At 41.3% G+C, this 72,089-nt stretch overlaps 1 protein-coding gene across 1 annotated transcript; it reads left to right on the top strand.

Moving 5' to 3' along the window:
* The first annotated feature begins 42,782 nt into the window (after positions 1-42,782).
* slc34a2b (solute carrier family 34 member 2b) lies at positions 42,783-71,565 on the top strand. The gene is made up of 12 exons (XM_056240423.1): positions 42,783-42,831; positions 42,948-43,076; positions 43,210-43,338; positions 48,751-48,894; positions 49,485-49,596; positions 59,880-60,075; positions 60,873-60,968; positions 63,913-64,033; positions 66,230-66,397; positions 67,556-67,672; positions 68,494-68,618; positions 70,875-71,565. Exons 1-12 carry the CDS (start codon positions 42,786-42,788, stop codon positions 71,412-71,414), a joined length of 1,923 nt encoding a protein of 640 aa, XP_056096398.1. The 5' UTR covers positions 42,783-42,785; the 3' UTR covers positions 71,415-71,565.
* Positions 71,566-72,089: the final 524 nt, after the last annotated feature.

Below are 72,089 nucleotides of genomic sequence, written 5' to 3'. Positions count from 1 at the left end.
TGGTTGTTTGAATGGACGGACGGACTGCCAGATAGATAGATGGAAAATTTAACAGATCAATGGATAGATGGATTGATTAATATTTGAATGGACAGACAGATGGACTGGCGAATTAATGGATGCACAGACATGTCTTCATTACGTGTCTACTGGCCCATCATTCTGCAGGGATTTCCTCAAAGCCATCTGATGAACTTATTGACAGATGTGTCCAACATCTGGGGCAGTAATTATTGGTAATAACTTCCAGGCTCCAGAGCGACTGAGGAGAAACGAAGCTTGTCTCAGGATGTTGATCTGCATAGACTGATCCTGACTTTCCCACCTTGGCTCTCATTCACACAGATTGAAATTGAGAGTTCAAACTCAGAGAGACGGCTACTGGCAAGAGCCAAGAGTGTTTGATTCACAGTCCACCAAAATGAGACAGAACACACACTGAGACACACTGAGACATACTGTCAAAAATCTCTCTCTCTCTCTCCTCCTGCTGTATCTCAGATGCCAGACCTCATCAGCTGAATATAATTACATTCACGATGGAGAGAATGACGTTGCAAACACAGAGACAGAAGTGAGATTGAGAGATGACAGGGGGAAGGACTGGGGGTCCCTTTAAAGTAAATCAGTTCATTCAACAGGCATCTAAATCCTAGAGAAAAAAAACAAATCTGCAGGTTTTTTTTAACTACCGTTTTTTTCAAGATTACAGGTTCAATAATATCAAATCAGATATAAAATGTAAAAACAATGGAATCATACATTTAGCTTCTTATCTAAAATCACCTGTTTTTAAGGCTATAGTCAAATCAATGTGCACTTTATCAAATGCATTTGGTTATTTTAACTTAAAAGCCTAATATGTCAAAATATCATAGACCACCTAACAACAGAAACAGAAGACATTAACAACTACCGAGAATATCATGTCCCTCTGATACCATATAAAATGAATGGAAATGATTACTGATTAAACACAATGGAGTTCTAAATGAATATATATTATGGCAAAAAAAAAGTTTTTACTGTGTAGTTGTATTAGCAGGGCTGATTCTATTGGATTTCCCACCATCGTTGAGAGCTGGAACAGATACATTCAGCTCTCTGGACAGGAAATGTGTCTGTCTGAGAGTCCAGTGCCTGACAGGACAGCTCAACGCTGTTCTCTTTGGGAAAGGTGATTTACTAAGTGCTGCTGAGGGTCACCTGAGGGTGGAAAACAGAGGTTATAGATGGATGGCTTGCTGGTGTTGACATGTTTTAGGTTTGCTTTCCCCTTTCAAGACAAGCATCTGTGGTTAATGTAGAAACTTTAACCAGTGTGTTTCTTTTTAAAAGGAAAAAGTGCATTAAAAATACATTAAAGAAATACCTCACCCAATAATAAAAATTGCTATCATTTATATTACAACCTGTAAGACTTACGTTTTGTCTAACACAAATGCTTTTGCTATTTCCAATACAAATAAAGTAAATGCAGCTTTACAAAAGTAAATTAATGACAAATTTACCCCATTTTGAATTGTATCAAGGGGTGTAACTGTACACAGAAGTCACAGTTGGGGTCACAGTTCGATCTGAGTTCGGTACAACAGGAAAAAGCAACAAATAACCAATGCTAGGTTTATTTTCATTTATTCTGAACAGACAGTAGTGCAAATTACAGTTTGTTCCAGCTAGCGGCATGTAGTCCCCTAGTTGGTACAGTAAAGCCTCTTTTAGTGGATTAAGCACTAAACAGTAAAAAGAATGCACTCTTGCATAGGTTATTTTTTTTGTAGGGCTGATAAAATACAAATCGTACAAAAAATCATCTATCGTGTTATAAAAGTACAAATTACAGAATAATTAGGGGTTTTTGCACATGAGAGTTTATTAACATGCGGTGACAATGCGGATGCACAAAAGTATTACGCTTTTTCAAGAAATCACGAAAAGATGAGCGAGAAGGAGAAAAAGAGCCATCTACATCTGAGTCTACTTCACCTTTCCTCGAGGAGACGGCGAGTGAAGCGGCTCCTGAGGCGTCCCGTTTCCAGGACACGCATATTTCATCACTGGACTGGAGAGAGACTCACACGAGTCACAGCACACATCGACACAATGCCAAATGATTTTCTCATTATAACAATGGAAGCAACTTGAAATACTCAATTAATGCTCATACAGATAAGACATTGTGCTTTTGTAAAATAAAGAAAACAATAAGGATGCCGCTTTCTGCCGTCCTGGTTTCCTTTCCGTGAAGTTAATGGAGCGCGTCACAAAGATGAATCTAAACTCAGCGTATCGGCTACTAGCAAGCTCTTGCATGACATCTGAACTCTTGCTTTGGGTTGGTGCGTAGATCAACTCTTCTTCTTCTTCTGCTCTTCTTCCTGTTGTGGCGGTTAGTAAACAGCTTTGCACTATAGCACGTGAATGTCTGCTTGGTGGCCAGGAGAGCTATATCTGTGGTGCGGCGCAGTTTGGCGACCGCCTCAGGAGACAATCATGGGCACCACCAGCCTGACTCGCTGCCGTATACGCCTTTCCCACAAGCCCTGAGGTGGTCTGGCACGACTTCGACGGCAAGGCCGAAGTCCTCAATGGGGATACCTCGCTCTCTGAGAGATAGACATCGTGGCTAGTCCATTTCTCCACATTTGAATAATATGAGTGTGTTCTTTCAGGACTTTGCCACCTCATTGTGAAGGTCCAGAAGAAACAGAAGGCTTACAGGGGAGGAGTAGGGGCCATTACATCAAGCAACTCCCTGTACATGGGGCTGACTGAAGGAGTGGAGTCAGTGACTATGAAAGACCGGTCCACTGATAGACGCCTGCTTTCGAACGCTCCCGTCTGTATCTGTGTAAGTGTCACGGGCCGGGGGGTGCGGGGCCCTCCAACACACCACCCTCAACGAATACCACTCTGGGGAGCTACACCAAAGGGACAACACGAGGCAGGACAACAAGGTAAAAAGAACAGATTTGCTTTATTGAATATAAATTACTCTAAAACACTCTCAAATAGACACAAGACTCTTCAGGACAACGGTGGTGGAGCAGAGTACGGTGAGCTTCAAGTGAGGAGGCCCTCAGCAAAACAAGTAACTCAGGCTCCCCGTCCTCCAGGACAGCGGTGATGGAGCAGGGTGCAATACTCTTCGAATAGGAATGTTCAAGACATCAAGGTAAGTAACTAAATATCTCCGTCTCCGGAACAGTGACGATGGAATGGCAGACAGTGTCAGAGCTAGGTAAATTACCCGGATCCTCCGGGACAGCAATGGTAAGACAGAATGCAACATCAATGGCGAGTCAGAATGCAGCGGGCTCCGGATGTGAAACACTCAGTACAGCAGATGCCTGGACTCCCTCTGATCTTCACAACAGCAATGGTGAGACAGAATGCAGCGGCTTCGGACAAGAAAAACTCAGAACAGCAGATAATTGGATTTTCTCCGTTCTCCAGGACAACATCAATGGCGAGTCAGAATGCAGTGGGCTTCGGATGTGAAACACTCAGTACAGCAGATACCTGGACTCTCTCTGTTCTCCACAACATCAATGGCGAGTCAGAATGCAGCGGGCTTCGGATGTGAAACACTCAGTACAGCAGATACCTGGACTCCCTCTGATCTCCACAACATCAATGGCCAGTCAGAATGCAGCGGGCTTCGGATGTGAAACACTCAGTACAGCAGATACCTGGACTCTCTCTGTTCTCCACAACAACAATGGTGAGTCAGAATGCAGCGGCTTCGGACAAGAAACATTCAGAACAGTGGATAACTGGATTTTCTCCGTTCTCCAGGACAACATCAATGAGGAATCAGAATGCAGTGGGCTCCGGATGTGAAACACTCAGTACAGCAGATACCTGGACTCTCTCTGTTCTCCACAACATTAATGGTGAGACAGAATGCAGCGGCTTCGGACAAGAAACACTCAGAACGGCAGATAACTGGATTCTCCGTTCTCCAGGACAATGTCAATGATGAGTGGGACACCTGCACAGAGCTCACACACAACTGATTTTACTATTTCCTGGCCTCCCGCAGGGCCGGACAGTCACCAGCAAAGATTTGAAAGCGAAGGTAATAACTAATCTTTCCCACCCTCGTGCAAGCATCAAATCTTCATTCCTTCACATGTGCCACTTCAGTCTTCAAAACACTGCAATACCACACTACCTCACAGTGGACTTAAGCCTCCACTCCGTCCAGCCAGGGTCCTCCAATCCACAGCTCAGCACAGAGGGAAATGCCAGGTGACGCGAATGCTGAAGAGAGTCGAATCCTTGCTCACCAGCCTCAACGACATACACAAAGGATCATATCAGCGGGTAAACACACCACCTTATGCCGGAATATTCTCATGGAGCCCAGATGAAATCATCACTCAAGTAACGGAATTTATGTACTTAACTTCTCCCAAGATCGAGACATCTATAAGCACAAGATCGCTCTCTCCATCTGCCCAGTTTTCCTCATGAATTATCCACCCGCTCCAAAGCCCGACTTCTTCTCCTGTTTTCTTCTCTGTCCACGCTCTCTTCCTCTCTCTTCCTGTCTTCCACACACAACCACTTTTATATCAGCTGTTGAGGATACGTGCTTCAATTAATGCCCAGATCAGCTTCCAACCCGCTGCAGCTGCCGCTCGTTTCCTCCGAACCCCCGCCGTCGGCCATGACATAAAACCGGAACCGGCCTGGTGTCGCACCGGAAGTGCCTCCCCGGGGAAAACCACATCCCATCTTTTTAGTTCCTCCTTGTCCACACGGGGACATAATCGCTCGATGAAGAGTGTCATTGAGGTATATTTACAACATGTTTTTGAAGCGCTGATCATTGTAGTCAATCACAGATGAGCGCGTGAGTACAATGGGCAATCAGAGGTGTTTACGATTCTGCTCAACAGCGCTCAAAGCGTCACAATTTTAAAATGTCTTTACCGACTTGGTACCGAAGTCGGTACTTTTTGAAAACTCTGCTCCCATCCCATATTATTTCCACCACCAGTTTTCCATTTTGAGTGAGATTGGTGATGGCAATAATATGAGGCGGAAGGAAAATCTATATTTCAATGCCTTTGCAAGCGAACAAAACATTTCTCTAGGGAGCGCACAATTTTTGCAAGTGAACGCAAAAGCATTGAAACAGTTTTCTGTCCATCAATTTCTTTACATAAACATGTCTATACAAATATCACATTCACAAAAATTGCACTAGCTCAAAATTCAGTATAGAGATAAATATACTGAATTTGATAAGATAAATTTCAACTTTAATAACGAATACAATTTTGTGGCATGCAGAACTTTTATAGCTTTTTACAGTGCTGATATCTTAAACACATTCACTCTTGCATGCTCAACTATGTGAAGTAATATGTTGGGAACGGTGGCTTTTGGAAAGTACTGATAGGCCACCTGGTGGGATATTTCTTAGAGTAACAGTTTCTACTCAGAGAAAAGACAGAGCAACATCCTGTGAGGAAATCACCACTACGCACTTATACAACCCCAGCGCACATGTCTGCTGCATAAATCAGTTCACAAATTATCTGCCGTGGAGAATGAGGCTAACACAGTAGAAAAACAAACAGAGCTGTGTAGTCCCTCAGCCAAACAGCGATTTGCTGTGGCTCTTTAGCTAAGCGATTTATGAGAACGCACTGGTTTCTCGGGAGGATCATAATTTGGCCTCGGAGGGAAAGATAACATTAGAGCGGAGAGGGGAAGGAGAAAGGCGTAAAGAATCTTCTCCAGGTTTAGCAGAAGTAATGGAGGAACGTTGCTACAGGATTGTTGCTCTTGAGTTTGAGCCAGACAGTGTTTAGGGATGTGGTCACACTGCTGAGAGCTCACTGCACTACGATAAATGGATCCCGACAACTGCATCTGTCTCTCGCAGTCCTTTTTTCTCAGTCTTTCACTCTCTTAGAGGGAACAGTCTGTCCTGTTTCTAAAACACTTCTTATCGATTGATGTTCGGCTCAAGTACCAAAGCAGTAAAGCACCATACCACAGGATTTCAGTCAGCTTCGCCATTAATATCATTTAACAGGCCATTAGTGATTGAGTTTTAAACTATCGCATGCTGTGAGAGAAAAAAACGCCAAATTGACAAACACCAAAACTCAAATTGAACAATACAAACTACAGTCTTATTTTTTTTTATTACATTTAGTTTGATATTGGTTTTACTGGCTGAAACATTTGATGAGACTTGAATAGACTTTTTATAATATGCGCAGAAATTCCTTACTCATTAAGTGAAGTTGAACCACACCAGTTTTTAGTACTGCGTCGAAGTGAAAAAAGAATCTGTCAGAAAGATATACGTTTGTATAATACATTTCTAATACTTAATTTATACTAAAAATAAACACTTTTGACCCAAGTTTTTTGCGAAACTTAAAAATGTTCTGCTATGACATTAGATTGCAAAACCCTTTTGGTTCTAATTAGAAACTTTAATTCAGCTGTATATCTCATATGTACACACAAATGCTAAGCATATGGTAAGTCATCGCAGAATGTAGTTATAATAGTAATAGTTTTAGATATCACCATGACATATACTATTTGATATAATTTACTGGTGTGTTTGTAATATGCACCTTGTGGTCTGGCAGGATTTACAGTAAGTGTGTGTGTGTGTGTGTGTGTGTGTGTGTGTGTGTGTGTGTGTGTGTGTGTGTGTGTGTGTGTGTGTGTGTGTGTGTGTGTGTGTGTGTGTAGCCCATCAGTAGCAGAGTGATGAATGGAAAAGAGGGCAAACCACACAGCTGGCTCAGCCACCTTCATCATCATCATCATTGCCTGTAATCTCACTTGACCACTATGATTCATACTTTATGATCTGATAAACAAACTGCAATGACATTCTCTCTTTAAAATTCATGGAGATCAAAGTTCAGCCATTTAGTGATACTTGTTTATTCTGATCAGCTAATTTTCCTCCTGCGTGTGTGGTGTATTAGGTTGGCCTCCCCTCAAAATCATCAGATCTAATCTGGTTGGCTTTTATCATGTAGGGTGATCCGATTAATTAGAAAAGGAGGACAAGTCAGGTTTTATGTTGACCATTATAAATGTAGTGATGGAATATCGTGGACTATCTCACTCCACAAATGCCTACTCCACCATGCCTCACTAGGCTGTGAAAATGCAGACCATAGTGGGCATATAATAACCTGACCAATAGTGAGACAAGGTAATTTCCTTAATTTAAATGCTCCAAAAGCAGTGGTACTCCAACTTTTCTGGTCACGCCCCACTTTAATCTTTTTAAAACTCCCCCCAAATCCCCCCATTTATTTGATTATTAAATAATTTCACAAAAAATTATAAAAACAGATAGATTTTTCCTTGTTAAATGAAAAACGTCCAATGAAAAACACCTTTCAAAAGTTTTACTTTGTAATGTTGTTGAATCATTGAAAAATCAGCTTCTTGTACATCTCTCCTAAACACGGCAGCGGAGCGGCACGTTCTCAATAGCAGCTTGTGATGACGTCCACTGAAGAGGTGCTTTTCTATGGCGAGGAACTTTTATGTTGGGCTTGTTCGGACAGTCTGAACAAGAACGATTTAGTGGAATTGGCGTTTGATGCCATATTATAAAAGCAAAGCACCGACTTCTATTCACAAGCTTGAATGTATAACCGTTTCCATGATCTCACAAAAGCGTTGGTTATAAATCTGTTTTATAGGCAGGGGACCACTAAATAGATTTTGTTTAAGGCACAACAGAACAATCAATAAGGTAAGTTAGCACTATATATATTGCAAGCATTGCCAAAAACCTTTGATCTATAGATAAAACAAATAAATAAATGCTTCTCATTCATTTACATCTTTTTATCTTTTAAACCCCTTAATAAACAATACAAAAACACAACATACAGATTTCCCCAATTATAACCAGCAGCACAGAAGTCAAAAGCTTATCTGTTTTTATGTGACAATGATGATGAAGACAATGATAATGATGATGAATGTTCAGTCCAAACAGTGTATAAATTAATGTCTGTGAATGCCAATGTCCAATGGTGCAATCCAAAAGTTCTCCCAGATCAAGCTGTACTCCTAAGTGTAAATATAAATCCAAGCAAACTAGAAGATCTTTAAATCCCAGTTGTGGCATAATCCAGTTTAAGGATCCACAGCAGGTGAAATCATAGCTCATAGCCTCTCTAAACTAACATCAAGGTCGTTGTGACGATCTGTGGCTGGAGTGCCCGCTTGAGCCTCTGGAGGGCACTCCTTCCTAGTTTATTGTTTCCTATGTGTCACCCTGGACTGATTATGGTTTATTTGTTGCACCTGTTTTAGATTGAGCGTCCCTGATTTAAGCCTGAGTTTTCCCTTTGTTCAGGGCTCAGTATTGTATGTATGTATGTGTCTGACTGCATTACCTAGCCTTGTTCCAGTTTCCTACTATTCCAGTGTTTCGATTCATCTGCCTGTTCCTGGTTTCCCGTTTGCCTTATCCCTGCATTGATTTGATGTTTGTTTGGACTGCTTACCTGGTCTTGACCCCTGCCTGTTTCCCTGTACCTGTCTCTGGATTCTCCTCATAATAAAGCCTGCGTTTGGATCACCTCTGTCTATGTGCAGTTTCATGACAGAATACTGAGCCACTACTGATCCAGCGGCTGAGAGGAACACGGACCTCGTTATGGATCCCACAGCGCAGATCGTAAGCCTCCGTCAAGGAGAACGTCCACTCAAGGTTTTTGTGACCGATTTTTTGAAGCTCTCTCGTCAGTCCTACTTAGATGATTTCTGTTTAATGATGTTCTTTCGGGGAGGACTGTCTGAACCGCTCGGCTCTGCTATACCGTTTCCGAGTTCAAGCTGGACTCTTACCCAATATATTGACCTGGCCCTTTCCATGAGCGGTTCGCTTTTTACTGTGGATTTTTTGGAACTTTTGCTTCGCAGAGGACCCGACGATTCGCCATTTTACAAGGTACTCACTGAATCCACGCATCTAGAGTCTCCCGGTGAACCAGCGCTTCACACGTGCTCCGCCGAGTTTGCGCTGCATGAAAGCCCAGTTGAACCAGCGCTTCGTAAAGGGTCCTCCGAATCCACGCAACATGTGAATCCCATCGTTCTAACACTTCACGTGAGCTCCGTTGTATTCCTGCCTCAAGAGTTTTCTACTGAGTCTGAGCGCGTGTCTACTGAGTCAAGTGAGTCAAGTGAGTCAAGTGAGTCAAGTGAGTCAAGTGAGTCTACCGAGTCTACTGAGTCAAGCCCAGTGAAGCGCCGTCGCAGAAGGAAGAGGAGGACTCGCTCGGCTCATCAGGCTCCAGTGAGCGTACCCAGACTTCTCGCCCTGCCAGCCCCGCCTCTGCGCCTCGCCCTGCCGGCCCCTCCTCTGCGCCTCGCCCTGCCTGCGCCCTTCAAGCTCCAGGAGGCCTTTCCTGAACCCGTGGATTTCCCCAAGTATTTTTTTTGGGGGGGGCCAAGGGTCCGGTGAAGAGACCATGGTCGTCTGCAGGGGCTTCACCACCCTGGCCTTCGCCTCATCCTGCTCCGCCCTGGCCCTCGTCTCCGTCCGAGTCTGCTCTGTCCTGGTACCCTTCTAAGTGTACTCTGACCTGGTCCTGTGTTATGTGTGCTCCGGCCCGTTCTTCTGTCACTTATGCTCCAGCCTGTCTTCCTCCCCCCGGAGCTCTTAGGAGCGTCTGGAAGCCGCTCCTTAGAGGGGGGGTTATGTGACGATCTGTTGCTGGAGTGCCCGCTTGAGCCTCTGGGGGGCACTCCTTCCTAGTTTATTGTTTCCTATGTTTTACCCTGGACTGATTATGGTTTATTTGTTGCACCTGTTTTAGATTGAGCGTCCCTGATTTAAGCCTGAGTTTACCCTTTATTCAGGGCTCAGTATTGTATGTATGTGTCTGATTGCATTACCTAGCCTTGTTCCAGTTTCCTAGTATTCCAGTGTTTCGATTCATCTGCCTGTTCCTGGTTTCCCGTTTGCCTTATCCCTGCATTGATTTGATGTTTGTTTGGACTGCTTACCTGGTCTTGACCCCTGCCTGTTTCCCTGTACCTGTCTCTGGATTCTCCTCATAATAAAGCCTGCGTTTGGATCACCTCTATCCATGTGCAGTTTCATGACAGTCGTCTTTATGACAGGCATATGAATCTAATGATAAATCCCACTGAATTTGGAGTCCCTCTACAAATGAAATAAATCACATTAGAAAATAACTATACATAAATTAACCAGAAACATTCAATCAATACAAAGAAAAGAAAAGAAACAATGCTTACTTCAGATTAAGCATAAAACTCAAGGTTTCTCAATCAGGACAAGTGATTGTTTGGAGCCATAAGCCATGCTTACTCCCTCCGTTCCAATACAAATCTAACTTCTCTCCCTACACCTATTTTATACATGAGAGTATAGCTTTATGTTGCCATGTTAACATGTTAACAGGTTTGTGACTGTTACAAATGCTTTTTTTTTCTGCAATTAAAGGGGAGAGTGCTCACCCTGGAAACCACTGAAAGACTTACATGCACTTGTTTGATTACAGTGCTGCCCTAGCAAGAAGTGAGACCACCAGGCAGACTACACTTACTTGCCTGGCTCTCCAAGCATAGGTCAACCAAAGACATTCATGATAGGGGAGCATAAGGCCCTTCTCCAATACGCAAGATAGTTGGGGAGAGATCAAACGTAATCAAGGGAATGTGTGAGTACCTGAAACAATTCCGTTCATCCTGCTCTACCACGAAGGATATCTTTAGTGCAGCAACAAAAACAGGGAACATACCAAGTGCTCAACTCTTAGTAATTGTACTCCTGACTATTATTATTGCTACTCCTCCAATGGGGAGCCTAAACCTTACTCCTAATCAGAAGGGACATGAGAGCAGTGCATAAGCATTATGCTTCCTCCTCATTACCCAGACAAGAACCCAAGAAGGAAGCAGGGGAGCTAGATCCTAATTAAAGACCACAACATAACTTGGGGAGAGCAGCTCATACCCTGCCCAAAGGCTACAACCTTCACTGCTGCTGCCTTTACAAAGGGGAGCCTGAGGAAAATAGAGCAAGGCACTTAGTATGCTCGCCACTCTTGTCACCCAGAATCTAAAACCCCAAGGGAACCGCAGGGGAGCTTATGTCATACTTTAAGACCCCAATTTGAATGGTGGAGAAATTTGTGATTTGTTTTTTGAAGACATTCAATCTAAGGTCCGCTACTGCTATCAGCATGATAACAAGGACAGACCAAAAAGAATATTCTTACAGAGAGTAGTGATATCCCTACTTCAAACTCCAACATTAATTGGAGAGGGAAATAAACGTTTATCAACTTGGTTCCGTCATCTTACTCTCCCCTAAGGGATGTTTTTAAGAGCAGATTGAGAAAGGGAGTCTGCAAAGAGCTAAAGCCTTAGCAGTTAGCCTTCCAGCTACACCTTCCAAGGGGTAGCCCAGTCCGTACTCTCCTACGAGGAAAGTTAGGAGAATCATAAACAGCATGCCCACTACTCTTCTCACACAGGCTTAAACCCCAAGGCAACCACAGGAAAACTCAGGTTCAACTTTAAGACCCCAGAATAACTGGGGGAGAACAACTGAACCAATCCGTGGGTCAAAGCACTCAACCTGGATTATATGATGGATAGCAAGGAGGGATGCAGTAAGTAAATTCAGTTAACTTAATTTTTGTACTTCCTCCATTCGTTATCATCGCCACAGTCAAGTTCCCATCTCAAGAATGGCTGCCACTCCTCCGAGGGAAAGCCTACATTCCCGCTTATTTTGCAAAAAGAAAGGGAGATGTAGCAGGGCCTGGCACAACGTTGTGTAGGTTATTGCTCCGGCTTGGCCCCACAGGAACTACAGGGGAGCTCAGACTCTTACTTAAGGACCCCAAAGTGGGGGAGAGCAACTCAACCCTATCTAAAGCCAAAGCATTCTAGCTCAATGTATGCTCTTGCTGATTACTCTCCAGTAGAGTGCTTCCCAAGAGCGATACCCCTATTCAAGTCCAATGTTAATTAAGGAGGGGGAGACAAATGAGACTTGGGGAGTAGTAAGTGCCCCCGTCCCCTTCATCTTGCTCTTTTCTTAAAGGGAGGCACATACACCACATTAGCCGTAGAAGGGAAATTAAAGCAGGGCATATTGTAGTGTGCGTGAAACTGACATTATCTAGGCGCCTGATGAGATGCCTCTTGGGTTTTTCGTGAAATTGCCTTAATATTACAACAGGAGAGCATCAAAGTCTCCTTACAGAATAGATGAAGAGGGAGCAAAGATATTACATTACGATCCTAATCTCCTTACTTTTATCAGAACTACAGCAGTTCTTAAAGGGAGCATGCAAAATGTTAGCTTCTAAAACCAGTATTACAGGCTACAACCTCTATAGCACCCCTGCACCCTTGCAAAGTGGAGCTAACCAAACATATGTTAGGAAAAGAGCAAAATAGGTGGAGAATAATAACAGCTCCAACCTTATTCGCCCTGCATCAACCCTTAAGCCGCAAGAGGGCTGCATCTTATTCAGACCCTATAATATTTTGGGGGGAGATGCTTTTTTATTAGCATTGCAGTCGCTAACTTTTGAAAATGGGAGCTCCTTCCTCAAGGGCATGCTCAACCCGAAGAAACACCTCAGGGGACTGGGCAGAACAGCTGGTCCTGGTGACCACAGGTAAACCTGTCGTGACCAGACATCAGTTTGCAGACAGAAATCTGCACCAACCAATACCACTCTGGTTGGTAGGACTGGTGCAATAAAAGGCCTGCTCAATCTCCATTGGTGACAGGACTCACAGCTAAGTGTACTGGAAGGAGATAAAATCGACTCCAGATGTCCCCAGTAGTGATAAAAGAAGGCCTTAAGAACTACCGTGACCACTGACAATGCTGTCACTACTGGACCAGTACAAAATGAAGTTAACAGAATTACCATGAGATTGCATCCTTTCACCACAATCAATCATTGAGCACTTACCCTCAAGAACGCTAACTTTCTAGGACTATCCATGGACCGATCATATCGTGGGTCGTTATATACTACCGACTATATAGAGCCAGATGTCAATGCTCAAAGGACCTCATGCACCCCAAAATAAATCCTCGGAGGAGGAGTCATGGATGGGGGGAGGAAGGATCACATTTACCAGTCAGCTGTTTTCTCAGAGCGCTTTTTAGTAATGACCTCCCTAAGGTCCTGGCTCTTCTTCTTAGCAGCACGGTGCTTCTACTCCTTGGAGCTCGAACAACCACACGCCCTCTGATCCTGTCTCCAAGAATCGCCGGACATTGGTTATGCCAAGTTGATGAGCTGCATTTTGTTTCTCTCAATTATCTCATTTTGTTTTTTTAAAACTGCTGATAAAGATTTCCATTTCCACTTTCCTTCATCTTCCCCACCTGCATCATCACAGCACATTCAAATGTATGTGATTGATTATTTTGTTGTGAAGCCAATGCCAAGTACCATACTAAGCCAACTGAATAGATGCTAATGGAAAAAAAAAATAGTATAATATATTTGGGCATAAGTGGTATGATTTTTTTTAATGTACCACATTACATGTTAAGTAAAAAATGTTTCACACTATGTGATTTCAAATGTTGCTAAAAGTAAATAAAAGCCTGAACAAATTAGCAAGATGGTGTACAACTCGCTAAACATGACACAAAGAATAATAATAAAAAAGTATAAATGGTTTTGCCAAAGGTTACAAGCAGATTTAACCTTAATTTACAACTTTTAACCAGTAGGTGCCACTTTCACCAAACCAAATAGGTTGTGCTTACCAACCATAATTTCAATCAGCCAATGTTGCAAGACTCACCCCCGGTTTCACAGACAAGGCTTAAGCCTAGTCTCAGACTAAAATGCATGTTTGATCTGTTTTAACAGAAAGCTAGATGTCTCAAGTCTCAAGATGTCCAGTAATGTTTGTTTTTTTCTAAGGAACATTTATAAAAGTTACTAAATATCCTAATTGAACTAAGGCCTAAACCTAGCTTAATCTAAGCCCTGACTATAAAACCAGGCCACAACCTTTTAAATATTAGAAAAAAGATTTATGTTTCTAGATTAAAAGTTAGGGTACGTTTACACAACAACAATGTACTAAAAACGGAAATGTTTTTCCTTCACGTTTTTCGCATACAGACAACAACGTTGTCAAAACAATCCACGTTCACACGGATCCACGAAAATCACTAAAAACACTGTATTATGCTGCCAGGCCAGTAGTTGGCGATGTCACTACGTAAAGAAATAGTGTTGAAAACAGTGTCGTGTAAATGACCCCTTACATGCATGTCCTTTTCCAGTCAGTAAACCAATTATCACAACTTTTCACACATGGTTCTGTGGGCATCCATAGACTCCAAACCAGAAGAAGAAGAAACAAGAAAGTCTTAGACACCTTTGTTGCTGAGTTTGAGTGTGTGCTTGCTGGGATGATAAGGCCAGGGTAAAGGAGATATCGATTATTGAGCCATCTCAGATTATCCACAATGAGGGCTGGTATTTCCATAGCTGTGTGTGTCAGATACCAGACATCCCAAGTCTCCCGGAAGTTCCGGGAGTCTCCCGCATATTGCTAGCGTCTCCCTGATGCCCGCAAATTAGTTAAAATCTCCCGGAATCTAGAGCGAGATAGAACATACTGCGCGCAGAGCTTTGAAAAACTCATATTTAACGGCTCTGACTGCGCGCATAACATACAAAGCGCGCGGCGCGTGCAAGGCAGAGAGGGAGAGAGCGAGAGACCTTGCGAGTGTGCCTCAGGAAAGCTAACGTTAGTCAACCCGACACACCATAACCCCCCCCCCCCCCCCCCCCCGTCAACAATCCGGTTGACCGAACAAAGCCCCCCCCCCACACACACCCCCACAACAATCCAGTCACCAAGATATACCTCCCTGAAATGACTTCTTGCAGGTTGGGATGTCTGAGATACCCCTTTTCCACCAACGCATTTTGAGAGCCGGTTCGGAGCCGGTGCCTGCGCGCGAACCAGTTCTTTGTGTTTCGACAGCCAAAGAACCGGTTCTCGGCCAGGAAAACTGGTTCCAAAGCGGCACCAACTCTTTGCTGGACTAGAACCGTTCTTTTACCACGTCATGCTTACGTCGGGGGCTGGGGGCGGGTTTAGATAGCATATTTTCTGACATAATATAGGTTCGCAAAGCCAGCAGAAACATTTGCAGAAACACGATGTAGTCCGCCATTGTAATTGTTATGCTTGAAGTTGGCGGAAGCGTTTCTAGTTTTTTTTTTTATTTTTTTTTATTGAAAACGTTATGTAAGCAAAGGAGAAAACAGTCACAATATAGAACAAATAAATGGAAAGAAAAAAAAGACACAAGACAGGAGTACATAACTAATCAGAAAAGATTACATATCAAAGGAAAAGATTAAAAGACTTACATATTTCAATTGTTTTTAAAGCCTTCTTGGTTCACGAGTTAGAGATAATCCCAAAGTAATGTTGTACTTGCAAGCGTTTCTAGCTAAGATGTATGGCGACGTACACAGTGACGTAACGACGTCGTTCGCTGGGCGCTCTAGTCAGTGGAAAAACAAACAGGTTCTGAGAAGGTTCGCAAGTTGAACCAACTCCGAACCAACTTTGAACCAGCACCAGTTCCGAACCAGTTCGTTTTTGGTGGAAAATGGGTAAGAGAGAGAGAGAGAGAGAGAGAGAGCGGTGAAAATTTAAAGAGAGAGAGAGCTTGAGTAAACCAGAACGAGGTGATAAATTAGTGTTGATGGGTAACCTTGACTGGAAATTGCTACCACTAACTCAACACTGAGGCAAGATCAAAATGAAGTCCTGACATGGAAAAATATGAATTCCCAGTGTCCCCCACTCTCTCTACATTTATTTGGTTTTTGCACTGCCTTGAGATGACAAGTGTGTGTGTGTGTGTGTGTGTGTGTGTGGCGATTACTGTCAGAAGAACAGTATTCCAGCACGGGTGAAGCGTGGAAGGTCTGTGTGGTAAGATCTGTGTTTGTTGAAGCAGTGGAACGCTGGAAACCTCTGTTCAATCAGGGGAGAGGAGACCGCTGTGTGTATGTGTTAAGTGTTAGTGTGGCTCATGGGAAAGAAGCTTTCTTCACACAACAAACAGGATCAATCTTTTCAAGTTTCCTTTAAAACACAACTCAGACCACTGACAGTGAACCGCATTGACCTCAGCTGATGTGTGCTAATATGTGATGAAGGGTCTTTGTGTTTGGTGTTTGTGTAGGATTGGTGTGATTTATGAGGAGCAAGTTTGGTCCCAAGTTGGGAATTCTCGAGTTTAGAACACAGTCCTGCTCTGTGACATGAGCTATGAACTCAAACCCACACACATTAGTGTACTCAAATACGGAGTTAGCATAGCATGCAGAATAGCATACCAGCATTCATATTTTTTAAACAGGTATCTTAAACAAATGCTGCGTTAACGCCATGACGTTATTACCATAATTACGAGATGACAACCCGTGACGTTCTACTCTGAGCTGTTCGCGTTCCCAGAATCAGAATTATGCATTTCTATTGCAACACTATCGATGGCAAAATCAACCTGCAGAAGTCAGAGTTTATAAATTGTAATTAAGAGTTCTACAGGGATGTGAACGCTGTTACCAAGTTATTACAGTAATTCCAACATAGCGTGAACGCACCTACTCCACCATCTGCCTTTGGTTGGGCAAACAGATAATCCCGCGACCAAAATCATGTGATAGTTTGAGCCAATGTTGCTTTATTACATCACAACATCACTGATTATCTGATGACACCATACACGGTCTCAACCCCTTCACGGGTGACTATTATGACCTGTGACGTCAAAGGCAACAGACAGGGAAAAATGTTATTATTTTACACTGTTAAAAGCTTTACGATAAAATGAAATATTTTCTTTTTATGTTACTGTCATGGCTACACCAAGCTCTCTTCTTCTTCCGGTGAGATTCTGAAGTGTGCTAATGATGGACACTTCACTATCCCATGAGGCCACTGGAGAGGATTTATGAATGACAGTGAAACGACGCAACTGAAGCTGCATTGCGGATGTAGTACGTCCAGATTACATTCAAACTACACACATTCATACTATATAGGAGTGGTTCTCAACTCCAGTGCTCGGGACCCGCTGCTCTGCACATTTTGTATGTCTCTCTTATCTGACACACTCATAAAATCTATCCTAACGAGCTGAGGACCTGCAACAGGTGTGTTAAATAAGGGAGACATACACAATATGCAGAGCAGTGGGTCCCGAGGACTGGAGTTGAGAACCACTGCTATATAGAACATAGTTTTTTGCGGTCGTTAAGTAATTACTTCCAATTCAAAATAAGTACCTACTCAAGAGAGTATGCGATTTCGGACGCAGCCATGGTCTTATTATCGGGAGATATGAGGGTCCATGGCTCTACCATTGGAGAAAGCGTAATGGCTAACTTGGATCCCGTGTGCCTTGATAACCAATCACATTACAGCCTTGACGTCATTGAATTTCATTTCGAGTTGTGCGACAGCCAATCTCTGTTTGCGGATACCATATGAGAATGAATAATTACCATTATTCCAAATGAATGAGAAGTGCCGTAAACTGAATCATACCTGTTGCCCAATTATCCGTAACTTCTCTTAAAACAGCTCTTTTTTTTTTCAGCTAAGGTTGCAGGCTTGCCTTTAAGTGGCTTTGTTTATACCCCACACTCACTCTTTGATACACTATCAGTCCAAATCCGATTACTTGTCTATCGACTAGATTCTGATCTAAATGATTGACTGTTCACACTGTGTGTTGAGTTTGCAACTGTTCAGATCTAATAAGTGTGTCTCGTGGCGCTCTTTCATTTTCTGGATTATCTGCATTGGTTTTTATGACAATTATAATAATAATAATAATACATTTTATTTGTCATGCGCCTTTCTCAGACTCAAAGTGCTACAGTACAGAACAAAACAATCAAACATGAGGATAAAATAAATATAGAAATAGTAAAAAGAAGTACAACAAAATAATACAATTATATATTGAAAGCTTGACTAAAAAGATATGTCTTAAGAAGTTTCTTAAAACAATCCAGAGAATCAGCATCCCTAATAGTTGGAGGTAATGTGTTCCATAATTTTGGTGCGTTGTAGGAAAAGGCCCTTCCCCCCATGGTTTTTAATTTACAACGAGGCTGCCACAGAGAAAGAGAGCCAGCAGAACGGAGAGAGCGAGCGGGAATGGATGGAGAAACTAAATCACAGATGTAATCTGGAGCCAACCCATGTACTGCTCTATAGGTTAAAATCAAGGTTTTAAAATCAATACGTAGCTGAACTGGAAGCCAATGCAGTTGCTGGAGCACAGGTGTAATGTGTTGGCGTGAGGATGTATGAGTCAAGACACGTGCGGCCGAGTTTTGTATATATTGCAACCTCCTAATAGAATTTGCTGGTAAACCCGCAAAGAGAGAGTTACAGTAATCAAGCCGCGATGTGATGAAGGCATGGATAAGCCCCTCTGCATCAGGCCTAGAGAGAAATGGTCTAATACGTGCAATGTTCCTCAGATGGAAAAAAGCAACTTTCGTTATGTTTTTAAAATGTGAATTAAAAGTTAACTGGGCATCAAAAATCACACCCAGATTACGCACCTGGTCAGAAGGGGACAATTGGGTATTGTCAACTGAAAGTTTAAAATCCTTACATTTACTGACATTAATTGGAGTGCCAATTAATAAGATTTCAGTTTTGGAGCAGTTTAATTTTAGAAAGTTTAGTTTCATCCATGCTTTAATTTCCAAGAAACAGTCAGAAAGTTTTGAAGAGGAATAATTAAGATCAGGCTGAGAGCTGATATAAATCTGGGTGTCGTCCGCATAACAGTGGAAGCTCAGGCCATACCTCCGAATGATCTGCCCAAGAGGTAGCATATAAATACTAAATAAAACAGGACCCAAAACTGCCCCCTGAGGGACACCCTGACATAGAGGCACAGTCTGCGATCTGTTAGAACCCAGGTAGACAAATTGGGAACGATTAGAGAGGTAGGATTTAAACCAGTTTAACACAGTTCCAGACAGACCGGTCCACATATGCAATCTGTCCAATAATATGCTGTGACATATGGTATCAAATGCAGCCTTAAGGTCTAATAAAACCAAAATGCCACAAGCCCCAGAGTCAGCTATAACAAGGAGGTCATTCAGGACCCTGACTAGAGCGGTCTCTGTACTGTGGCCAGATCTAAACCCGGATTGAAAAGGTTCTAGTATGCTGTACGTAGAAAGATGAGTATGGAGTTGCCCAACAACCACACGCTCAAGTACTTTTGCCAGGAAAGGTAAATTGGAGATGGGTCGATAGTTTGACATATCGGTGATATCACTCCCAGGCTTTTTAAGAACTGGTGTAACTGCAGCCATTTTTAAAGCAGAAGAGACATTCCCTGTGTTGAGTGAGGTATTGACAATAGCAGTTATGTGGGGCACAATGACAGGCAGACAGTTTTTCAAAACAGTCGTAGGTAGTGGATCAAGTATGCAAGTAGTAGAATTCATTGACAAAACAAGTTTAGAAATAAAATCAAAATCAACAGTACTGAAACTTGAAAAAGCGAGACCAGAGAGATAAGGAGGATGCATCTCAACAAACTCAAAAGCATCCTCACAGGCAATAGCGTTATAGATATTCTCAATCTTAGATGAAAAATAATTGAGAAATGCATTACACTGCTCAGTGGAAGGACAGTTAAAGTTACTGGGAGATTTAATTAGATTATTGACTGTTCTAAACAAAACTCTGGGATTTGAGATGTTACTACTAATAATTGTAGAATAATATGCCACTTTTGCAGCTTTGAGAGCATTATGATACTCAATCTGATGCTGATCAAACATTAGTCTATGAACTGTGAGGCCTGATTTTTTATATTTCCGTTCCAACTGCCTGCCTATCGCCTTCAACTTGCGCAACTCAGATGTATACCAGGGAGATGACCTCTTAAAAGAAACAACACGTTCTTTTAGAGGGGCAAACTCATCCAGAATAGATGTAAAAGCAGCATTGTACTGGTCAACAGAGGCCGCAACAGGTAAATCACCCATAGATTGACTAAGGCGATCAAGATCAATATCACTGATTTTCCTAAAACAGATAAGACGTTCTTTCACTGTCTGTAAAGATGGAGGAGTTAGATTGAACGTGAGGAGCTTGTGATCACTTATACATACATCAGTACACTCAAGATGATCAATAAGTACTCCTGAAGTGCAAACCAGATCTAATACATGTCCGTGTTTGTGTGTCGGAAAGTTGACATGCTGAGTGAAGTTGAAACAATCTAGTATATCCATGAAACAGACAGCATTATTGCAAGCCATATTGTCGACATGAATATTAAAATCACCAGTTAAAAGAGTAACTGGACAGAGTGCACTGGCAAGTGTTAAACACTCAGTAAATTCAGAGAAAAATGCTGAGTTAGGTTTGGGAGGACGATAGATATTTAAAACAATAACTGATGAGAGACCATTCAACTTAAAGGCCAAGCATTCAAATGATGAAAAGCACGGCAATGAAACCTCGGTTACTGCAACATCAGATCTGTAAATGACAGCAAGACCGCCACCTCTACCGGTAGAGCGCGGCCGATCAAGATAAGTGTAGCCAGGCAGAGCACACATATTTAGATTGAAATAGTCATTAGGCTGATGCCACGTTTCACAAAGGCAGAGAAAGTCCAGTTTTTTGTCCAAAACAATGTCACAAAGTAAAGCCGCTTTGTTGTTCATAGAGCGAGTGTTCAGATGTGCAAACCTGATTGTGTCAAGGCGGACACAGCTGGATAGGGTAGACTTCTGAAGGTAGGAAAAGTTAGCAGGGCAGACATGACGCAAAGATAAATGGCGGCGATACAAACTCCTTGTTGACCAGACTGTGTCTATACCGGCTCCGCTTGAATGCAGATTCCGGCGGGAGCCGCGATGAACGTACTTTGGCCGGCGGAGAAGTTTTAGCGATCGCAGTTTTTCCCTAACACCAGTGGCAGGGGGCGCCGAATGACCAAGCTGTAAAAGTTCCATGGCAGAGTATTTCAGCATAGTGCAGTCCGGGAAGTTAAAATGAATCTTGCCGTAAACTCCAAATAATGCCAGAATAAAAACAAATAAAATCCAGCAAAGCCGCATGTTAGCAGCAGGTAACGTCAGCCGATATAAAACCAGTCAACAAACAACAAACAATTTAGCGCGCTGATGGAGAAGCGGCAGCCAGTTGCGCCAGCGTCCTCTCCACACAGATCACATTGCAATTACATTGCAATTGGTAGGAATTCATCAAAAACAACATGGAGGTGTTTGCAATGTTGTCTTACAACATGACAATGTGTAGCCGTGGTTCTGGACTACAAGGAGGAGGAGGCTGTTCACACTTGCTAAATATGATTGAATTCCAATTGGATATGAACAAAAATCGGATTTGGACTGAATGTATGATCAAGAATTTAGTCTCAGACTCTTGTGTTGATCTTTCCTGTATGAAATACCTAGATTTCTTGTCTGGTCTCCATCTTCTGTTCTCCTAATTTCTCCAGTATTGATCAGGATGCTCAGGAATAAATAAGAGAGCAATGTTTTGAAATCACAGTGTTTTGGGGGAGGAATCAAATTTCAAATGGTCTACTAATAGTCAACTTTGATGGGGAATGATAAGCTTTACCTTTTCTTTAAGATCCTTAAAATGATAGTTTGAAAAAAAATGGGAGAACATTATTGTTTGTGTGAACTATCCCTTTAAGAGCTCCAGCAATTTTGTTCTGTCTGTCATAGAGTGTCCTCTAGTGGTCACAGAGAGATGCTCTTTAGAAGACATAATCATATCCATAATATACAGTGTATGCACACAGAGGTTTGTGGTTGATTCGTGATAACTGCCTTGTGCCCTCGATCTTTGAGGTTTTATCTAGAAAAAGATATTTAAAATGTAAAAATGTTTGTTAATGGAAACACATTATTTTTTTATACAAGATTTGTAAGCCTGCAATAAATGATGCCGTCTGTCTGTCATTATTCATGAAAAGTGTATGAGCTGAGATGGTTGACACACCACTCCATATTCAGATGTTTAACATGTTAAAACTATTCAAATAGATGTTGTGGTTAAAATTCATCAAGCATACATATTATTATATCAAATTTGTGTTGATTGATATTAGTTTAGTTTAAAATCAACATTTTCTTAAAACTAAAGCTTTTCTACATTAGATTCCAAGAGCGTTAAATAGGGAGGGTCATTTTCCCTTTTTGTGATGCTAGGTTTGCTTACATTTTCTCCTCTTTTAACATTGTAAACACAGTGACCTGTTTAACTAACAAAATGAATATGTGTGCAACAGATAACAATATGTACATCCTGACTTTTGACTCATTTTGTGTATGAAAAGTCATTTTAACTATAGTTGATGATTAAAATGTGATTTTGTTTTCAATGTATAGGCCTATTTTAAAACCATGCCAAAAATCATAAAAGTACCCAAGTGCATTTAAAAAAAAAAGTGTACCTTGTAACAATGTAAACTTAAAACTGGTTTACTTTAAAGTAGATGTGTGCAACAGATAACAATATGTACATCCTGACTTTTGACTCATTTTGTGTATGAAAAGTCATTTTAACTATGATGATTAAAATGTGATTTTGTTTTCAATGTATAGGCCTATTTTAAAACCATGCCAAAAATTATAAAAGTACCCAAGTGCATTTAAAAAAAAAGTGTACCTTGTAACAATGTAAACTTAAAAGGTATACTTTAAAGTAGATTTTAAATAGGCATGTTTTAATTGTTTTAGTATTTAATCTTTTAATCTCATTATGAAGTACGAAAAGAAGTTTAAAGTGCACTCACTTTGATGTGCTGACTAATAAAGCCTACTAAAGCACATGTGAAGCGCTTGGTTAAAATGGAGACTGTGTTATTTATTATTACATTTAAAGTGAATATATTTGACTATATATTATATTAAAATACAGTGTGTAAGCATAGAGTAGGAAAGGAAACAAATATATAATGCCGACTTTTGACACAATGCTTAATCTAGTGACATTTAATGATTTTTTTTAGCAGGTTTTATATAGGCTTACTCTACATTGAAAATAGTTGGCAACCCTGATTGAAATGACATTAAAGTTTATTTTAGTTTATCATAAATGCTTGTCTGTTGTGGTGGAAATTCACCAGTTAAATTAGCCTAAAGTCAGTAAAAAAAAATCGTGTACAGAGTTCAGTAAAATCATGCATTTATCATGATAGTATTTTATTTTACAGTGCTGTTTCACATGATACTATGTAGGCTACTTCTTGTAGTAATGGCTCTAACTGGGTAATAGCCTACCTACCAGCAAACACAGAACGCTGGCACAACGTACCCAACCTTCTAACAACGTTAACCTGCCAAAAGGTTGCTATAACTACGTTGTGTGGTGAAGGTTGTTACAGCGTTGTCAAAATGTTGACATTGAACCACCGTTCAGGGCCATTACTTAAAGCTGCTGTCCGTAGCTTTTTTTGGGTTAAAAATTATCCAAAATACATATTTGATAAAATACATAACCAGCCAGTGTTCAAAACTATCTGCTTGTCTTAGCTCGATGCAAAACGGTAAGCTTGTAATAATGTTTTTAATTCCAGTGGTACTGGTGGATTTCCGCGGGAGATTCGAGCATGTCTTTGCGTCATTACGTCACATCTGTACACATAAAGAAGGAGTCTCGGCTAGTATAAGCTATATTGCGTGTGAGGATGTTGGAGGTAGAGATTTATAGCCTTTTCTCACAGCACTTGATATAATTAAACTTATCAATTTGATGGCGGATCCAGAAAGGTTCAAACGACGATCATCATCAGTGACAACTAGAGACTCACCCGCTGTAACATGCAAAAGACTTCGTTCGGACTTCGGAGTGGCTACAGAAAAAAAGAGACTGCAACCGGACCCATGCGAAAACAAGGATAATATCGGAAGGACATTACATGATGTAGTCACGCAATGCTTGCTGACGTTGTTAACATTAACAATTTGAGAACATAGTATAGCTACTTTGCACGGTTTTGCGTGAAATGATAACTTATAAGCAATTGTTTGATTTAATCAGCGCGATTTACTGCAATGTCAGAACCAGAACAAAAGTGAATGTTTCTTACTAGTTCAGATGACATTTCCCGGTGAAAATTGTTATGTTGGTCATACTTTCAAAAAGAATAATCTGTGATTCTGAATGACAATATCCACACCGGCGCGGTGATTGACAGCTGCAAACTCTCCTCAAACACTGTGTTCATCCGCGCTGTGCCGTGTCGAGGGTGTTGAACTACAACCCACGTAAAGTTGATAATTCCGCGAATGACTGCAATTGCAGATTTCGAACAGAGATGGCGACAAAGAGGAAAAATGCCGGACTGCAGCTTTAAGGTTGTGCCGAGGGTGTGTGGACAACAAGGGGGTAATCCATCGACCGGAAGTTGAAGCCGGCCGGGTGCCGCCATGTTGTAGCAGAACTTCACTTGCGTTAGCATTTCCATTGACTCCCATTCATTTTGGCGTCACTTTGACAGCGAATAACTTTACATCTGAGGCGTTTAAAGACTCCATTTGTCCATTATTTATTTCTAAAGAAACACGACAATGTATAAAGGGCTCCATTACCTTCTATGTTACATTATGGCCCCGTAGAAACAGATTTAGTAAAAATAGGCTAACGATTGCGTCATAACCACTCGACTCTCTGTCGCGCTGTACAGAAATTACCGTACAGACAGGAGGAGAAGCTCGCAGGCAATCGGGGGGACGTCCCGTCAAGGGAGAAGCCCATAGATAATGAGTCCATAAAAGCAACGGAGTACTTACTCCTGCTCACTCACGCCAAAGAACTCTTTGCTCAAGTTCCCCGTCTCTGCCAGATTAACGTTGGCAGTTTTCACGCACAGCTACTAGAGGATTAACGTCTGTCAGACAGGTTGCTCACGTCATCAAGCTTAGTTTGAGTCGGTCTGAGTCTGCGCGTCAGGAACGGAAGTTCTCAAAAATCGCTAAAAGTGGGCTTCAACTGTCTCAACTGAGTTCCAATGAGATCGCTCTGTCCATTTCTTTTACTGTCTATGGTGGACAACCACTGGACGACGTGTGTACTCGTCACTGCCCTGAAGCGCCAATCAGCCTTTTAAACTTCAACCGACCGTGGGTCTCATTCTTCATCGAGCAAGGATACGAGGGAATTGCGTTTACTTTACATCAGCTAAATAAGATACGTAATTATTCAAACACAACCTGCAACTTACTTGTCTAATATGACATTTTTTTGTTCAGTAACTGAAGAGACAGATTAACGTTAGTTGATAATTCATGGAGTTTGCGATCGATCTTGTGTCAATTACAGTACCAGTGTATGCTAACGTTAGCTATATATATATATTTTAGTATTCAGATATCCTTTAATTCTTACCGTTAGGAAAAGTTTTGCACATCTTCTGGTCAGTTAGGACAAATATTTGAACTTTATGCCAAAAATTATAAGCCATAATGAAGCCAAAATTACATTAATGATGAGTAAATTTATGACATTTCAACACTCCTTGAACAGACAGCTAATTTTTTGTTTAAAAGTTTTTTTGTTTTTTTTTTGGAAACGCACTGAGAAAAAAAAAATGTTTGTAACCGCTCGCACACCTGTTTAGTTTTTCCTTTGATTTGTCTGCTATTTAGTGTCATTTGTTTTTTTTGCTCTAGATTTGTTGATGTTTCCTGGACTGACCTTTATCACCCCGGCTTTCGTCTAGACAGCGAAGTTGCCATAGTAGAAATACAACGTGCCACAGTTGCCACAACATAAATGTGTTTGCTGGGTAGGTAGTAACCCTGAACCTACCCATAAACCTTAACTTAACCCATGTAGTTACTTTACAGTACTCAGCACTTTTGTGGGTAAAAACACTGTAAGTATATTGAAAGTGCACTTACTGTAAAATAAAGTGAAATCTTTATCACTGAACAAAGTCTTTCACTGTTGATTACATAAACAAATGAACAGATAGGGCCTCCTTGTTCCTTTTATCATATGATAATATATGTACAATTTATTAGTAGTCTAATAAAGATAATAAATGAAATTCGCTTAAATACTGATACAAGCAAATTATCAGTGCTGATATTACTCGACCTCAGTGCTGCATTAGACACTGTCGATCACGACATACTTCTTGACAGGCTGGAAAACTGGGTGGGGCTTTCTGGGATAGTCCTAAAATGGTTCAGGTCATACTTAGAAGGGAGAGGTTATTATGTGAGTATAGGAGACCATAAGTCTGAGTGGACATCCATGACATGCGGAGTCCCTCAAGGCTCAATTCTTGCGCCACTCCTGTTCAACATGTATATGCTCCCAATGAGCCAAATAATGAGAAAGAACCGAATCTCTTACCACAGCTATGCAGACGACACACAGCTCTACTTAGCCCTATCGCCTAACGACTACAGCCCCATTGACTCCCTGTGCCAATGCATTGATGAAGTTGTCACAGTGTCTGGTTGGTGTTCCCTGGGTGTCCACTAGAGGTCTCTTCCCCTTACCGTCACCACCACATCAGGAACTGCATTTCCCATAATCCTTTGTCACTCATTACTGTTCATTGCACACAGCTGTTCCCACTCACATTGTTTGTATCTGCCTATTTATACCCTGTCTGTTTCATTCACTGTCGTGGAATCCTTGTTTAATGTCAGCTGCACTTCGGAGAGTCATTCCTGTTTGTTTTCTTGTTTTGGACTGCTTTTGTATGAATTTTGACCCTTTGCCTGGATGACCTATGATTCTGGATTACCCTATTAAATTGCACTTGGATCTATCTGTTTGTCTGCATGTCGTGACAGAAGTAAACAGTTGTATGTGCCAAAACTTTCTTCAGTTAAACAAAGACAAAACTGAAGTCATTGCGTTTGGAAACAAAGATGAAGTTCTCAAGGTGAACGCATACCTTGACGTTAGGGGTCAAACAACTAAAAATCAAGTCAGGAATCTTGGTGTGTCTCAGACCTTAGTTTCAATAGTCATATCAAAGCGATAACTAAATCAGTATACAATCACCTGAAAAATATTGCAAGAATTAGATGCTTTGTTTCCAGTCAAGACTTAGAGAAACTTGTGCATGCTTTTATCACCAGCAGGGTGGATTATTGTAATGGACTCCTCACTGGCCTTCCTAAAAAGACCATTAAGACAGTTGCAGCTCATACAGAACGCTGAGCACAACCATAAAATATCACACCAGACCTCAGGTCTTTACACTGGCTCCCAGTTACATTTAGGATTGATTTTAAAGTATCATTACTGGTATATAAATCATTCAATGGCCTAGGACCTCAATACGTTGCAGATATGCTCACTGAATATAAACCAAGTAGATCACTCAGATCATTAGGATCACATCAGCTAGAAATACCAAGGGTTCGCTCTAAGCACGGTGAGTCTGCTTTTAGCTATTATGCTGGAACCAGCTTCCAGAGGAGACCAGATGTGCTTCTACAGTAGTCACATTCAAATCCAGACTCAAAACACATCTGTTTAGCTGTGCATTTACTGAATGAGCACTGTGCCACTGTTTATCCGACTCTTTGTACTGTATTTTCTTTTCTTTTTTATTCTAAACTGTTTTAATTATTCCTATTTATTTTGATTATTTTAATTTATTCTATGTAAAGCACTTTGAAATAGCATTGTGTATGAAATGTGCTATATAAATAAACTTGCCTTGCCTTGCCTATTCCAGGTCATCTTCATCCACATCGGTCTTCCTCAACATCCCATAATTTGCTTACCCTACGAACGTAAATTATTTTTAATTTGAAAATATTTGACTATTTTTATCTCCCCAGGCCTACTGACCTTGACTACAGAAAGAAGCATTATTCACTAGTTGTTTCTCACAGCATTTGCAGATTAAACTTGAAACGAGAGAGAGAGAGAGAGAGAGAGATGAAAAGGAGATAAAAGGAACGAAGTATCTAACCAGTCTTCTACCAAGAGTGTAATGGAAAGACGATGCCTGTTCTCAGTAGTTATCATCGGCCTTGCAATTTGAGTGCCTCAGATAACACAATATCTCCATGCTTATCAGTCAAAATCTAACTTAAACATGCCAGGCATAACTTCCCACCTGTTTGAAACCTTCAGTTCGTCCCCTTACATTCTTAAACAGCAGTTAACATTCTCTATAAGCAATTACTTTGTTCTCTTTCCCTAATTCCTCTGTCAAAAGCATCATATATTGAGTAGCAATAAAGGTATCGACTAGAGTCTGTTTTCTATTTGAATGGTAGTGTATATAGGCATATTCAAAAATACCGTTATCCTCTTTCCTTGGTCCCAACCGCCCTGGAACAACTGAGAGGTGCTCGCATCTTCTCTAAGCTGGACCTGCGCAGCGCCTACAACTTGATCTGTATTCGAAGGGGCAAGGAGTGGAAAACAGCCTTGATCACACCCTCTGGCCACTATAAATACTGGGTCATGTCGTACGGGCTAGCTATCTTGCCTTCAGTCTCCCAAAGCTTCATGAATGAGGTATTCCGAGACATGCTCCAAAAATTTGTCATCATACATCGATGATATGCTGACCTACTCCCATAACCTGGCTGAACACCACCATTATTATTATTATTATTATATTATTATTGCCTTTATTGTCATTGCATAACAACGAAATTGAAATTGCACATCCCCTGGTGGTGGCACATAATATGACAAGACAACACTAATACATATAGTAAACACCCAATCCCAACCTACCCTTCGTTGTGGAAGTGGATGCATCCTCCAATGGTGTAGGTGTGGAGATCTTGTGGCAGCAGTGGGAATAAGCCCAACTTTATCTATGTGCCTTCTTCTCCCGAAAAACTGTCACCAGCTTCATTCTTCATACATGAAAACTTCAAAGTCACCTACCATCCAGGACACAAGAACATCAAGGCGGATGCGCTTTCCCACCCTCGTTCTACAGACTTACCCCAACCGTCTCCTGAAACCATTCTCCCTCCAGCCTTCTTTGTGTGCCCGATCCAGTGGTCTCTGAATGATCTGATCACAGCCGCCACCAGAGAAGAGCCTGCTCTGCCAGAAGGTCCTGAGGGGCGCACTTACGGTCCATCTAACCTGTGTGTAACCCTCATGGACTCGTCTCGGGGACCAGGGCATCCAGGTAACCAGCAGACCCTCTCGCTCCTCTGTGAACGCTACTGGTGGCCAGGTATGACCCAGGACATCAGGTTTGAGGATGTCCCATTTGTGCCATCTCCAAAACACGGTGACATCTACCGGAAGTCAAGCTTCATCCTCTACCCATTCCTCACCATCCATGTTCTCACCTGTGAATAGACTTTGTCACCTACCTACCTCCATCCGAAGAAAACACCTGCATCCTAGTAGCTGTCGACCGCTTCTCCAAAGCCAGTAGACTCATCCCATTCAAAGGCTTACCCACTTCCATTGAAACCGCCAAAGCCTTTTTCCATCACGTCTTTCGTAAATTCGGGTTACCAGAAGACATTGTGTCGGATAGAGGCTCACAGTTCACCTCTCACGCCTGGAAAGCCTTCTTTAATCTTTAGTGAGTATTTGTGAGCTTATCTTCCGGCTATCACCCCCAAACCAACAGCCAAACCGAATGCAAGATTCAGGAAATTGGACGTTACCTGCGGTCATACTGCCACACCCACCAACACAGCTGGAAATGCTTCCTACCATGGGCCGAGTGTGCACTGAACTCCCTTTGTCAAAACATCACAGGACTCACCCCCTTCCAGTGCATACTTGGCTACCAACCACCCCTATTTCTCTGATCAGGTGAGCCATCAGAGGTTCCAGCAGTCAACCACTGGTTTCAAGAGAGCGAGAGGATGTGGGACTAGGCTCATGTCCATCTGCAGGGGGCTGTTCAAAGTCTTGTGCCTGGTCAATGACAGGACTTGTGTCAGGTCAATGAAAGAAGAGCAGAAACACCCACCTACCATCCGGGACAAAAGTTCTGACTCTCCACCAGGAGCATCCGCCTCCGACTGCCTTGTCGTAAGCTGACTCCCAGACTTATTGGCTCATTCACCAGGTCGTTCAGCTCCACTCACTCATTCCTAATTTCCAGAGTACTAACCTGCCACACCTGTCACACCCATTATAAGCACACTGCTCTCACTCACTCATTGTCCAGTCTTGTCAGTCTCAACACGGGAGTGAACTTACCTGACGACTTACCTTCATGTACTTACCTTCATCGTCTTCAAAACACTTGTTCCTTCTACCCAGTTATCCTCATTGTGTTCATCCTTCCTTCAAGAAGAAAAGAATTGTCAGTTAAGTTTGACTATCGTTTGAACTGCTTATGCTCTTCACTCCATCGCAACCAATCTGTGAATAAAAAACTGTTACGTGTCTCCTCTCCTGTTTCCTGACACCACCCAATTTGGCAGCACAGCTCCTGATATTTACAGGCATTTATACAGCATGCAATTAATTCATCCCAGCTTTAAATAAGGCTAAGGCAAAGATAGCAAGCACACTGAAGATAAAGACTATAGTATTGTATCATTATGATTTCACTATGATCATGATTTATACTTCAGTACAATAACTGCTATTTTCCTTCAACATTAAATCTTAACTGTCCTGTAGAAAGCATGTGACTTGATTTGATAAAGATTTGTGGACATGACATTTTTGGTAATGTTTAGTTAATGTAAATGTTTTATATTTGTATGATACATAATATACGTGGTATATCTAATGGTATGACCACCTAATGACCTCCCATAATACTTCATGTTGTTGTGATGTTATATAGTTATACATTATTATACAATATACATTATTATGCAACAAGTCTAATAAAAATTTAGCAGCTGAGGTTTAGTATTTAACACGTACATGCCCCAGATTACAACATAGAAATGAATAACAGTCTCATCTGTCAACATTAACTGGCATGCATTCTGTCAACATCGATGCATTTGTATTCTGAATTCAGTTATTCTACATTAAACCATTGGTGTCCATTTAACAAGCAAGTGTGTGTGTCTGTGTGTGAGAGAGAGAGAGAGAGAGAGAGAGAGAGAGAGAGAGAGAGAGAGAGAGAGAGAGAGAGAGAGAGAGAGAGAGAGAGAGAGAGAGAGAGAGAGTGTGCGTGCGTGTGTGTGTGTGTGTGTGTGTGTGTGTATGATAAAAAATAATATTTGTATTATACAGTATATAACCACTACAGGGAATAAAAAAAATGCATTGAGGAAGTATGCGTTATATGGATCAAAGGTGATAGTAAAGGCATTTACTGTTATATTTCAAAATACAATTATATTTCAAATAAATGCTGTTCTTTTGAACTTTCTATTTATCAAAGAATTCCATCAGCATATTCGAAAGATTTATGAAGGACCATGTGACAATGAAGACTGGAGTAATGATGCTAAAAAATCTGTTTTGTTAAAGGAATAAGTTACATTTTACTATATATTTACAGAGAAAATAGTTCATTTAAATTGTAATAATATTTCACAATATTACTGTATTTTTGATCAAAAGAAATAACTTTTTGGGAAAACAAAAGAAAAATCTTACAGACCACCTTAATGCATGTCTTATTATGCATGTCAAATATTTGAAACCCATTAATTCACTGATTAGATTATCAGAATCATTGTAAGTCAAATCTATTTATATTGTCATCTATTGTATTGGCAGTCATTTGTCAGTCTGCAGATGCTCATCACGCACTGAGCAGATGCTGATGTCACACCCCAGGTTCCAAAGGTCAGTGTTGGCATGCCTACAACTATGGTCCTTATGTGTTGGACTCTGTGGAAAATATGCCATTAGAACCGCATATGCATATCGGTTAATTAGTAACTAAACTTGATAACATAATTGCAGTTAAAAGCATCATATGCTGTAAAGAGTTTTATAGCACTTTTATTAAAAACTTACATTTAAATATTGCAATGGTACATACAAAAGTAGGTGTAGGCCTGCATATAGAATTGTTTGGGAACACTTTGGATTTGTTTTTATGTACAATATCAGTTCCATTTTGTTATATGTATTTGGAATTTATTTTATGTCTTTTAAACTGTAGCAATTTTAGCTTTGATGTCCTTGACAGACTCATTCCAGTAGTATGTTGGCATATACAGTAGCGGCCAAAAGTGATGTCCAGCCTTGGAAAATTGACATCTTTACCCTTTATTTTAGCTCATTTTATCCCAGAATTTTATAGATCGCAATAGATGTTAAGGACTAAAATGCGTTAAGAGCTCGCTCAAATACCGAGCAGCTAAGCTATTTAGTGCTTTGTAAGTAATTAGCAAGATTTTAAAATGTATGTGATGTTTGATAGGGAGCCAATGCAGAACCGGGCTACTATGGTCATACCTCCTGATTCTTGTAAAAACTCTTGCTTCTGCATTTTGTCTAGAAATATATAGAAATATAGAGTTGAGTATCATCAGCATAACAGTGAAAACTTATGGCATGCTTGCTAATGATATCTCCCAAGAGTTGCATGTACAGGGTTAAAAGCAATGGTCCTAGTACTGAGCCTTGTGGTACTCCACACTGAACACAGCTTTTATGAATTTTAAAGCCTAAATACAATCACCAGAAACTAAACGCTACCTTTGAGACTATAAACGAACTGCATAACCATAACTAAGCTTCCGACAACTCTTTCAGTCTTTATTTGAATAGATTTTTCTGAAAGTTTGAGTTAGAATAGTTTGCAAGCGATTATACACTCGTGATTATACACTCAATGAGGATGTGAAAGCGACTAATGAGTAGATGAGTTTACCAGTTCAGCTGATGACGTTTAATGCCCCCGAAAACCTCTGTAGTCCCATTTAGCCACTTGTTAGCAACAAAAATACTTGTTAGCCTTTTTCAAGACATGTATAAGCTTATTAAAAAAATAACAAAAGGCTATTACTGATGTATTTTATGTCTTACAATAAAACAAGAAAATATCTTGAGCCTGGAACCGGAAGTGCTAAAATGTTAATTTGTTTCTGGGTTTTGGCCTACAAAAATATGGCATCCTCGCAGCACTCTATTTGTGTACAGATTACAGAGTTAATCACATTTTTTAGGGGGGCTGGATACCGGGCCAAAGCGGGTACATGAGCAGTTCTACTCGCCCACTAGAATGGAATCTGAAATCTTGGATACATACAAGCACGTACACACACGAAATTCTGTACACATATAGATCTCATCGGGCTGAACAATTTCTGCACTTTATGTCATTAGCTCTGCCCAACAGTAAGTCGGCTATTTAGGGTTGTTTGAAAAACTAAATGCTCTCTAAATGCTTTGAAATCACCCTCTTATTTTTACTCAATTTGCTTCAAACCTAATCAGTATAATGTCAAAACAGGGCAGATGCAGACCTGTGAAAGGATTCTTGATATCTTAAATAATGTTGCCATGGCAACACATCAAACTGGTGTTTTTGTGAGGCAAACAAATTGCATGAAACTGGACACACACATCAAAGTTGTCGGCCAGCAGACATGGGAAAAGCCAACGGTGTTGCCATGGCAAGGGATTAAAGAAATGTCAAAAAAGGGAGAAGGGGTAAAATCTCTGCGTGGCAGGGGGAGCTGCCACTCGACCTATCACGCAACTCGTCACCGTTATATGCGCCTGCCTCGGGACCCATCACGGATATATGCGCCTGCCTTGGGACCCCTCACGGCTATATGCGCCTGCCTTGGGACCCCTCACGGATACATTCGCCTGCCTCGGGACCTGTTATGGATATATGTGCCTGCCTCGGGACCCCTCACTGATATATGCGACTGCCTCGGGACCCATCACGGATATATGCGACTGCCTCGGGACCCGTCACGGATATATGCGCCTGCCTCGGGACCCGTCACGAATATATGCCCCTGCCTCAGGACGTTACACAATATATAAGGTGTTTTTTAAACAAAATGCGCATATCCCCTGTAGCTAGCGGGCAAGAACCATACACACAATCGGGCAATATTCACATTAACTAAACGCTTTTCACCTGCCTTACAGCTACCAGACACTCCGACTGATGCATATGATCAAATAGACAGTTAGACATGCATCCCGCGTTTAGTTCTACTCTTAGCCTACCTATTTGCCACCTTTATATTTTTTCAGCTGTTTTAATCCAGAGTGCGAGTCTTGACACCATCTTAGCGTCGCGCCAGCCTCAAGATCTCTCACTGTTTACATGTAGCCTACCAGACACTCTGATTGATGTACATGTTTTGATGTATTGTTTTTTACTCAAAAAATTGAGAAGATCAGAAGTGAAATAGTACCTGTACATTCCTGTTCTTTAATTAATAATGCGCTGTCTAATATTTTTTCTAACTTTGAACCAGTTTGGCAGCTGGCAGATATTGTCTCTAAAATGAACGGAGATAGCTGCTAGGTAGATGTTCAACCTACTCATCTTTTTAAAGATGTTTTTCCTACTGTGAGTTCTAGCCTAACAGCTATAATTAACAGTTATCTAATGAACGGAGTGGTACCTAATAGTTTTAAACATGCAATTCTTCATCCCTTGTTAAAAAAACCTAACTTGGATCATACAGTATATCACAACTATAGGCCAATTGCCCTGGAGGCAAGCCCAAGGACAGGCAACTGGACAACTAGCCTGACTTACTATCAGGTAGTTGGCCTCACCGGGCCTTCCTGAAGGTGAGTTCCTACATGCTGTGACTCTCAGGTAGTAGGCCTCACCAGGCCTCCCTGAAGGTGATTTCCCTCATGCTGTGATTATCAGGTTGTAGGCCCCACCAGGCCTCCCTGAATGGAAACTGTCAGGTAGTAGGCCTCACCAGGCCTCCCTGAAGGTGAGCTCCCACGGACTGTGGTTCATCAGGTAGTAGGCCTCACCAGGCCTCCCTGAAGGTGAGTTCCACACATACTGTGGTTATCAGGTAGTAGGCCTCTCCAGGCATCCCTGAATGGGAACTGTCAGGTAGTAGGCCTCACCAGGCCTCCCTGAGGGTGAGTTCCCCACATACTGTGGTTATCAGGTAGTAGGCCTTTCCAGGCCTCCCTGTGAGTGGTTTCCTAGCGGTGCTGGGTTCAGGAAGCTAGTGGCCTCTTGCTATCATTTCAGCTGGCCTTAGCAGGCAGCTGCTGAAGGTGAGCTTGCGCCCTGGTTTGACTAAAGTGTTCATTCTCTGCTACTGGTTCCCTCCCGGAACCTCTTTTCTGCCTACAGCCTGGTTTGTCTACCAGGTGGACCATGTGCTCCCCTCACCGAGGGTCACTATGAGCATGTGGACTCCTGAGTCTGGTCAGACGGTCGTAGGCCTCTCGTGAGGCCTCCCAGTTAGATCAGCCCTTAGGCCTTCACAGGCCTCCTCAGTGTTTTGAAACACAAACACTGGGTAGATCCATGAATCGAGTAGAGAAACTCCCCTCGCTGGCAAGGGTTGGAAAGCACTTGCTGAGTCATACTCTCCGGTATATCCCGTCTCTGAGATCCGGGCCGAGTGGTTCACTGCCAGCTTCGCAGTCCCTCGGGTTGGATGCCTTACCTAAAAGGCAAGTGTCCAGAGGCTCTGCCTTCGGACAAACAGAAAGTGGCCAGACTAAGTGTCTATGTAACTGACGCCAGGTCAAGTCATCCTGGTGGCATTTCGGGGTGAGTATGTTCCCCGAAGCCAAATGAATAGTGATTGGCTGGGGCCAATCGTGGCCCCAGTGATTGGCTGGGGCCACTATTCCCCAGCCAATGAATAGTGATTGGCTGGGGTTCCTCCCGGGTTCCCTAGCCACATTCCCTCGAAGGGACCCCTTCTAATTGAAGTTGTGGTCCTAGGCCTTTGAGCAGGCCCAGGTAGGCCTTTCATTTAACCATGTTTATGGAGGTTTTCCTGCGAGGCTTATAGCTTGGGCTATGACCATAGGGAATGCTGTCACTGACAGCCCAGTGTGACCTGAGGGTGAGAGGTTCTAGCATTTCATTTGAATTTGCTGGTTCGGACAGTTGTCATTGCCAATGGGCATGCACTCCCCTTAGCATGGTGGAGTGGGTATATCGCTCACTGTGAACGTATGTGTCATTGATTGATGATGTAAAACTCCGGACAAGTTTTCGTGCGTGCGTCCGTTTTTAACGCATCTTGACTGTCGTACAGTCTGACATTAATGACAACTGAGATATTACAGTGTGACATGGCTTACAGCGATGATCATGTTCATACAGTCTCAAGGACTATTATAAATCGCACAGTGTGCATCCGGCTTAAATGATCTCATGGATGCCACTGCTGTTGTTTACGGTCATAGTGGTACCAGATGCTGCAAGTAAATATGCAGTAAAAAATATGCCACAGCATATTCAAACGATTTTGACATAGTTCTTTTACATTTACCTGCTTCAAATGCACAGGTTTCCTAAAGCCACCGTTGTGGCGCTGGCGCTGGGGCTTAGGCCCGTCATCACTGCCTGCAGCTATATTTTATATTGAAACTTAAATGTGTCAAGTATTTAAAGATATTTGTAATTATACATTTGAAATTAAGTTGCAATTTAGTACCTTTAAAATATATTAACTTTAAATCTAACATCAAAAGTACACCTCAGGGGCCTATTATTTTATTATTCATTATTTCACCTGCAAGTACGGGTTTTTAAATATATACTTTTAAGATTTGAAGCTTATTTTTCACAAGGGTAGATAGTCTGGAAACTCTTTCACAGAAATATGTCTTTTAATTAGAACAACAATATATATATATATGTAACGGAGGCCAGCTAGTAGTTGCTGTGCGAGTAAACCTCACTGCAGTCTTTAGCCTCCTTGTTAGAGTGCCTGACTCTCACGCCGGAGACCCGGGTTCAAGGCCCGCACAGAGCGGGGCGAGTAGGACCCGGGTGGAGGGGTTACATTGGTGCCGTGACCCGGATGGGAGTGAGGTTTAGGGGGGTGAGTGTAACGGAGGCCAGCTAGTAGTTGCTATGCGAGTAAACCTCACTCCTCTGATCTCAATAGGCACTCTAGCGACAGATGCTAGAGGCTGCAGTCTTTAGCCTCCTTGTTAGAGCGCCTGACTCTCACGCCGGAGACCCGGGTTCGAGGCCCGCACAGAGCGGGGCGAGTAGGAGTAGGAGTAGCGAGTAGGAGTAGTGGTGAGAAAATGTACAGCAGAACAGGAATGACCCACAGATGAAATCTCCCATTTTAAAGATTGATCCTAATAAGTAATAAATAGTTAGTAGTCAATTAACAGACAACTTTACCCCAAGTGACTCATAGTACACATTACAGGTACTACAAACTCCCTGGAATAAACTAAGGTTATGTGTTTTATTCAAGGTCACAATTATGAGTTTATGGCCAACCATTGGATGTTCAGCGTCTCAAAGCAGGACTCTTCTGATTACCAGTCACACAGCACTACATCCGTAGTCATATACTGTATGTCAACGCTAAAGAAAGAAATGATTTAGACCCATCCTGAACACCAGAATGAATTTCATTTCCAAGATTTAGTTACAAAAGGACCCAGCAGTCGGCAATCGTGTGTTGAATTCTCCATTTCACACAGTTATCTTTTTATGGCCGTGTGGGCAGAGATATTTTGTTTAACAGGTCAGGGTCAGGGCTTTCTTCAAGAAAGATTTTGTTTGCTCAATTTTCCATGCAAATCATTTTAGTGTCAATGGAAACATCTGCAAGGTCAGCAAGAGTATCTGTAGGGAACACTGACCATTAAGTAGAAGAGAGATGTGGACAGTTTATTACATTGTTCCACGCTGAAGGTACAAATTTAGCTACAGTGTAATCACGCACTTAAAAAGCATTTTATTTTCCTGGTATGATGATGATGATGTAGCAATTGTAATTGTACTTGACAGCCAGATCGTATCACTTTCAGACTACAGCTTTTGTGATCGTGTGTGTGTGTGTGTGTGTGTAACGCAAAATATATTAATATAAAAACATAGCCTATATTTTATTATATAGTATATTTGTTTAAGTATTTTTTTCAGTGTGTGTGTGATACAAAATATATTAATATAGAAATATATATTTTATTATATATTATATTTAAGTTTTTTTTTTTCAATGATTGATGCTATATATATATATATATATATATATATATATATATATATATATATATATATATATATATATATATATATATATATATATTATGGTATTCTGTCTCTATTCTGTTATAGTTCAGGTATTATTCATGTCCATATTGCGAATAGTGACTGGGTTAAGATCAATACTTACAGAGTTATTTGTTTGTTCAGATCACTAACCCTGTTATAGTGATCCTTGTCTTTTCAAACAACACTTAATATTTGTGTGAAATGAATATGTGTCAAATTTATAAAATGGAAATAATTCAGCTGATAGTCATGTTTATATTTAGAGCTGCCTGAAATGTGGCATGCAAGATGTCTCAATATACAGAAGAAATAACCGCTTAGATTAGTGAGGAGTTTGCCAAACATTTAAAAATACATAAAGTTATAATGTGAAGTGAGATCATGATTTATTGTATCATCTACTCTGTTTAAGAGTTGAACGCATAACCACACAAACTCAGTGAACCCGCAGATAAGCTAATTAAGCTTTTTACTGTGGATATGACAACAACAAACGGTGTGTATTGCATTTAATTTTTAGCTTGTTGGAGTAGTATATGTGTCGTTTACTTTCATATGACATTTTTATCTGATATCATAAAGATAAAGAGAAAATAAGCAATGCAGACAAGAGAGAGATAGAGAGATAGAGCATGGATAAGAATACATATACAACTTTAAATAGTTCTATATTATATATTTTGTTTTTTAAAATGTTTTTTGTAAAAAAAATTTACTATTCATACAATTCAACATGCAAAAATATCTTACATAATTGTTTAAATATCAGAAAAGATTAATATTATATTTATTTTTGTTTTAGCTCAATACAGCTCGTTTAATTGATCTTTATGGAAATCCTTGCTTGAGAAAAGTAATACTGTATGTAGTGTTTTGCACCAGTCATGTTTTTAAACACACTCGAGTTTATATTTTCACAGTAATCATAATAATACAATGCAGTGTGATGTAAATGTCTCTGATTTCATATTATTTCTGTTTCACTGAATTTCCAATAAAAGTTACAACTATTTCATAATGTCTCTCATGAGTTTTTTATTCTTTTCCCTTTTCTTTTTCAAATGAACAGCTAAATAGAAGTGTATTAAATATTTATAGTATATATATATTTGTGGAATTTTGTTTTCTGCATTAAGGTCTCATTCAAATTTTCCAAATACAACTTAAGATAAAAGTATTTTCATGGTGGACACAAATTTAGGCTAAGTTACTATTTTATTTTGTTTACATGTTTTATTCCTGTATAAATATGCATTAGGTATTTACTGTCAAAAGATTTTAAGTCTTACTATCTACAGATGTCTCTTGAAGTGACGTCACAATAGCAAATCAATTCAACTTAATTCACAGAATTATTAAATGATCATTGCATTAATTATAATAATTCTATCCACAGATAAAATACTTTTAAATACTAAAACCTATCTGTTATTTTCTGGATCAGTATAAAAAATTTTTTTTTGTGATGTGGCAGATTGTCCAAAGTACTGTTGCAAATTAGTGTATGGTTTATGTGTGTGTGAATGTATCTCATACTCACCTTTGACTGCACATTACTGCATATGTATATGTAACGGGATGGGAGGGGACTTCAGGTCAGTTATACTGTTAAAAATATTGAACATGGCTGTTAATCATTGAACATCATTTAAACATGCTTAAACCTTGTTTGCCTGCATGGTGTCATTAAGATGATGTTATTGTAAAGTTTTATTGTAAGATTTAGCCAAACACATATCTTGTCTTCTGACACAAACAAGCAATGCTGAACTATGGCTTCTGAACCGTAATGCACACCTTTTGTCAATAGAGGGCATACTCTTATAGTGACAACCAGCATATATAAAGAATAAAGGCCCGTTCACACCAAGGACATAATTCTCTAAAGATATAATTCTAAAAATTACCACAACTATAACCATAGGCTGCTCACTGCAGAGCCAGTAGGTGGAGCTTGACGTCCAGCCCGACTATTTTTAAAAAAAAATAGTCACACTCAGGGTCTTCGGGTCAAAAATGACCCCCATAGGAAATGAATGGGAAATTGGCAAAAATGTGAAAATACAGAGTTTTTGTGTGCATACAATCTACAAAACAGCCACGATGCAGAAAAAAAGCACACAACAGTGAAGGGGTGAATCTCTTAAAACAATGGGTGACAATTTTTTTTCCATTTGTTCTCTTTATAATGTAATGTTCAGGTTTGACTGTATTATAAAGTAAAACTGCCACTTAAAATTACCATTTAAACCAACCAAAAAAAATGTTTTTTTAAAAATTAAAAAAAATGACAAATATAGTCTTTGAGAATCTGTTATTATATATTCAAATCAAAAACCTGAAAAAATTAAACAATATGTGAAAAAATCACTAGAGTGTTTCTACCATAGGTTTCTACAGAGAGCTGTAAATCCACTAGTGGTAAAAATGTGCTATTGCGTGATAAAAATGCTCAGTGTGTCCACCAGATGGCTCCGATCTCATTTCAAAAATTGCTTTCATGAGGTCTAGACTTGACTCTAAAATGAAATAAAGCTTTAATAATTTTTTTTAAATTATATATATATATATAAATTTTCTATTATATTCAATGGAAAAAAATGGGTCTTAATTATTGCATAAATATTAATTATAAATTATAAAATTATCTCAAAACACCAAAAAAGAAAAGAAAAAATATTATTGAACAAAAATATATTTCATTGATTTTACTCAAATAAAATGTATCTTAATGCCGCCCTCCGGGTCATTTTTGACCCGAAGGTCCTGAGTGTGAGTCTAAAATGAGGAACCCCAGAGGGTTAATAATGTTAGTCAAAAAACAGCAACAAAAGAGACAATCTGTCATTGCTCTTAACTAAATGACTTCTTTAGCTTTAATAGGTATCTGTATATATTTACTTTGTACAGTAATACAGTTTTCACAATCACTGTAAAGTACTGTTTGTTTAATTTGATCTTTGTTCTCTTGAACTAATTTGAGCTATTGCTTGTTGTTTGTTTATTTGTTCTTATTTTATTGTTGAATTTACTTGTCTTTAATATTTGAACTTTCTATTAGTTAGAATTCGTTTTTGCTGTGACCGTAAATTGGAATCGAGAAGAATTGTCTAAAATGTTGGTATGGTAAAATTATAGGTCAAAAACAATGAAAGCAATGACTTTATTTATATATTTAGACGGGGCCAGTGAATGTCAGGGCAACTATCAGGTTAATAACACCAATCTGGTACCAATTTAAGTACCGGTATGCTACTTCTCACTTATTAGATATAGTAATGAATAGCTGCCGATTTAACTGCCCCTTGAATAGAATAGAATAGAATAGGTATTTTCAAAGATTTACTGAGAGAAAATACAGGATACTTTTTTTTAGCAATTGTACAGTAAAAGGACACATTGTGTTTTATTTCAAGGTTACATCACTGATACTTGGCCTATATTTGCCTGCATGCACTGAGTGCGGTGAGGTGAGGTGAAGTGAAGGACCACCCGCTCTGGACTTTAGAGCAGTGACACGCGCGGGCTCTCCGGCTGCAGGTGTATATAACCCACCTGCGCCTCCTCTACAGGGAGATCCTGGACTTACATACACCACACACTCACAGGACAGGTAGGAACATCGGTCTAAAATCAGTTTGCTTAGTGCTTTGCAAAGCAAGCTTGTTTTAACAGATCGATAGATATTTTTATGCTTTTGTATGTTTTGAGGCTCTTGTGATCTGGCTGTATCAGAGCAAGCATGTGCTCACTGCAGATGAGTGTTTAATCATGAGTGTCGGGGAGTGAATAAACGGTTGCTTAATGGTGTGGTGGAAATGACAGAATATTGACGAATGCTCTGCTGACAGACTGATCATTTCTCAGTATATATAAGTAAACAATGAATCTGTGTGCATTTGTGAGATATTAACACATCCACCACAATCCCAGCAGCGGTGAGCCGACAATCATGAAGACTAGATCACTGAGAAAGAATGAACGACTTTTACTTGTTTACTTTTGTTTACATACTTTAAGTTGTTTATTGTTTGTAATTACTACTATCTAAATAGAAAATAACTTTTTTACTTTTAATTTTCTTGTTTATTGTTTTCATCACTGCTTTATAAAAAGAAAGACTTCATTTTTTACTTTTATATTTACATATTTACTTGAAGCTGTTTATTGTTTGTAAACATGATTTCTAAATAGAATTTTAACTGTTAATTGTTTTTTTCTTGTTTCTTGTTTTCATCACTGCTTTATACTTTTACTTAGCAAGAAAGAAAGAAAGAAAGAAAGAAAGAAAGAAAGTTTACTTAGAACGAAATAAAGAAAGAAAGAACTTTTATTTAAGAAAGAAAGAAAGAAAGAAAGAAAGAAAGAAAGAAAGAAAGAAAGTTTACTTAGAACGAAATAAAGAAAGAAAGAACTTTTATTTAAGAAAGAAAGAAAGAAAGAAAGAAAGAAAGAAAGAAAGAAAGAAAGAAAGAAAGAAAGAAAGAAAGAAAGAAAGAAAGAAAGAAAGAAAGGATGTTTGACCTAACTGATAATGTGTGTTGTATGTGTGTTGTAACTGAAGGCAATGGCACCGACAGCCGAGGCTCATCTCGCCACGCCGCCGGAACTCGGTACGTGTCCCGTATAAATCCACTTCCACTTCCACACCGGGGCGCACTTCCTTCCCCCCTTTTCCCTTTCCCTGCTTCTTTCCTCTCATGCGGTCGGCATATATTTACTCTCACAGACGCAGACCGCCCGGTCAAAGATGCGTTCGAACCCGAACCTCGGTCCTACACGGCGGCAGAAGAGTCCGAGCCGGAGGAGGACCCGTGGGATCTTCCCGAGCTCCGGGACACCGGGGAGAAGTGGTCCGGTAAGAGCAGAGCAGAGCAGCGCACGAGCAGCCGGACTGAACTGAACCCAGCGCGCGCCTCACACTCTTTGTGTGTGTGTGTGTGTGTGTGTGTGTGTGTGTGTGTGTGTGTGTGTGTGTCCTTCTCCCGCAGATCTCGACACGAAGGGGAAAGTTCTGCGCGTTCTCAAGTCCGTCGTGAAGTTCGTTCTCCTGGTGGGTTTGCTCTATGTGTTCGTCTGCTCGCTGGACATCCTCAGCTCCGCTTTCCAGCTGGTCGGAGGTAACGACAAACTTTCTTTAACTTCTTTGAACTTTGCATATTTGTTTTTTCTTTTAAAATAAGTTAGAGCAAGAGAAAATTGTGCTGTACTAAATAGTGCCATATAAAGTGAACAGGTATTTTGGCAAAGACTTTTGAAACGTGCCAAATAACCCCGGGAAGGTGCTGAAACATGAGGCATTGGCCAAAGCTGTGTGTGTGTATAAATAACAATGAAGAAATAAATAATTATCTGTTACTGGAATATATATTTTCCAGGAATAGATAAATGTTTTTTCTGCAAAATAGGAATACATATAGCTCATTCTCTCTAATTTGTTTTGCCATTTGATTCTGAAACGCATTGCATGTAAACACTGCCTGTATTGTGCGCTGCACTACGCTGGCATTTAAAGTTCCCCTGTAGTCAATTTTATCCATTAAAACTCATCTCTGATCTCAAACTGACACGTTTTGTCCATGGAAAAAAAAAATCTTCATGGCTTAAAATAGCTTGAATGTAACTCTACACCCTTGCCTTATTTAGGATGCGGTTCTATAAATATGTAAATTAGCCCCGCCTCCTCTCACTCACTCACTCACTCAGCTCAGAGATCCACTCGATGACACACGTTGATCAGGGGTGCGTTTCCCAAAAGCATCGTTGGCCAACTATATGATCGCAATTTCCATTGAACTCTATTGGTAATGACGGAACTTGCTACCATAGTTGGCTTTGGGAAACGCACCCCTGATTGGTTACAAGGTAGTTTGTGACGTCAGAAACACCAGCGATCTTTGGTTCACTGCAGTTTTAAGGAGAAAATACTCAGCAATGCTGTCGACTTATGAATTTGCACATGGTTTGTCTTAAAGCATATTAAAAACACCACATAGACATATAAACTACATTGCAAGCTTGATTTTCACCACTTTAATCAATTATTGCTATAAAAAGTACTTGATATTCTCTCACTTTATCAATATCACCCTGTCCTATGCTGAAAAGTCATTCTATAAAACATTTAAAAGCTGCTTTTTAAATGAGTTCTTCAATGAAATCAATAGTTATTGAGTGTAAAACGTTATTTCAGCTTTCTTAAATAAATAGTCTTAGTTATAAACAATTCTTAGTTTTTTTTTGTTGTTGAGCATTTTAATTTAGATTAGAGTATTTTAAAATGTGAATCATTTATTCATCTAAAAACTTTTAGGACTGTCTTTTGCCATAGAAGTTTACTGACTTTTTTCACTTTTAATACTTTTTTACTACTTTGCTGTGTAACTCTTCTATGTTGTCCTTTTTCTTCCTGTATAACTATTTTTGTCTTATTTATTAACTTAAGAACTCTTCTATGCTTTACTAAACTATAAAAGTACTCTATACTCTATTCAATCATTGAAACATAAGCAACTGTACTATAGGATAATAACAGTGTTGGGTGTAATGCATTGACAAGCAATAACTGTAATTTAATTACTTTCCCTTTACTCTTAATTTCTCTTTTTACTTCTTTTATTCATCAGAATTACTTCTGATGTAATTGCATTAAATACTCTTTAGACTAGAACAATTCTATAAAACAAGTGGGTTTAACATCAAAATGTAACATCTAATGTTAAAATGTATGTTTTTAATGTCCCTTACATACTTTGGTCAGTTCAAGAATAATTTATGCAATTTTATATTATTTATTTTGAAAGAATTAAGAGCAGTTTCACGTCTATCCTTGTATTGTTCAGCTGCTCAATGTTGATATGGGATTTAGAAAGTAATAATTAAAAAGTAATGCTTTATTTTTTAGAGAGTAATTAGTAATCTAATTACACTGTTGAAGATGTAATTAGTAACTACATGGGTAACACTTTAGAATGCTGTTGCTTCATTAATGAAAGCTACTACTCAGTAACTGTTAGGAACTGGCAGGAATGAAGCAGAGAGTGAATCCAAATGCAAGCACTTTAATAATCCAACAAACAGGTAATCCAGTGTAAACTCAGAACTAGGAACAAGGTACTCAGACTAGACGCAACATTAAACAACAACCGACAGCCAACAACTGAAACACAGGGGTTTAAATACACAGACAAACAAGCTAAACAAGATAACAAGGGGGCGTGGTTAATCAGAAACACAAGTGGAGACTAATCAACAAAACGGGGAACAGCTGAACATGAAACAAGACACATGGCAGGATAACATGACAAACAGGGAATCACATGACAGACAAGAACAAGGAACAAAACACAAAACCCACACCGTGACATAGCCCCCCCCCCCCCCCCTATGGGCGGCTCCCGACGCCCCTTAAAACAAAAATACACAAGTTCCGGAGGGTGGTGATGCGGAGGTGGTCTTGGGGGAGGGAAGGAGGGCCAAGTCTGTGCAGGGAAATGGGACCAGGGCATTGCAAGGGCGCGCAGACGACCAGGGCGGAGAAGACCCCTCGGGCGGCCACGGCGGTGAAGACCCCTCGGGCGGCCACGGCGGTGAAGACCTCTCGGGCGGCCACGGCGGTGAAGACCCCTCGGGCGGCCACGGCGGTGAAGACCTCTCGGGCGGCCACGGCGGTAAAGACCCCTCGGGCGGCCACGGCGGTTAAGACCCCTCGGGCGGCCACGGCGGTGAAGACCTCTCGGGCGGCCACGGCGGTGAAGACCCCTCGGGCGGCCACGGCGGTGAAGACCCCTCGGGCGGCCACGGCGCTGAAGACCTCTCGGGCGGCCACGGCGGTGAAGACCCATCGGGCGGCCACGGCGGTGAAGACCCCTCGGGCGGCCACGGCGGTGAAGACCCCTCGGGCGGCCACGGCGCTGAAGACCTCTCGGGCGGCCACGGCGGTGAAGACCCATCGGGCGGCCACGGCGGTGAAGACCCCTCGGGCGGCCACGGCGGTGAAGACCCATCGGGCGGCCACGGCGGTGAAGACCCCTCGGGCGGCCACGGCGGTGAAGACCTCTCGGGCGGCCACGGCGGTGAAGACCCATCGGGCGGCCACGGCGGTGAAGACCCCTCGGGCGGCCACGGCGGTGAAGACCTCTCGGGCGGCCACGGCGGTGAAGACCCCTCGGGCGGCCACGGCGGTGAAGACCCCTCGGGCGGCCACGGCGGTGAAGACCTCTCGGGCGGCCACGGCGGTGAAGACCCCTCGGGCGGCCACGGCGGTGAAGACCCCTCGGGCGGCCACGGCGGTGAAGACCCCTCGGGCGGCCACGGCAACTCGGGAACAGACACACACACTGGCTCGAGAACAGACATACACACTGGCTCGGGGACAGGCACACCCACTGGCTCGGGAACAGACACACACACTGGCTCTAGTGTGTGCGCAGCCCACACACACCACATGGCTGTGGCCATAATGGCCAGTGTTGCGGTCACTGAGGGTTCAGGCGGCGCACACATGGCGTGACCAGTCTCTGGCTGAGCAGATGTGACGTGAACAGTCTCTGGCTGAGCAGACGTGACGTGGACGGTCTCTGGCTGAGCAGACGTGACGTGAACAGTCTCTGGCTGGGCAGACGTGACGTGAACAGTCTCTGGCTGGGCAGACGTGACGTGAACAGTCTCTGGCTGGGCAGACGTGACGTGGACGGTCTCTGGTTGAGCAGACGTGACGTGAACAGTCTCTGGCTGGGCAGACGTGACGTGGACGGTCTCTGGCTGAGCAGACGTGACGTGAACGGTAAAAGAGGGAGAGGATCAGGCTCAGGATCAGGCTCAGGATCGGCAGAAGTGACGTGAAGCTCAGTCTCTGGATCGGCAGAAGGGACGTGAAGCTCTGGCTGGATGCGGAGATCAGGTGATGACCTGGCATACCACGGGAGGAAACTCTCCAGGCATCTGGAGAGTGCCTCTCCCCAGTCCAGACCCGAGAGATCGGGGAGCTCCCTCGGGTCGACCTCCTTAGCCCCTAGCCGGTAACACAGCTTGATCGCCTCATCTCCGAGAGAGCAGGAGGCAGCGAGGGGGGCAAACCCCCAGGTATACTGAAACAGATCAGGGCTCCTTAGGGCTAAGGCTGCGGTCTCTCCAGCGAACTCCCGGCTCATGCTGGGAAGATCTGGCGAGATCCGTGCTGCTGGATTCATTTGCGGTCGGTTGTTCTGTTACGAACTGGCAGGAATGAAGCAGAGAGTGAATCCAAATGCAAGCACTTTAATAATCCAACAAACAGGTAATCCAGGGTAAACTCAGAACTAGGAACACGGTACTCAGACTAGACGCAACATTAAACAACAACCGACAGCCAACAACTGAAACACAGGGGTTTAAATACACAGACAAACAAGCTAAACAAGATAACAAGGGGGCGTGGTTAATCAGAAACACAAGTGGAGACTAATCAACAAAACGGGGAACAGCTGAACATGAAACAAGACACATGGCAGGATAACATGACAAACAGGGAATCACATGACAGACAAGAACAAGGAACAAAACACAAAACCCACACCGTGACAGTAACAAATGAGTAACACACTAGTAACTAACAAGAAACTCTGATTAATGAATTGGTGAGTAATAGTTGAATGTGGTAGTTCACTTTTAGCTAATCAATAACTACTATTTTTCATACCTCACGGAAGACTAAGAACTACTGTTTACAGGTTTATTATTAATGTGTAATGTATAATATAAGGTAATGGTAACCCATTAGTAATGACTCAAGTGTTACTACATCTTTCTAAAGGAACTACTAGTTATTTGGATCAGTATCTAAAGTGGAGATCATGAGAACACACTAGTGATGACGAAAGTGTTACCAAATTCATCAAAAGGAATTACTATTCAAAATCTTACAAAAAAACTGAAAAGCTTACAATGACTTCAGTCAATATTAGGTAGTTATCATGTTTTTCACTTTAGATACTGATACAAATATGTAGTAACCCTTGAGTAATTACTAGAGGGTTACCGTTACCTTTTATTATAAATTATGCATCATTCATGTGAATTCTGAACCTGTACATAGTAGTTATCTGGGAGGTATGCAAAAAATAGTAGTTACTGATTAGCTACTAGTGAACCACCACATTCAACTGAGCACTATTACCTACTAATTTATTAATCAGAGTTTCTTGTTAGTTAATAGTAGGTACTTGAATGTTAATAGTGTGTTCCTGCGTAGTTATTCATTAATGAAGGAACAGTATTCTAAAGAGTTACCACTACTTGTAAATAGGCCTACTTTTTAAGCACTTACCCAACACTGGATATTAATCATATTTTACTCTATTGAAACTATATTAGTCAAACAGGGAGGGGGGGGTGTTAAAGTGTTTTATCTTTTGTAGGTTGAAGGTGGACATGTACTTCAAACAAGTGGCACTCTATCTAAGCGCACGTCAGTTTAACATGGTTAATGTGTAGAAGAGGCGTGTTATCTGTGAACAGAAATAGATATATTGTGGTTCTGTCACTGTGTGCAGGGAAGGCAGCGGGCGATATCTTCCAGGACAATGCCGTCCTGTCTAACCCGGTGGCTGGGCTGGTGATCGGAGTTCTGGTCACTGTTCTGGTTCAGAGCTCAAGCACCTCATCCTCCATTGTGGTCAGCATGGTGTCATCTGGATGTGAGTGTGTGTGTGTGTTTCTGACTCGCGCTCATACAGGTATCTGATACATGATAAGCACCTCCATGTAACAACAGTCGCACAGATTGTTTCAAAGTAAAAAGAAATCGATATCCACGCTGTAAAGTGTGCAGCCGTTGCCTTAACGCACTTCCACCTCAAATGACTCTTGGAAATGACATTAATTTGTTCATTGTAACGCATTCATCTTGATTCTGTCGTATTAAGTGTTTAATCTCAATTGCTAGTTGAATTGTATTAGAGTATGACGTACACTACCGTTGGGGTCAGTAAGATATTTTAGGATATTAATACTTTTATTGAGTATTCTCTTGATCATGAAATCATCATATTAGAGTGATTTCTGAAGGATCATGTGACACTGAAGACTGAAAACACAGCTTCGATAACAGGAATAAATGAGATTTTAAAAATAATACAATAGAAAAGTCATTTTTAATTGTAGTAACATTAGTTTTGTTTTCTGTATTTTTGATAAATGCAGTCTTGGTGAGCATAAGACACTTATTTCAAAAACATTTTCAACTTCTGAATGGTAGCGTAAATATAATTATTCACTGTAAATTCAGTGTTGGAGGTGAAGTCGGCAGTGCCAATCATCATGGGTGCCAATATCGGCACTTCTGTGACAAACACCATCGTGGCTGTGATGCAAGCAGGAGACCGCAATGAGTTTCGCAGGTAAACCCAACTGTGGATATAGCTTTTTGTTTGTGTTAAACAGTGTTCCCACAGTCATGGACAACATAAAAGTTCATCAAGTTTTAAAAATCTGATGTCCAGACCTGGAAAAGTCACGTAAATAAGCGAAATCTTATGTCTGTAGTGCTTTGCTCTAAAATATTTGATCACCTATATATTGCTGTTTGTGAGTTTTTTGTCATTTTTAAAAGGGTCATGACATGAGAAATCAAATTTGCCTTGGTCTTTTTACATATAACAGGTCTTTATACCAATAAAACTTTCTGCTTAAAATTAAAATTTCTCGTTTTGAAATTGTGGGATCTGTGACGTCACACAGGAAAATACATTTGTATATGAAACTTCATCTCCTCAAAGGCCCCCCCCCACTGGCGTTCAGTCTCTTAACTGCTGACACATGTTCCTACACCAGATGCGAGCTTCACGTTGCATCAAAAGCAAATAGAACGTCTCAGGTTACGACTGTAACCCTTGTTCCCTGAGAAGGGAAGGAGACGATGCGTCGATGACGCTTTGGGAACGCTCCTGCATGACTGCGTCTGAAGCACTTATGTCAACTAGTCCAACGGCGAGAGTGAGCGTCACGGGCGGGTGACGTCACGACCAGGAAAGGATAAAAGCACATCCGGTTTAGAACCACGCTAGCTTAGATAAAGGCCGAAGCAAGTCGATCACAGGGATGTAGGAAGTATGGCATAGTGACGCGTCAATGACGCTTTGGGAACGAGAATGCCCAACACGCCATACGAACAAGAGCCTGTCTGTGTGAATACTGAGAGCACAACTGAGACAAGAGCACCTGTGAACCTGGGGAAGCACCCAGGTCGAAGTTGTAAAACCTTACGAATGTGAGTGGAGAGGACCAGCCCGCCGCATAACACATCATACAGGGATAACTACTTACAGTCGTGCCCAGAATTAATCATACCCCTGGTAAATATGATCAAAAATGGCTGTAAAAAAATAAATCTGCATCGTTTATCCTTTTGATCTTTCCTTAAAAAAATTGGCAAAAATCTAACCTTTCATTGAAGTAAAAGAATTGAAAATGGGGGGGAAAATCACATTATAAAATAAATATTTTTCTCCAAAACACGTTGGCCACAATTATTCATACCCCTAGAATTTTTCATGAATAAAATATCTATGAAGTATATTCCCATTAATATTTACCTTTTTTAGCACACCAGGGTGACTAGGAACATGAAATTGTCCAGCCATGACTTCTTGTTTCACAGGAGTTTAAATATGAGGAAACACAAAGGCCAAATTCCCTTAATCATCCATGACAATGAATAAAACCACAGAACATGGTTCTGATGTGCATCAAAAGATTGTTGAGCATCACAAAATAGAAAGTGGATGTAAGAAAATAGCTAAAGAATTGAAAAATCCCATTTTGACCATCAGGGCAATAATTAAGAAGTTATAATCAACTAAAGATGTTATGAATCTGCCAGGAAGAGGACGTGTGTCTATATTTTCTTAATGGACGGTGAGGATGAAAGTTTGAGTGGCCAAAGACTCTCCAACGATCACAGTTGGAGAATTGCAGAGATTACTTGAGTCTTGGGGTCAGAAAGCCTATACAAATATTTAAGAAAAATGCTCCTCGCTCATCCAAATACAAACTCCAGCATATTCAGTGGTCAGACACGACTGGATCTTCAAACGGCACAGGGTTCTGTGGTCAGATGAAACTAAAAAAAGAGCTTTTTGGCATCAAACACACTAGATGGGTTTGGTGCACACAAGGATAAAAAGTATCCCATGTGTACAATTTAATATACCATTGGATCTTTAATGTTGTGGGCCTATTTTTCTGCTGGAGGTCCTGGACTTCTTGTTCAGATACATGGCATTGTGGATTCTATCAAATATCAACAGATCAAAAATCAAAACCTGACGCCTTCTGATAGAAATCTTATAATGGGCCGTGGTTGGATCTTCCATCAGGACAACGATCCAAAACAAACATCAAAATCAACACAAAAATGTGTTAGGGAGCACAAAATGAAGCTTCTGCCATGACCGTCCCAGTTCCCTGACCTGAACCCTATAGAAAATGAGTGGGCTGAACTAAAGAGAAGAAGCACCAACATGGATCTGGGAATCTGAAGGATCTGGAGAGATTCTGTATGGAGGAATGGTCTCTGATCTCTTGTCAGGTGTTCTCCAAACTCATCAGACATTATAGAGAAGACTCAGAGTAGTTATCTTGGCAAAAGGAGATTGCAAAAAGGTATTTAATAAAAGGGTATGAATAATTGTGGCCAACGTGTTTTGGAGAAAAACATTTATTTTATAATGTGATTTCCCCCCCACTTTCAAATCTTTTACTTCAATGAAAGGTTAGGATTTTGCCAATTTTTTTAATGAAAGATCAAAAGGATAAACGATGCAGATTTATTTTTTATAGTCATTTTTTATCATATTTACCAGGGGTATGATTAATTCTGGGCACGACTGTATATAATAAGGCTTCTAAGCCGCCATACTCCTATCCTGGTCTAAAAGCACCACGGAGGAAATGAACAAAGATCCCCCCCCCCCCCCCCCCCCCCTCGGGGAAATACCACCAAAAGGGACATGGTAGGCACTAAGGCCACCACGTACACCTTCAGTGTGGAAGGGGATAACCCTGCGGAAAAACGAACCCGCAGTAACTCCAGCACTGTACCAATCGGGCAGTAAACTGGGCCCCACTGTCCGAGATCTGCAATATGAAGTGAAAACCCATCACTTAATACATACAGTTTCCTTGTGGAGGGAGCTCTGGAGAGAAGTCAAGTCAAGTCAAGTCATCTTCATTTATATAGCGCTTTTAACAATGGAGATTGTTTCAAAGCAGCTTTACAGAGATAAACATACAATTTACGGTAACAGAGATTGTTTTGGCTTTATAGCGATTTTGAATAGTGTTATTTCGGCTAAAGTTGGTTTTGATTGATTCACTTCCAGCAAAATTATCATTTGTTATTACATTAGGGGCCACTAAGATGACGGCGTTCTCTCTAAACAGACTTTAAACGCGAACCTGTGACCGGATGGCGTTCACATGCGCATTAAAAATTGATTCTATAGTTATATTCGTTTGAATATGTGTGCGCAGGTATGTAATTTCCCTACAAACCATGCCTAAACAAACTACTTGTCTTGCCTATAAATTTGATACAGAATTTTATTTTATCACTTCGGGGTACGCGAACCGGATTTTCAACAACGCTTTATCTGTAGAGTGGGAAAGGGATCCTCCATAGGGAGAGGATAGTTGACACTTCAGCACTGCATTGTCATCGGGTCCAGGCGAATCTCCTTCGTCAGATCTGGATACGGCCTGGATCCGGCATGGATCCGGCATGCTGCAGGAAAACCTCGGGATAAACAAAGACACTAAAGTTAGCGTAGATGCCATTCTTCTTATGATGTAACGAGTACATCTGGATTTAAGGGAAGTGTTCCCAGTTCCGGCTGACCTAATCTATGCAGCCTAACATTGAATTATAGAAGTCTATAATGTATTATGTGTATGCTAGGTCAAAGAGATGTGTTTTTAGTCTAGCTTTGAACTGACAGAGTGTGTCTGCTTCCCGGACAATGGTAGGAAGACTGTTCCAAAGTTTTGGTGCTAAATAAGAAAAGGATCTCCCGCCAGCAGTCGATTTAGATATTCTAGGTATTATCAACTGGACGGAATTTTGAGATCGCAATAGAAGTGAAGGACTATAATGCTATAAAAGCTCGCTCAAGTACTGCGGAGCTAAACCATTTAGTGCTTTGTAAGTAATCAACAATATTTTAAAATTTATACGATGTTTAATAGGCAGCCAATGCAGTGTTGACAGAACCGGGCTAATATGGTCATATTTCCTGGTTCTGGTAAGAACTCGAGCTGCTGCGTTTTGAACTAGCTGTAGTTTATGTATTAAGCGTGCAGGGCAACCACCCAGTAGAGCATTACAATAATCTAGCCTTGAGGTCATGAACGCATGGACTAATTGTTCCGCATTTGTTAATGAGAGCATATGGCGTAATTTAGATATGTTTTTAAGATGGAAAAATGCGGTTTTACAGATACTAGACACGTGACTTTCAAATGAGAGATTGGTATCAAAGAGCACACCCAGGTTCCTAACCGACGACGAAGACTTAACAGAGCAGCCATCTAGTGTTAGACAGTATTCTAGGTTATTAGGAGTGGAAGTTTTTTGTCCAATAATTAGAATCTCTGTTTTTTCAGAATTTAGTAGTAGGAAATTACTAGTCATCCAATTTTTTATATCGGCTATGCATTCCGTTAATTTTGTGAAGTATGGTCTCCACAACCAGTGTTGGGCAGTAACGCGTTACTATTAACGCGTTACTGTAACGCAGTTACTTTTGACAGTAACTAATACTGTAACGCATTACTTTTTAAATAAATTAACTCCGTTACCGTTACCATATGGCGCGTTGTCCGTTACTTTTTTAAATTAATTAGTTGCTGGAGCGGCTGAGAAGTGTGCACTGTCATTACACAGTACGTAGTCTCGCGTAGCCAGACCTTCAGACTGACGGCTTTAGCCAACGTTCCGTGGGCGTGACGTCTGAGGCTGAGACTACACAGTACGAGAGCACTGAAGAGACTGCTATCATTATACAGAGCGAGAGGACACCTGAGGACACATAACAAACTCACTGGCTGAGTTGTTTACATACACGTGAGGCAGCGCGAGCACGGAGATTACAAGCTGCACGGAGAGCGCTGAGCACTTGATGCGCATTTAAAACACAGACAGCGAAATGGTATGAATGCAGAACACTTAAGTACACATTGCCATATCATTATAAAATAAAAAATTTTTTGACTAGATGCTGCATCAGCAGAGAAAGAACAGAAGCTTGCCGTCGAGTCTGAGAGGAATAACATTAGTAACGGCTAACTTACCTCAAGCGATTAAAGCAATGTGACAAAAACACACGCAGACCTGACCCACATGTTTTATGTCGCAATTGTTACCATCTATTTGCATTAGTTTATGTCCAGCTGGTCACTTTTATGCATTCATTAGCCGGCGAAGTTGTATTTTTAAAACTAGTGACGTGATTGATTGCTTACATTGATGTGTTCATGCAGCCGACATCAAGTCTAATCAAGTGTTCTAACATTTAAGCAAATAAAGTGAAAGACTGTACATGTAATATAGGTCTACATTTATGTAATTTTAATGCTCTGGCCTTTGCAGATATTTAAATATGGCCATCTTCTTTAAGCTTGAATCATATAAATGGCAACACTTTACAATAAGATAACAATTTTAGCATTAAATATGGTTAATAAATGTTGTAGAAGTATCATTCATTGTTAGGTGTATTTGTATCTCCTTAGTTAATGTAGGCCTACTATGAACTAACGAGAATGATCAAGGTACAATTGTATTGCTCAAATATTAATTCATGCAGTAAAAACCACAGTGGTAAAAACGTATACTGTCAGCTGCATGAACATATCAATGTTGAGAAAGCAAACAAGTCACTAACTTTAAAAATGCTTGTTTTGTTATTTATTTCAGAAATCCTTGATATATTCAGTTTGTGCTGGTCTGACTTAAATAAAATAGTGTTTAAAAATTACTTTCTGTTTAAGTCAGTTTTGTGTTTGTATAGACCATAACGCATTAAAGGGCATTAATGGGAACATTTAAGAACTTTCTTTAAAAAAGTAACTAAAAAGTTACTTTTAACAGTAACGCATTACTTTTTGGTGTAAGTAATCAACAAAGTAATTGAGTTACTTTTTGAACGAAGTAACTAGTAACTGTAACTAGTTACTATTTCTTAGTAACTAGCACAACACTGTCCACAACCTCAGTTGAGAGAAGACAATGAGTTGGGCCCCCTCAGAGGCCAAACCCACAGGTTCCATATCTCTGGGCTGGGGTGAAGGGTCACCCCTTCCACTTGAGACTGAAGGTCCCTCCTGACTGAAATCTCCGAGGGAGAGCTGTCGATGAGAGACACCAGGTCCGAGAACCAGTCAGCTTGGCCAGTACGGTTCTACTAGTAGTAGACTTATTCCGTCCCGGTGGACCTCCTACAGAACTCCTGGGAGCAGAGTAATCGGGGAAAGACGTACAGGCGTAGCCTCGGCCATATCTATACCACAACGTCAAGCCCCAAGGGAGCTGGGTGTATGAGGGAGTGGACCGTGCGTTGTATCCTGAGACGCGAACCGATCCACTTGTGCCTGGCCATAAAACCCCCAAATGTGCTCCACCACCTCGATGTGGAGCCTCCATTCCCCGGGCATCAGCCCTTGCCTCAACAGGATGTCTGCTCCTACATTCTGATGCCCTCAGGTCTGTGAGGAAATGTCTCAACGCATTGAAGACGGCCATCATCTCCAGGCAATTTTTGTGCCAAGAGAGATGATGACTCTCTTGGCACAACAGCCTTCCATTACCGCTCCCCAGCCGGTGAGGGAAGCATCTGTCGCAATCGCAACTTGATGGTAAAGAGCTTCCAACACTGGACCCTGGGACAGGAACCAATGTTTCCTCCATATAACCAAGGCGCGGAGACACCGCCGCGTGATCTTGATCGTACGGAGTGGGTTTCCCCTCGGGGAGAACCCTCTGGTCCTGAGCCACCACTGCAAAGGTCTCATGTACAGCAGGCCAAAGGGTATTACATTGGACCCTATTACATTGGCTGTGAGGATAGCAGCTACACAAGCGGGCGATAGGACGGCTCGCATTGTGACTGAATCCCATACCTCACCAAGGAAAGTGGTTCTCTGTAATGGAGAAAAAGCCCACTCTTCTTGGCATTGAGTCTCAACCCCCAATTTCTTCATGTGAGCGAGGACGACATCTCGATACCGAACCGCTAACTGCTCCGATTCCGGAGAATCAGCCAGTGGTCGAAGTAGTTCAGAATGAGTATACCCTGCAGCCTGGGCGGGGCCAGAGCTTCATCTACGCCCTTCGTGAACGTGCGGGGTGATAGAGCTAGACCGAATGGAAGTACCCGATATTGGTATTCTTTGCCCCCGAAAGAAAACCTGAGGAACTTCCTGTGCTGAGGGAGGATGGAGACATGGAAGTATGCGTCTTTTAGATCCATCGTGACAAACCAGTCCTCGGATCTGATTTGAGTCACAATCTGTTTGAATGTCAGCATTTTGAACTTGAATTTCTTGACTGCACGATTCAACTGAGATCTAATAAAAGACGCAACCCCCCATCCTTTTTCGGAACAATAAAGTAACGGCTGTAAAAACTAGATTCTCTGTTGGGTAAATACACCTGCTCTATAGCTTCCTCAGCTAACAAAGACTTTACTTCTTGCTCCATTACCAGAGCCTGTCCATTCTGTTAGATAATCTACTAAGGGTACCAGTCTCTCGAGACTGGCCTCTGATGTAATTGAAACAGTCACTTCGGTGACCTGAAGCACACTGGCAGGAAACAACCGAACTGACTGTTTTTGAACCCCCCTCAAAGGGTGCGAGTTTGACACAGCGTCGTGGTGACACTGAGCCATGTGCTCGCTGGAGACCGCTGCGCCCCGAGGTACCAAGGGTGGCGGGGTTGGCAAAAAGGCCTCCTGAGGGCACCGAGGTGAGGCGGGCACCGTATACTGAGATGTACACCGCTCCACACCAGTCAGGGCTGCCCTCAGAGGTCTGACACCAGTGACGTCAGGACCTTGGCCGAAACCTTTTTCGCAGAAACAACGGTCCTCAGATCCATCTTCTGCTTCAAAGGCTTCTGTTGAGAATGCCATCCTGGTCCCCAATCTATCTGAGGGGGAGCACAGGAAACGACACTCTATCCTGTACAAGGAGTTTTTTAATCTCAAATGATAACATAACCAGAGCCTGCTCGGGGTCCACCACGTAGCGAACAGCCGAACTGACTGCTTTACAACCCTCCTCGGAGGATTGTTTGGGGATGCTGACACCTTGGTACCCTGAAACGGCGAACCGGCAAGGAAAAACCAAACTGGCAGCACTGCGACCCTCCTCAGAGTGTCGCCCCCCAGAGGGTGCCGAGGAGACACGGATTCTCAAACCCGTCTCTCCCCGGAGGGAGCCACCCTCAGAAGCCTGATAGCCTCTGCGTCAGGACTTCTTCTTAGTCGAAGCCTTCTTCAAGAGAACGACTGTCCTCAGATATGTCTTATCCCAAGACGACTACGGCTGAGAATACTAAAGGAACCACCCTCTCGAGACTGGTCTCTAGTATATCTTGAGAAGCCAATCCGGCGTCCTGAAACGAATGACTGGCAGGATATAACCAAACTGACCCCTCTTAAACCCCCCTTCTGCGAGTCAGACACTGAGACTAGAACTCGCTGGAGGGCACCAGAGGGAGATGGGCACCGTATAATGAGGTGTTTTCCACTTCCCCCTGGGAACTAGCCATTTATTTCCTCAGAATTAAATGACTCCTCAAAGATAGATGAGTACATATTTAATTTTCTCAAAAAATAAATGCAGCCAAATATCAACAAGACAAGTAGAAACGGTCTAGTTAAAAGGCTGAATATAGTGTATTAATATAGACAGTCTCAAACAATAAAGAGAACAAAATTAGTTTGCACACAATAATAGAGAATGAGAGAAAGGGAAATTCCCCTCTGCTCAGTTCCCTGCGCATATTATACATTGCGGACCATTATCTACACGTTGCCTCGGCAAGCGTGAGATAAAGCCACTTAATTATTGCAGATGCAGACCCATAATCTACACGCTGCCTCGGCAAACACAAGATCTGAGCCAATAGATTCTTATTGCAAACCCGTAATCTACGCGCTGCCTCGGCACACGCGAGATCCGAGATCGAGTCACAGAATCTTTATTGCAGACCCGTAATCTACACGCTGCCTCGGCACACGCGAGATCCGAGCCAAATAATCTTTATTGGCTTTCTTCCCTCAAGAAGAAAGCCAACAAGAGCAGAGCTAAAACTCTCGATAGTGCATTTGTTACACGTCGGGAATTTATGAATGAACACTGTCAGCCCCAATTTACTACAGCTGATGGTGCATGCTCCACTCCCAAACAAACACATGAATCGCGTGTGTCCCCACTCGTAATGAAGCGAGGGCAGGGACGAACACACGATCCAAAGCTGTTTGCTCGCCATACTCCTGTCTAATATATAAATATATATGCTTGAGGACAAACAACAATAAATAGACAGAGACAGATCGACATAGAGCGCTTGCTGAAGGCACAGAATCTAGCGCGGTTCTAAACCAGATGTGCTTTTATCCTTTCCTGGTCGTGAAGTCCCCCGCCCGTGATGCTCACTCTCGCCGTTGGACTAGCTGACATAAGTGCTTCAGACGCAATCACGCAGGAGCGTTCCCAAAGCGTCATCGACGCATCGCGAGTTCCCTCAAAAGGGAACCCATTATAATCACAGACGCTGTCTACACTGGATACAGTATACAGACATGTGTTCAGTTTACTCCACGCTTGACTCTGTCGACAACAGGACAAATGGAAGAGTGAAAGAATATAAATTTTGACTCGTTCATTTTAAACAGCTAAATTGCTGATTTCTGTACAGACTTCAGAAGGATTCCTGTGTCAGAAACAAGTGGATGGTTTAATTTAATGGCATCCCGGATCTCGTCGGAGGATTATATGTTTATTCGGAGCATTTTGTTTTGTAATCGAGGCACAGTGTAATGGAGAGTTCGCAGAGAAACTTGTTGCCAGCTGTATTGAATCTGACAGCAGCTGCAAAACGCAAGTAAATGATTTCATAATGCTTTGTCTGTAAACGACGGTTTTATATGGATAATGTTTTCAAAACACTTACTCATGTGCAATAGCGAGTGGGCATTGATACGGTTTCTTAGGCAATGACGTTAGCCAATTATAACAGTGGCCGTTTGCTGACAAGCCTTAAAAACTGATCATTTCAGACAGAGGGTCAGAGTGAGGGTTAAAAGTAGTTTTTCCACACATGTATTTTGTGGAATTTTTTTTTATTAACATTTATAAGTGAACCTCAAGGAACATATTAAATAATAAAACTAATCAATTTCATGACCCCTTTAAACATGCCTCCAAATTAGTGTGATAACATCTGTTGAGGGTCTTATTGGATTAATTTGTATGCTAATACACTATTTTACCATAAGATAAAGGGGTGCAAAAGTAGCAGTGAAATGGCTCTTTTTCAGCCACATTGAAGTTACTTGCTGAAGGAAATGGAGTTGCACATCTGAGAAATGGGGTTTGACATTCATTCTGTGTGGTTCAGGGCATTTGCTGGTGCTACGGTCCATGACTTCTTTAACTGGCTTTCTGTCCTGGTGCTGTTGCCTCTGGAGTGGGCCTCAGGATTCCTCTACAAGCTCACCGAACTTGTGATCGACTCCTTTAACATTCAGAGCGGTGCAGACGCTCCGGAACTGTTAAAGGTCATCACTGAACCCCTCACCAAGAACATCATTGAGGTGAGGTCAACATCAGTGCTTATGAAGTAGACCTGTTGGTTTATCTAGTAGCTGTTACTTAATCTGTGTCGGGAAGCTGATCATATAAGCTCCTTTGCTGTCACTCCTTTGCATAAACTCATTCGTCACATCTAGTTTTGTCATTGTTATTGTCCCATAAATTAACGCCCAACAAATTGTTAGCAGCTGCAACAATTTTGTCAGTTACTTGGTTCATATGGTGACTTCAAGTCATATCAGAAAGATTGTATTTATGATTATGGCACATGAAGGCCACCACAATGTAATTGTTACAAGTGGGAAAACTAAAAATTGAGCCTAGAGTTTCAAAGTTGGGGATGCGTCAGTGAGAAAATAACACGAGCGCAATGGAAACAGCTTCTTTATTGACGGTAAATTTGTTAAAGTGTTTAAAAAGACTGGTTTTTGTTTTTTATATGCTAAGTTGCATGTCCAAAATATGATAGAATATATAACAATTCAGTTTACAGCTCCTTCATAAATTTAATAATAACTTGAAGCAAAAACACACCTGATGAACTGACTGTATATCAGGGCCTTTACTCCACCAAAGTGACATGAACGCACCTGACATCATAATTATGACTTCCCAACTTGTAAATACAGACTTCCCAAGAGGACACACCAATATTTCTGTTGCAATACATTGGGTGGTTCAAAATCTGACGCCCAAAAGTGTATTTAGACAATTGAATAGCTAATGATCTCTATGAACTTGCTTTGCTCTCTACCGTTTGCTACCTCAAGTATCTTTATTGAGAACCTTGTTCTTCCAGCTGGATACCTCTGTGATCCGTGACATCGCCACTGGAGACCCTGCGGCCCGGAACAAAAGTTTGATCAAGATCTGGTGTAAAACGGAAAAAGTCACGGTGAGAGAACTGAAAATGGGTTGAGTCCAGCACTATTTATCGTCAGTCACCAGATTAGGCTGTTAAAACATGAGGAAATAGGATTTATCATGCTGATGGGAATTCAAAAGAGAAACATTGGGTCTATTTTTGTATATACAAATACAGATATGCAAGACTTTTATCTAAATTCATGATACATTTTGTTAGGAGATAACAGATATCTTAGCTGTTGCTCTGTTTCGAAACTTAGCACACTCCCTTGCTGCCTTTTTGAACTTCATTAAAAAAGTTATCCTAATGGACAGAACACATAGACTAACTCTGCATCCAAAATCAAATACTTCCCTACTATAAAAGTAGGCAAAAAAACAGTTAGCCCAAAGACGTATGTCAGTAGGCGAAAAGTCCCTGGATGACCTACTACTTCCAGTGAGATTCTGAAGTGTGTATCTGATGGACACTTTACTATCCCATGAGGCCACGGGAGAGGATTTATGAAGTGAAGCGACGCACCAGACGCCATAGATCATAGATCAATTTCATTCATACTATCCATATTCATACTATATAGAGCATACTTTGTTAACGGTCGCAAATTAATTTTTTTAAATGTAGTACCTACTCAGACAGTATGCAGTGTAATAGTGTTAGCATGTTGCTAAGCTAACAATGTGATACTCTAATAGAGTGGTGCAAGTATGATGTTTGAAATAAATGTTGTGATGTTATTTCCATCAAGAGGTGCATCAGTTTTTAGTCTTTGCGTTTCGTCATCATTTCATAGAGTGGTGCGTGGTATGATGACACACTTTGTTGACCAAAACGTGGACGCGAGTTAGCATTTTAGCACTTCCGGTTCCATCGTCCCGAAGTCAATGGGTTTTTTGAATGGGGTTTTGGTTGAATCAATGAAATAAGGTCTGTGGTGAACACAAGCTCAAGACACTTTCACGTTTTATTCTACGACGTAAAATACATCAGTATTACCCCACTCGTGATGTGTTTTAATCTGTGTCTTGAAAAAGGCGGTGGTAACCAGTGGCTAATGGGACTACAGAGGCTGTCGAGGAGATTAAACGTCCTCACGCTGAACATGTAAACTCAGTCGCTTTTACAGCATCGTCATGCTTATAACTGGGCTCTTATAAACTATTCTAACTCAAACGCTCTGGGAAAGTGTTTTTAGATAAGAGCTGAAAGAGTTGTGGGAAGATTAGTGATGGCGACGTTGAAGTCGTGGGACCGTGGTGTGGTTTGTTTATAGCCTTTAGCTTTTTACTTCTGACGACTGCATTTGAAGCTCCATATCTTCAAAATTCATAAGTTGTGTTCATCTGAGATAATTGTCTCCTAATGGAAAACGTGTGTCAAACGTTTGTTTATGACAGAGCTTGTTTTTTGTGATAATCCAAAAGCTTATGGAAAAATCCTATTGGGTTTTTGTCGAGGGAACCGGTGTGATGCGAACTGCCAATTGACCTACAAAGTGGCATCATACTCTATGCATAAATATACACACCACACAAATATTGTGTAAAATAGACCATTTTTAGTTTTTGAACTATTTTCATTGACACGTTTTAGTATTAAGTATAGGAATTAGGGGTGGAACGGTACATGTATTCGTATTGAACCGAAACGGTACGGGCGTCACGGTTCGGTGCACGAATTTGCACGCAGAATACACGGTACACACACAAAAAAAAAAAAAAACTCTTAAATAGCGATAAATTTCGCTCTATTCGCTTTTGGTGTGACTGTTAACGCAGCAATGAACAGGATGCGATCAAGATTGCAATGCAGGAGTGTGTGTGTCTGTGTGCGCGCGCGAGAGAGAGAGAGAGAGAGAGAGAGAGAGAGAGAGAGAGAGAGAGAGAGAGAGAGAGAGAGAGAGAGAGAGAGAGAGAGAGAGAGAGAGAGAGAGAGAGAGAGGCGCGATGAACAGTGTGTGTGCGAGAGAGAGAGAGGCGCGATCGAACAGTGTGTGTGTGTGCGCGCGCGTGCGAGAGAGAGAGAGGCGCGGGCGCGAATCGCGCGATGAACAGTGTGTGTGTGTGTGTGTGTGTGTGCGCGCGCGTGCGAGAGAGAGAGAGAGGCGCGGGCGCGAATCGCGCGATGAACAGTGTGTGTGTGTGTGTGTGTGTGTGTGTGTGTGTGTGTGTGTGTGTGTGTGTGTGTGTGTGAGAGAGAGAGAGGCACGGGCGATCGAACAGTGGAAACGTAAAAACATACTCCGTCATTTTTTTCATACAGGACATCATTAAAACTGCAAATTGTTTACTTATATTTGTGTACACTGGCAATAAAACACAACATTGTGCTTTTGTCACACTCTAAACTCTTGTCAAACTGTAACCTACAACTGTTAACAAAAGTTTTTATGGTAGTATTTTATACGGAAATCAATTATTTATAATTCAGATGAGAATAAAGTTAGTTAATTAAAATGAAGGAAAACAAATATCTTGATCTGAAATAGCAAATTAATTTTAAATTCATTCAGGTACAATTACCAAACATATCTCAAGGTCTTTTCGTCTTTTTAATAATTTAATTAATAAACTAATTATATAAAACTACTGCCAGTGCACTACAAATAAACTGGTTCTATGCCTTTATTAATAAAACTTATTTAAAAAAATACAAGGTTTAAGACATTTATAAAAATGCCTTCTGCATTTTTGCTTTGCTTTTCACTCCATTGTACCGAAATCGTACCGAACCGTGATGTCTGAACCGAGGTATGAACCGAACCGTGACTTCTGTGTACCGTTCCACCCCTAATAGGAATGCCAACTTCTTGGCATATATTATGGTAGTATGTATATTATGCATATATTTCCACACCGTAATACGTTCTGTATGTATTTGTTAGATAGCCAGCCAGCTACAACAAAAGCTTTAAATGATCTGTCTCGTATGTGACGTTTCAGTCTGAGGATTTACTCTTCGTCCATTTCAGAACCTTGTGAATATAACAGTCCCTGGAATTGCAAACTGCACCCCTAATGCTCTCTGCTGGATGGACGACAACAAGGTCTGGACTCAAGAGAACCAAACAGAAACGATCAACTTAAAAAAATGTGAGTGTCTCTGCTCTGTTTGATGTGGATCTTTTAGCAACCATCACAGGACCCTCCTGGATCAACAGCTAAAGCCTAAAATCAGTCCATTTCCCGTTCTCTTCCTTGCATAGTTCACTTATTTTAGCTTGAAGCCATTGACTCACTCTAACAGCCATGAATACAATGGCTTCTCTTAAATGCTGAGGGAGATCTTAGCTTCACCTTTCCCCCTATCCCATCCATCTACTCTACCTTTTCAATGGGGCTATTCTTCATGACAGCCGAGGCCAGCGTACCTGAACAAAGGACTTTTCCTCTGGGTATAAATTTGGGTGATTTTAAATCAATGCTAGCAGTTAGATACCATGTTGAAATTCCAGCCTTGACTTGGTTGAGTGGACTCGAGTATTTAATCATTGAGTCCTTCAACTGTGAAAGAGTATGCTTGGCTCTTTAAGGAGCACCTCAGTCCAGCACTTCCCGGACTGAGAATCTTTTAAACATTTTCAGTAAACTATATCAGGGGTTTTCAAACTGATTTCAATGACCCCCAAATTTGTTAATGCCCTTGCAAGGAACCACCTTCTTAAAACACCAAGGCAGCTATATATGGTATATTTCTTTGGTTGTTTTTAATACATTTTTACACTATTTTTCTCTGAACCTTTGTAACAGACACCCTTGCAGCCCCTTGCCTGATTTTAAAAATGATTGAACTATAAAATAAAGAAACCAACTACTAGTAGTAACATAATAATCTCATTAGCATAATCTGTACTTAATATCTTAAAATAGCCCTTTGTATCTTTTAAGATTTTGCAGTAACATTAGGGGCCAAGCACCAATATTTATGGCAGCCCATAGAACCTCTTGCGGGAAAATTATATATTTAGCACACCGATAGAGGACAATCTGAACATTAACCACAGCAAATTTGGAGTGTCTAACTAAATCCCTCTAGCTCCACCAACTGTTCGAAGTTGCAGTAACTTTTATACTTTCAACTTTTGAACTGTAAGGGCAAGAAACTTCCCCTCTGGTTCCTTGGCTCAAGACGATTCAATTGCATTCACCAGGACCATTTTTCAGCCATTTTGAATTTTTCCAAAAACCTGCTTTTTTGAACTTGTCCTTGACAGTTCTTCCGATTTGCAAAACAAAAAGTTATGAAAAAAGCCTTTTGATAAACCTAACCACTCTCAAGTAACGTGCAAACGATTTTAACGAAGAGAACGGCAAATTGGATGCTATATCGAATAGCTGTCTACAACTTCTAGACTATATCTTTGCAATGATTTAGCGTATTGAGACAAGTCTTGGTACGTCATCACAACTTAGGCTACATTCAGGGTTTGGGCACTTCGCCAGCTACTAGTCAAGAGATATGAAAATGGCTATTTTTGCTTCTAACGTCTGAACTGTTTGCTCAAATCATAAAACTGGTCTCTTTTAATTCAGTGCAGCATGCCGAATCGAATGATACCCAATTATCCCATATCTGCCAGTTTGAAAATTGTCATAAAATGCTGCATTTTAAGAACGCATTAGCGCATCGTTACAAAACTTGGTCTGTGTCATCATCAGGACTGTGTCATGAAGGTACTCAACATTTCTGGTCAATTGGTAATGAAATTAAAAATATATATAATACGTTTTTATTAATTTTGTCTAGTTTAATGAAACTGATCTTGATAGATTCCTTGTTACTGTAATACTGCGAACAATGACACCAATTATGCCATATTCGCTCGAACTTGCTGCATTTTTTTTTTTTTTACCATTAAACCATTAGTCTGATTTTCACCAAAATCGGCACAGATCATCTTCAGACCATTCTGACAAAAAGTTATTAAAAGCTTTTCAATTGACCAAACCGTTCTTGAATAACACTTCAACAAATGTGATGGCCTGGTGCCAAGCTGATTCTGAGGCTGTAACTCTGCACCGCTTTGGCATATTGTGTCATCACACTGATCACACAACATCAATTTGGTAACCGTGCCACCTATTGGTAATTCAAGTAATTGAATCGTATTACAAGTGATTGTATTTGTAAATAAAATAATCTAAAAAGGTATTTTAGTTACTCAATGTTGCATGACAAACCAACTAACCCAACCTAGGGTGGTTTGCTGGTTTTCTAGCCGATATGCCCCCAAATCCTCTAAAACTGATGCAGACCAACATGATTTCCGTCCTCATCTCTCTCGTCAGGTACTCACATGTTCGTGTTCGCGGATCTACCTGACCTGGCCGTGGGGTTGATTTTGTTGGCTCTGTCATTGCTGGCTCTCTGTACCTGCCTCATTCTGATCGTCAAGCTGCTGAACTCCATGTTGAAGGGTCAGGTGGCGGTCGTCATCAAAAAGGTGCTCAACACAGGTGAGTCAACATCAGAGATTAATCTTCTGCTGATAAGCTCTGCGCTAATTGCTAATATTAACCCGTGATACGCACTCTTGTGACTTTTCCACTGGAGGTTTTCAGAGTTGAAGACAAAGACACATGTGGCAAATTTTGACCCTGCAATAAAAACATACATTTGGTAATTCTTCCTTCTCAGCACATTCCTGTAGGTGTAAGTGTGTGAGCATGTATCCTGTCATATGATAGTCAGCACAGGTGATTCAGTCCTGCTGCCTGATGAGCTGAACAGGAACATTATATGAGTGGTGTGTGTATGTGCTGTTGCTATCAGAGGACACTCGGGTACACCCACCTACTGTACTTACAGTTTAACCAATGCAACCGTCACAGCCCAACCACTAACAATTGATGAACCCGACTAATTAATCTAGCTACTAATCTGCTACATGAGATAAAGAGTAAGAATAGTATTCTGAATTCTGCCATTGTCATTATATGATCCTCCCTCATCACTCCTTCCCATTTGGCCCCTAAGAGGTAGCCATTAATAATGCCAATGAACAAAGTCACTTTTATGAAGGTTTGCTGTGTAAAGGCCCTTTCACACCAAGGACTTTAGCTATGAATGTTAAGTAATTGTTCTAATTCTATGAAGTTTTAGTAGTTGTTCTAAGTCTATGAGAATAGTGAAGTCCACACCACCACCATAAGTCATTACACAGAGGAACGACATCACTGGAATCACTTTTCTTTTTAGCTCATGATTGATAAAACCATCGACAGCCAATCAGAATCCACTTCTTCAGAATCCAGACTTTAAATAAAAATGGCTAAGAAAACATGTACACCAATTAAAACTCTATTATACATAAAATCATTGTAATAAATAGAGCGGTAAAACATGCCTTTTATGTGACAATGTCACAAAATTACAAAGGAAGTAAATTTTATAATTAAACCGACATTCATTTTATATAATATTTTTATGGTTAAGTGCCAAGTAGTTTTGTCAGTCCATGGAAACACTTTGTGGTCCAAAGGTGGTAGGATTTGTAACAAGTTCACTAACTTTAACCTTTTAGTTTCAAGTTTAGTAGTTGATACTTTTTCATTTTTTTTTCATACTAAACATATTGTTCATGACCTTTCTAATACGGCTTTAACTGTTGCCAGATTTCCCCTTTCCCTTCGCCTGGCTCACGGGATATCTTGCCATCCTTGTTGGAGCGGGAATGACCTTCATTGTTCAGAGCAGCTCGGTCTTCACCTCAGCCATCACTCCACTAGTCGGTCAGTAGAGAAACCCTTTAACTGCCATACAAGTACATCTGCAGGTCTTCATGCCGGTGTTAGTCATATTGATCGGGCTGGTGGTCAAAATGGTGCAGGTTGAGTTACAATTGCATTTGACCCAAGAAAATACTTACTTAGAGGTTTTACCTAGCATTTCAGAGACTGCTTGTGTCCTTGGTAAAGGCAATTTAATGACTGAATGATTGATAGAAATTAACTTTAATTCAGCAAAAGCACATCAAATTGATCAAAAGTGACAGTAAAGACATCATGTCACAAAAGATTTAGATTTCAAATAAATGCTGTTCTTTTTATCTTTCTATTCATCAAGAAATATATCATAGTTTTCACAGAAATATTAAGCATCACAGTTTTCAACATTTATAAAATGTTTCTTGAGCATCAAATGATCATATTAGAGTGTTTCCTGAAGGATCATGTGACACTGAAGACTGGAGTAATGATGCTGAAAATTCGTCTTTGATCACAGGAATGAATTGCATTTTAAAATATTCACATAGAAAACACTTTTTTTATATTGTAATAATTTCTCAATATTGATGTTTTTACTGTATTTTTGATGAAGTGCAGCCTTGGTAATCATTAAGTTGGTTACATTTAAGATGACTTGGTCTGTAACGTTTTTGATTGTTGATGATTTCTATTTATAAAAACTGTAGAAGGTCATAATAAATTATTTGTGAATAACCTAATGAACCAATCATTCTTCCCATCACTGCTGTATATTGTGACACTTAACATGCCAAGTGGGTAAATGTTATTTACTTAAACCTTGGCGCCTTTTTCTTCCTGTTCAGGTATTGGTGTCATAAGCATCGAGAGGGCTTATCCACTCACGCTGGGCTCCAACATTGGCACAACAACCACTGCTATTCTAGCTGCTTTAGCCAGTCCTGGAGAGACACTGGCTAACTCACTGCAGGTTTGTTACTGCCCTGCTGGGAGAATAAGAGGGGTGTAACGGTACACAAAAATCACAGTTCAGTACGTACCTCGGTATTGAATTCAAGGTTTGGTATCTTTTCGGTAGAGCAGTGGGAAAAAAACTAAGCATAATAAACAGTTAATAAACAGTTTACTGAGCAAACTATGCCTATCTTTAAATAACATACTGTCAATAATGCTTCAATCGACAACAACAAATCGTTTATGGTGCTTTGTAATTTGGGGAAGAGATTTGAAGTTCTTACTGTGCGTTCACACCGGACGCGAATAGTGCGTCAAATTCGCGTCTACCGCGTCTAGTTTGACGCTTGACCACTTTGTGTTAATTCGCGCGTCAAGAGTGAAACTGACGCGCGTAAAAACAAAAGTTTGAAGCGAAATTTACGTGCGTTGGATTCGAAACCCGTTGGCGGCCATTTTTTTTATTTTGATCGAGCATTCATCGGGAGAGTCACCGCTCTGTATTTGCTCTGGAGAGCAGAACAGCGGCGTAGGGATCATCGTCGCCGTATTTGTGTCCACCAGACCCTTCGGAGCTGCGCCTGGATGACGGCCGCTTTCAGCGGTACTTCCGCCCGTCCCGCTCCCAGTTTGATGACCTGTTGTCCCGCATCGGAGCGAGGATCACCCTATAGTGCATCACCCTTATGCACTATAGTATGTTGGTTGTCTTTACATTATAATAATATTTCATATAATCTAGATATGGAATAAATAGCATTCAATACAAAATGAATGTCTCATATATTGAAATCAAGTTTTATGTGATAAAATATTTGCTTTGTTGTGCATTAGAACCACACAGGCATTTAGTCATATTACAAAACAATTATTGAAGCATCGGGATACTTCACAACGGGACAGCAGAAAGCAGCTAGGCTCCTGATTGGTTAGCGCGGCACGAATTGACGCCAAAGTTCAGATTTTTCAACTCGGGCGGCAGACGCGAATTCGCATCAAACGCGTGAATGCACAAAAAGCACTTAATAAAATCATTTGCGTGTAACGCGCCAGACGCTAAATTCGCGCCATTCGCGCGAACTTGACGCGCGAATGAGGCGTATTCGCGTCTACCGCGCCGCGCTCTACGCCTCACGGTACTGATCCACTTTTGCGACACGACTGAAGCGTGGTGTCGCACGCCTTTCCACATTTGTAAGTTGATGGGCGTTCCTCAAGTTTACCGCTATGGGCGTGGTTTTGACCCAGCGGCCAGTCTAGAACAAAGGCCCCTCGAGAGACTACTTCTATTGGATAGACGCGTCGCGTTTGACGGATTCATTTGCATAAAGATGGGTATCGGCCAGCTTTTTGACGCGCAGCATTTTTCCAAATGAAGCGCCGCCTTCCCGGGATGCTTTGCGGGCGCGTTAAAGTCGCGTGACATCACCCATAGGAATAAAGTGGAGTGCGGCGCGACTGAAGTGTCGCACGGACAAGTGGATCAGTACCGTCATTCGCGCCGCAGGAATTTTTTACGCGCATAACGCGTCTTTGCATTAACATTGAAATCACTCGCGCCTGACGCGCTATTCGCGTCCGGTGTGAACGCACCATAACAATTTTGGATGCAAATTTTGTTAGCAGAATAATTTAGAGTAAAGGTCCTTGCACACTGAGTCCGAAATCTTCGTATGTGTTTTTTCTGAATTGTCAAATTGCTTGCTACGATGCGAAAAACGCAGAAAAGCAAATCCGATCTGAATTTTATGACGGACGAAAGTTTCGGAGGCAGTGTGTAAACGTGATTGACACAACGTGAGGTCGTATTTATTTTTTTAACGTGCGGAAATTGCGGACGAGAATTTCTGACTCTGTGTTCAAGGACCTTAAGGTTACAAATTATTGTGTTCTAATCCACTCCGTCTATTTTTACATGCATGTCCGTGCCAGTTTTTCACCGCATTTCGTGACCTTACGAGGTTCTGTTGTCACCATAAGCCAAATCCCAACACTAACCCGAATCCTACCGTCACTACAGCACATACTATACTGTACGTAGACGGTCACACAATTTGATGGATCACTAAATTCTGCGAAGTCAAACGTAGACTCGCTTGCTGTCAGGCTAATCCTTTATCCGAAACGGAAATACTTGTTACAGTATAATGTAGTATATAATGTTCGTTACAAATACATGCACCGTTTCACCCCTATTATAAAGTTCTAGTTCAAGTTGCTGTTTTGATTTGTATTACTCTGAACACTGATTATCATTTGTATTTTCTTCCAGATTTCTCTCTGTCACTTCTTTTTCAACATCTGTGGAATCCTACTGTGGTATCCCATCCCCTTCACGCGCATCCCTATCCGAATGGCCAAAGCTCTGGGCGACCACACGGCCAAGTACCGCTGGTTCGCGGCGGTGTATCTCGTCCTGTGCTTCCTGCTCTTCCCTCTGTCAGTCCTGGGCCTCTCCATTGCGGGGTGGCAGGTCTTGGTGGGGGTCGGAGTGCCTGTTGTGGTCTTTGCGATCGCTGTGGTCATAGTGAACATCATGCAGAATCGCTGGCCGCGTTTCCTGCCCTCATTCCTCCGCAGCTGGGACTTCTTGCCCAAACCGTTGCACTCCCTCAAACCCTGGGACAGAGTGGTTACCGCCGTCATGACTTTCTGCAGGACTCGCTGCTGCTGCTGCTGCAAGTGTTGCGCAGAAAAAGAGAAGGATGAAGAGACGGATGCCATTAAAACCAAGGATAGAAGTTTGGAGATGTATGACAATCCAACGCTCACTATAGAGGATGAGGCCAAAATAATTGCAACGCATTTATAACACTTGACGGACCCTATTTATGTAAAGCATTGTTTATAATGTAACCTGTTCTGATAATCACAGGGGTGAAGCAACATGAGTAATGCAAGATTTCAGAACTACAGTAGTCAACATTTGAAGTGGATCAAAACCTTTCATCACTGTAGCAATACAACACAAAAGCTGCTATTTTTAGCTATAATGATGCGTTCACCTCGTGTTAAAATGTAGATGACTCTACTTAATTATACTTGAAGCTTTTCATGTCTACGGACTCTAATTATTCTGAAATGGTTTGTTTTGATGGCAGTGCTCAGAATACCAAATTAGATTAATGTGAGACTTTGTTGTTGATGACAGCAAAATATTTCATCACAATACTATTTTAACACTATATGCTTTTGCAAAATGTTTAAAGAACATGTGAAACTAATGTTTCGCCACAATTTCCTGTTTTAACAGGAAGTACTATATCAGCACAGGAAAGAAAATTGCACTTGCCAAGCAATTAGCGAAGTCTTTCAGACCAATGCATCAGGCACACCGACTATAAAATGGCACCATGGTGCAGAAGTTGCTACCTAGCTGTTGATGCTACTGTTGTGGTGGTTCTTTGTACCTGACGTTCCAGAGCTTTCATGAAATTCCGAGTTTGTATAAATCTTTAGTATTTAAAAAAATACTAATATGGAGGTA

Source organism: Rhinichthys klamathensis, unplaced genomic scaffold (genome assembly GCF_029890125.1).
Source record: "Rhinichthys klamathensis goyatoka isolate OS25496 unplaced genomic scaffold, OSU_Roscu_1.1 h1tg000597l_1, whole genome shotgun sequence".
Lineage (NCBI taxonomy): Eukaryota > Metazoa > Chordata > Actinopteri > Cypriniformes > Leuciscidae > Rhinichthys > Rhinichthys klamathensis.
This window is presented reverse-complemented; position numbering and strand designations above follow the sequence as displayed.

What these genes read in the sequence shown, in the direction of transcription:
- slc34a2b (XM_056240423.1), top strand. Translation starts at nt 42,786, where the DNA reads ATGGCACCGACAGCCGAGGCTCATCTCGCCACGCCGCCGGAACTCG. An exon ending in GACCGCAATGAGTTTCGCAG is followed by an intron (nt 49,597 to 59,879) that starts GTAAACCCAACT and finishes TGTGTGGTTCAG; the next exon opens with GGCATTTGCTGGTGCTACGG. An exon ending in CACTGGCTAACTCACTGCAG is followed by an intron (nt 68,619 to 70,874) that starts GTTTGTTACTGC and finishes ATTTTCTTCCAG; the next exon opens with ATTTCTCTCTGTCACTTCTT.